The sequence below is a fragment of the Vespula vulgaris genome, chromosome 13 (genome assembly GCF_905475345.1).
Source record: "Vespula vulgaris chromosome 13, iyVesVulg1.1, whole genome shotgun sequence".
Taxonomy (NCBI): Eukaryota; Metazoa; Arthropoda; class Insecta; order Hymenoptera; family Vespidae; genus Vespula; species Vespula vulgaris.
Genome location: NC_066598.1, coordinates 4,315,667 through 4,376,614, shown reverse-complemented (window position 1 = coordinate 4,376,614; position 60,948 = coordinate 4,315,667). Strand labels below are relative to the sequence as shown.

General features: G+C 26.8%; 6 protein-coding genes and 1 long non-coding RNA gene across 22 annotated transcripts; 6 read left to right on the top strand and 1 right to left on the bottom strand.

Moving 5' to 3' along the window:
- The first annotated feature begins 352 nt into the window (after positions 1–352).
- Positions 353–2,720, top strand: LOC127068648 (uncharacterized). Its single transcript, XM_051005054.1, has 9 exons — positions 353–511; positions 767–886; positions 1,010–1,136; positions 1,212–1,470; positions 1,558–1,680; positions 1,760–1,850; positions 2,022–2,167; positions 2,280–2,412; positions 2,522–2,720. The coding sequence occupies exons 1-9, from the start codon at positions 353–355 to the stop codon at positions 2,570–2,572; spliced, it is 1,209 nt and encodes a 402-aa protein (XP_050861011.1). The 3' UTR covers positions 2,573–2,720.
- Positions 2,721–3,849: 1,129 nt separating this feature from the next.
- Positions 3,850–10,096, top strand: LOC127068647 (uncharacterized). Its single transcript, XM_051005053.1, has 12 exons — positions 3,850–3,993; positions 4,459–4,584; positions 4,720–4,810; positions 5,148–5,293; positions 5,806–5,938; positions 7,609–7,726; positions 7,801–8,059; positions 8,138–8,260; positions 8,359–8,449; positions 9,037–9,182; positions 9,482–9,614; positions 9,692–10,096. The coding sequence occupies exons 1-12, from the start codon at positions 3,965–3,967 to the stop codon at positions 9,740–9,742; spliced, it is 1,446 nt and encodes a 481-aa protein (XP_050861010.1). The 5' UTR covers positions 3,850–3,964; the 3' UTR covers positions 9,743–10,096.
- Positions 10,097–12,100: 2,004 nt separating this feature from the next.
- On the top strand, positions 12,101–21,484 carry LOC127068650 (uncharacterized). Of its 15 annotated transcripts, none has more exons than XM_051005059.1 (7): positions 12,103–14,420; positions 18,989–19,108; positions 19,193–19,847; positions 19,981–20,071; positions 20,616–20,761; positions 20,927–21,059; positions 21,122–21,484. In XM_051005059.1, the coding sequence occupies exons 3-7, from the start codon at positions 19,825–19,827 to the stop codon at positions 21,170–21,172; spliced, it is 444 nt and encodes a 147-aa protein (XP_050861016.1). In that variant the 5' UTR covers positions 12,103–14,420; positions 18,989–19,108; positions 19,193–19,824; the 3' UTR covers positions 21,173–21,484. The 15 variants fall into 15 exon arrangements, 11 of the variants coding, with proteins under 11 accessions (XP_050861016.1, XP_050861024.1, XP_050861025.1 ...); XM_051005066.1 differs by lacking the exon at positions 12,103–14,420 and adding an exon at positions 17,860–18,281 and having other exon boundaries at positions 20,927–21,024; XM_051005057.1 differs by lacking the exon at positions 12,103–14,420 and adding an exon at positions 17,860–18,281.
- A 4,077-nt stretch (positions 21,485–25,561) lies between these two features.
- LOC127068286 (estradiol 17-beta-dehydrogenase 11-like) lies at positions 25,562–39,767 on the top strand. 2 transcript variants are annotated; one of them, XM_051004236.1, is made up of 8 exons: positions 35,716–35,854; positions 36,624–36,998; positions 37,431–37,555; positions 38,133–38,243; positions 38,988–39,149; positions 39,248–39,330; positions 39,397–39,513; positions 39,606–39,767. In XM_051004236.1, exons 2-8 carry the CDS (start codon positions 36,683–36,685, stop codon positions 39,694–39,696), a joined length of 1,005 nt encoding a protein of 334 aa, XP_050860193.1. In that variant the 5' UTR covers positions 35,716–35,854; positions 36,624–36,682; the 3' UTR covers positions 39,697–39,767. The 2 variants fall into 2 exon arrangements, with proteins under 2 accessions (XP_050860194.1, XP_050860193.1); XM_051004237.1 differs by lacking the exons at positions 35,716–35,854; positions 36,624–36,998; positions 37,431–37,555 and adding exons at positions 25,562–26,652; positions 27,304–27,428.
- LOC127068289 (uncharacterized) lies at positions 30,176–32,173 on the bottom strand. The gene is made up of 2 exons (XR_007782894.1): positions 31,581–32,173; positions 30,176–30,627 (listed from the first exon to the last, which is right to left on the bottom strand). It is a non-coding gene; the product is annotated as an uncharacterized LOC127068289 (long non-coding RNA).
- An 8,253-nt stretch (positions 39,768–48,020) lies between the features above and the next one.
- On the top strand, positions 48,021–53,009 carry LOC127068288 (estradiol 17-beta-dehydrogenase 11-like). Its single transcript, XM_051004239.1, has 8 exons — positions 48,021–48,445; positions 49,264–49,538; positions 50,153–50,277; positions 50,841–50,951; positions 51,745–51,906; positions 52,008–52,090; positions 52,163–52,279; positions 52,423–53,009. Exons 2-8 carry the CDS (start codon positions 49,328–49,330, stop codon positions 52,520–52,522), a joined length of 909 nt encoding a protein of 302 aa, XP_050860196.1. The 5' UTR covers positions 48,021–48,445; positions 49,264–49,327; the 3' UTR covers positions 52,523–53,009.
- Positions 53,010–55,674: 2,665 nt separating this feature from the next.
- LOC127068287 (estradiol 17-beta-dehydrogenase 11-like) lies at positions 55,675–60,464 on the top strand. Its single transcript, XM_051004238.1, has 8 exons — positions 55,675–55,827; positions 56,735–57,009; positions 57,662–57,786; positions 58,393–58,503; positions 59,542–59,703; positions 59,798–59,880; positions 59,946–60,062; positions 60,164–60,464. Exons 2-8 carry the CDS (start codon positions 56,799–56,801, stop codon positions 60,285–60,287), a joined length of 933 nt encoding a protein of 310 aa, XP_050860195.1. The 5' UTR covers positions 55,675–55,827; positions 56,735–56,798; the 3' UTR covers positions 60,288–60,464.
- The last annotated feature ends 484 nt before the right edge of the window (positions 60,465–60,948 follow it).

Genomic DNA, 60,948 nt, shown 5'->3' with positions numbered 1-60,948 from the left:
GTACCTGTACCGTTCCGCGGTCGGACGACAACTGACAAGAGTTGCAGTCACAAGCTGCAGCTGCGCATGTCCGTGAAAATTAAAAGAGTAAGATATAAGGTTCCATCCTGAATAGCTGAGAACACCTGTGTTAATATCTATGTCATGCCAGACGTTTAGCGAAGGGTTCGACCCTATAAAAGTTTATAGAAAAAATATGTTCTGACGTTACGCTCTATGGTGGGAAAATTTTCTCGTCAATGTTTTCTAAGTAGTGCTATCTGCTACAATGAAGGGTTATTAGAATGCACAATGAAATAGGAGCGTGGTGTTAGTTGTTTCTTTTGTAATTGAAAATATCAACTGTATCAAAATGTCTTTAAGAGGTTCGGAATACTACGAGCAGCACTTTCTTCTTTCCAAAGAGATAGTGCAATTTATATTGGGCGTACGTCGTCATCAAAATTCGAAAGACTTGTTGTTTTTTCTGTGTGTAGTAACTATTTACGTATTACCTATGATTGTGCATCAGGTAAAAGTTTTTTTTTATATGCCTCATAATTTTATAGTTACTCATTTTTTTATTACAGTTATTATTATTAATTATTGTTATTATTTAATATTATTATTAGTTTTAACTTAATTCATGCAGGAATAAAAATTTTAAACAAGCATACGATTTGATGTAATTTAGTAAGAATAGATATTAATTATTTTTCACGATACATTGAATACTATTTGAATATATATACTAAATTGAATTCCCACGAACATTTTATTATTTTAGTTTTATCAGCTTTCTACATTGGATATTAAATTGAATTCCAATTATAAAATACTACAGAAGACGTTATGTATTTTATGTATTATTTGCATTTATGCAAATGTTTGCTTTCATTCTCCAACGGTTCGTACAATTTTTATTACATTATCATCATTTATTATTAAATATATTTATATACATGTGTGTGGATGTGTGTATGTATGTACGTATGTATGCATCTATGAGAAAGAGTTTTTTCGTTTCTAGATGCAAAAATTACTTGTTAATTTTACGAATCGTATGGATAATTGCGAACTGTTTCTGGATAAGAATGAATTATATATTTTAGACAAATACGTGAAACAATCCAAATTAATTACGATTATTTTCGCGAGTAAGTACATATGTTTAACAGAATAACTGTAAACACCATTTTGTGACTAATCATTGAGCATATATACATTTGCAGGTTCCGGCTCTCTTTATGGTATTTCGATAACACTACCAAGTATTTTAAGTGTTTTCTTCAATATTTTTGGGACAGTTAACGGTGTGCATGTAACCTTACCATTTCCTGTTAATAATGTCTCTAATGCAGGGCCATTTTATTATGGTTTGCTTATTTATCAAATAACAGCAATCTTTATTATGTTGATAATAACTTGCGTTTCCTTTTCATCGTATTTGGTAATAATCCAGCACGCATGTGTGCTATTTAGGTTTCTAATGTTCGTGTTTAATTGCGAAAGTAGATTATTTCTTATGCAAGGTATTGTCATGAATGTTAACAGTATCTTCTAACTTATTTATGACAGGATTAAAATAAATCAACCGTTCAAGGACCAGGTATATAAAAAAGATTGTTGGTATAATAGAAAAATTCAGAAAGAGCAGAAATGGATTGTCGACATAATAGCCCGATATATAAAAGCTACGGAGTTAGTTCCATAATATAAAATTGATTTTGTTTCCTTATTATTTTCTCTTCATAACGATTTGCTTTTTTCTGTTTGAAAGATATGTAGATTTGATAAACAATTTTTCCAAGATAATTTACTTAATTGGAGTTTTTCTTTCCATGGTATTTATTTTCTTTGATCTTCTTTATGTAAGTAAAACTTAAACAATTGGTGAAATATTTAGGGAAGAAAAATCATTTTCTATGTTGTATTTATATAATTATTGTCATTTATTTCACTATATTATTTATCTTATTTTGAATTAACTTATTAGGAATCTTTTGTTTAGAAAATCTGATTACTTTATCGCTTCTTTTTAGATATTGCAATTTCCTACGATTTTGAAAAATGCAGACGAAACGTTTGAATGTTTCGTCGTTATTGTCGGATCTTTATCAACTGCTTATATTAATTTTTACATGGGACAAATGGTTATTGATCATAGCACAGCAGTTTTCCAAGAATTGTAAGATGTTACGAAATATTACATCGGCTTCAGTTAATATGGATCTGAGTTGTAGTCATAAGTATTTAATTATTCTTATTTGAAATGTTCCCAAGTTGATCAATGTTTATAGATGTCAAGTTCCATTTTATACGCTCTCTGGAAAAGCTCAAAAACTTTTGTTACTTATAATAGCAAGAAGCATGAAGCCATGCCATATTTCAATCGGTGGTATATTTATAGCGTCGCATGAAATTTTTGCCAAGGTGAACAAGAATTAATTATTTTTGTTTAAAAAGTTATATGGATTGTGCTATATACTTGTCTATATTCTCCAGAAAATTCATTATATTAAGAACAAATCTTTTATTTCAGATAATTCAAAAAGTTTTTTCATTTGCAATGGTATTTTATAGAATGCTGTAAAGAAAATGGTAATACCACAATGAAAATATATATTTTGTAGTTACAAATAGAAGATTACACTTCTTCCAAAAGTCACATTTTTGAACTTTGCAATCATTTTAAGTATTAAAGATAGTTAAATATAACTGTTGTAGATTTAAATTTGGTTAATTTCACATATTCTATTATTAATTTGATATTCATCATTGTAACGATGAAATTGATTTACTTTTACTTGTAGAAATGTATTCACTTGGTACAATTCCACACTTCAGTAATAAAGTTAATTACACTTAATCCACTATTATATTGATCACTTTTACTTTAATGCGCACTCCTCTTTTCCGTACAACTATATCGTTCCGCGGTCAAATGGCGACTGACAAGAATTGATGCAGTTATAAGACGCTATTGCGCATGTCAGTGAAAATTGAAAATATAAAATATAATGTCCGTCTCTGAAATGTTGGGTTCATCCAGCTGTTTTTACACTTATGTGTATCTGTATTGTATATCGAATTGTTGTATAATATAATAGCGTATGGAAGTAATACACTTTAACGTTATGTTATATAGATTCGATCATTATGGAATTATCATGATGTCACTGTTTTAAAAGTAGGGCTATAGGTTGTGATGATGTGGTTATTAATTTAAAACATGATGCTACAGATTCTAACAAAGGAGTTATTAGAATGTACAACAAGGTAGAGGCGCGCGGTTTGTTTATTTTGCGGAAGATAACGTTAGATACTTTAGAATGTCTGTTAGAAGTATTAGCTACTTTGAGCAGCACTTTCTTTTTTCCTATCGATTAGTACAACTTATAACGGGTCTTCATTATTATCAAAGTTCGTATGATCAGTTATATCTTTTTTGTGTAATAACAGTTTTCTTATCAACAATGATCTTGTATCAGGTAATTATTAGTTATTATGTCGTAGCTTGTGCTTGTGTTTATAAACATTTTTAGGAGAATTAATATTTTACTCAAAACGAATATTTTTTAAATTTGTGCTTTTTGTATTCACAAATTTTTTATTTTTTTTTTTTTATTTATGAACATACTTTTTACAAACGATTGATGCTGAATTTTTATCTGTCATTGGAATGTTTCGTTTTTCAGTTTCATCAGCTGTTAACGTCAGATCTTAAATTTCAATCTAATCTCAATATTTTGCAGAAAACCTTTATTGCTTTATTTATTATGATTATTTACAGTGGAATTTATTTTAGTTTCTCCACAGTTCTTATTATTCTTCTTGGATTGATTTAATTTTTTCATATCAAAGAATATATTTAATTGTGTCATACAAATCTATAGATTAAAATAATATCCATTCATCTTAAATTTGATTACGAGCATTTGTTGGACATCGAGGAATTATCCATTTTTCAAAAATATACAAAAGAATGCAAATTATATACTATTATTATGATCGGTAAGTATGTTTATTTTAATAAGAATAAAAATCGTATTGCAATTATATATATATATATATATATATATATATATATATATATATATATATATATATATAATTGTTTCTCCTAGGTTTGAACAACCTGTATACGATTTCAGTAATATCTCCAAGTATTTTAAACATTTTTCAATATATTTTTGGAACATTGGAGGATATTCAATTAATATTACTCTTTCCTGTTAATTATGTTTTAAACACAGACATGCTGTATTATAGTTTGTTTATTTATCAAATTATTATGATTTATGTCTTAACGATATTAGGCTGTGTGTGCTTTTCTACGTATTTTATATTGGTGCACCATGCGTGTTGTCAATTGAGTATTATAATGTACCTGTTTTATGTAGAAAAAAGAATATTTATTATCATCATTTATATAGATTTTATATAACAACTTTTTATTCGATAACAAATTCATTGCAGCATGAAAATACGAATACCATTTGAAAGGAATCAAAATTATATACCAAGGATTTCATACAGTGGAACATCTCAGAAGGAATTAGATTGGATAGTTGACATAATAAAGCGTTATATAAGAGTCACGGAGTTAGTTTCAGTATCATCTTCTTTTTTCTTTTTTTTCTTATCTATATACATATATATATTATTATTTATTTTATTTTATTTGTGTTATTTTATTATATTTCATTATAATTCATCTTTCCTTTTTTTTTTCCTAAGGCATGTTCATTTGATAAAGAAACTTTTCAAGATTACTTACTTACTTGCAATTTTATTTGTGATGGTGTTCATTATTTTTGATTTTCTTTATGTAAGTATATATACGTAAACAATAGCTATGGTAACAATGGAACAATTTTTATTTTTGAGTAAGTTCACTATAACTATTTAATTAAAAAATTATATATATAAATATATACGTAATATATATAAATATATAAATATAAATATATATAATATATATATATAAATATGAATACATATATTTATATATATATATATATATATATATATATATATATATACATACACAATGTATAAATAAATAAATATCATACGCACATACACACATTTATATTTATATTTAGTGCAGAAATTATGAAAGAATTGTTTTTTATATTTTATATTTTATTGCATGTTTTTTTTAGATGTTTCAATTATCTGAGATATTGCTAAATATAAGCAAAACAATTGAATGTGGTATCTGTATTGCTGGATCTTTACTTGTTACATATCTTATCTGTTATGTTGGACAAATGCTTATAAATCATAACAGTACAGTTCTAGAAGAATTGTAAGAAATAGCATTTATATTAATCATACTATAATTAATCTAAAGTTTCGTTACAACGGCTATTTATAAACAGTATGTTATTAATTTCGTAACTACATCATTTTTCTTAATTACAGCAATAGAAACATTATTAGAAAATTTTTTATAGAGAATTTTTATCATGGTTATGTAATCTAGCTGGAACTTTTTTATTTATTTGGTATTTTTTAAATCAAAATCGAATATTCGAAGTAATTGCGCTATTTCCTTCGTTTTAAATAGAGCAGTATATTTTTTTTTAAATTGATATATTTTTGTTGATATTGCAAAAGATCATAGATTTCGATCTATTAAAATTAATTGATATTAGTAAATTCAATAAAATTAATAAATTTATAAATAATATAATTAATTAAATTTATTAATAATATTAATAAACTCAAGTTGTTACGAAGTCTTATATATTCGAGCAAATAATTATTTTATAAAAAAAAAAAAAAGAAAAAGGGAAAGAAAAAGATATTTTTCCACAGATGTCAAATACCGTTCTACGTGCTTTCCGAAAAAACTCAAAAATTATTATTATTCGTGATTGCAAGAAGCATGAGACCATGTCAGATTTCAACCAACGGTATTTTCGTAGTCTCGCATGAACTTTTTGCTAATGTAAGTATCAATAAATTATTAATATTCAATGCATTAATATTCACTGTTAATGTCGAATTTATTATTTCAGTTAATTCAAAAAGCATTTTCTTTTGCAATGATATATTACAATACATTTAAAACTCAAACGATTATATTATAAAATATTATTAATATATTATATATCATTAACATATTGTAATATATTATATTATTCTATCTTTAACGTAGTGACTGTAAAATTGCTAATTGTAGTACTAACCTTATTTAAATAAGAAAATACTAACGATATTTTTCCTCAAAGAAAATAAATGTTGTTCGAAACATTGTATATTCGTTCAAAGTCATCTATAATATAGATAAACTCACTCGCTGTTACATTGATCTGTATTTCCTAGCACGTAACACTTTATTTTAAACATTTACACTCTACCGTGGTCGGATGGTGACTGACACGAGCCACAGTCAGTAGCCGCTACTGCGCATGTCATTGAAAATTCAAAGTCGAAGGTTGATTATTGGGAACAATCATTTGTCTTTACACTTACGTATATTTTGTGAGGGATTGATATTACAAAAGTCTATAAAAACAATATATTCTAATGCAACGTTTTACAGATTCGACCATTATGATATTATTACGGTATTATTTTCATGTCACTCTTTAACAAATAATGTTAATAACTATAATGAAGGGGCTATTAGAATACGCAATGAAGAAAAAGCGTGGGGTTTGTTGCTTACTACTTATTTCGAAATAGAACTTGGAATATTCTTTTCGTCACAATGTCGGAGAGAGGTCTAATCTATTTCGAACGACACTATCTTTTTTCAAATCGATTAGTTCAATTATTGATTGGTTTTCGACCTTCTCAAAGTTTGAGTACGCAGTTGTTACTATTTTGTATGATAATTGTTTTTTTATTTCCTATGATTGCGCATCAGGTAAGCAATACTGTCCGTGATTATAATAATAATAATAATAATAATAATAATAATAATTATTGTTATTATTGGACTGTCGTTGTTTTTTTTTTTTTAATAATTTTTTGAGATAAAAGTTCATTCATAAAGAGTTGTTTTCTCTAAATGAACATTACTTTTCAGTTGGCTCAGTTCATTAACATTATTTAATAATAAATTTATTTGCATATGAAAATTGTAGAAATTTTGTAGTAAAGCGAAATCGAATGATACACTGAACGTTATTCGTTTCTAATATTAATCCTTTTACAGGGACGACTTTTTTAAAAATGAAAAGAAACGATTATATGTTTTATTTAATGAAATAATAACGTTTTTGTTTCCTTTATTTAGAATAATTACAGTGATTAGATATCTGCCGGATTCTACTTTTCTTAAAAACAAAATAGTTCAAATTTTAAAGGAATCTAACGTACACATGTGTGTTAATATTTCTCAAGAGATTAATCTATTAATACATGAGATCTTAATCCCTCAAATTTCGCGTTCTTTGACTACAGTTTTATCAGCTTTACACGTCCGACGTTACATTGCATTCGGCTATCAAAGTGCTGCAGAACATGTTAGCTTCTTTATGTTTTATGATTACTTATAGCACTATTTTCTTTAACTTTGAAACAGTTCGTATGATTTATTTTACATTAATTACTAGTTTTTATTTATTGAGAACACAATTAACTAGACAAGAAAAACATTTTAATTTTTAGATGAAGTCGATTTATGCTCATTTTAAATTTGATTACATGCAGCTGTCCGACGAGAATGAATTGAACATTTTCGAAAAGTATACGAAACAAAGCAAAATCTATACTTATTGTTTCATAGGTAAGAATATAAAAATTTATATAAATAATAAAAAATACAACATTTCAATTATAAATTTTCTTTGATTGTTACAGCTATCTTCAATCTATATTTTATTGTATTTATATTTCCATGTCTTTTCAATGTTTTTTTATATTTTTTTGGAATATTAGACAAGAGTCATCTAAAGTTACCATTTTCTATTAATGGTGTTACAACCCCTGGGGTTCTATACTACAGTTTGCTTATTTATCAAACTATAGCAATCTATATTTTAATAACTATAGCCAATGTGTGTTACACATCGTATTTGACATTCGTACAACACGCGTGTTGTCAATTAAGCATTTTAAAGTACGTATTTAACAATGAAGTGACGCTTGTTTTAATCACAATTATTATTAAAATCGTAAATATCATTTTTCATACCAGACTAAAAATACGTCAACCGTTTCTAAATAAGAAGACATATAGTCAAAAGACTTGGTTAAATAAAAAAAACGAAGAATTTAATTGGATAGTGGATATAATAATGCGTCATAGAAGAGTAACGAAGTTAGTCTAAAATAATTCTTCGAGTGTTTAGCTTTGTTAATGACACCTTTTTTTTGTTATATTTTAATAATTGTTATATTTTTTCATTTTGTTTGTAGGTTTGTTTATCTCCTAAATTATTTGTCGAAGATAACTTACATAATTGTAATATCTTTTGCAATGTTTCTTATTGTATTGGATCTTTTGAACGTAAGTAATTCTCTTGATATAAGTTATGGATCAAGTATGGAAGTGGAGCAATCTATTATTTTTGTATATATGACTCTCATTTATGAGTTTATGTAAGTTAAAACTAATTTAATTAATTTCTTCGAATTTTGATAATTTTATTGGAATTTTTATTCTCTTCGTATTGGCTTAATATTATATTCTTATAGAAGGTGTTTATCTCAAATTGCGTGCGATAAGTATTTTTATCCGTTTTAGGCTTTATAAAAATATATAAACTTAATTTATATTTTTATTATTAAAAAAAAAAATATTAGCAGAATATATTTAGTAGATATTGATACTTTTTGATAGATATTATCTGTCATACATTGTTCCTATTTTTCTTTTTTTAATTTACAAAATTAGAAATCGATTATCATTTCATACTCGTTGGTTAAAGTTAGCCCAATTTAACCGTATAATCTTGTTTTTTTTCTTTATTTGAAGAAACTTGGGTTTTTATAACAGAAGATTGATATACATATTTATCTTTTTCATTCAAAGAAAAAAAAAAAGAAGAAATAACAATATTTCTCTACTGAAAGTGTCTTATTATCTAATTTTAGATATTTCAACTGACTGCTATATTGCGAAATATAGGGGAACTAATGGAATGTAGCTTCTACATTGTTGGCTCTCTATTTAATATATATATTAATTTTTACATTGGACAAACACTTATAAATCATAGCAATGCTGCTTTCGAAGAGTTGTAAGATATATAAAATCCTACGGAATATTTTTCTGAAGAAGTAGTTTTTTATAAAAGATATCTTATTTTAAACGATATGATCAAATATATCCAATCTTATTAATTTCTGTAGATAAAATTAATACGATCGAAGATATTTGATAATATCGTTTAAATGGAGATACCCTTTATAGATTGACTAACAAATGTCATTGAGTGATTGAAATACACTCTTCCAAGTTTATATTATTGATTTAAAACTTTGTCTTTCAAAAAAATTAAAATTATTCTATATCAAAGACAAATTAGTTTTTTTGCAGACGTCAAGTACCATTCTACATTCTATCTACGAAAACTCAAAAGTTGTTGTTAACCATAACATTAAGAAGTATGAAACCCTGTGTGCTTTCAATCGGTGGAATCTTTATATCGTCGTACGAAGTGTTTTCCGCAGTAAGAACTATGAAATTCTTGATTATTAATAATGCATCGTACTAACGTTAATTTCTTTCTTTTTTTTTTTATTTCAGATACTTGAAAAAGCATTTTCTTTCGCGATGGTTTTTTATAATGTTCACTAAATCCCAGTTGTATAGAAGTAATGAATATATTAGATAAAATAGTACATGTTGATTATTTAATTTCTTCAATAAAGATCAAAACATACTCACTTCTGTTTAATGTCAAGATCACCATGAGTATTGGATATAATATTTTATTACGTTCATTTTCTTGTCAGATTATTTTACTGTTCCACTTTGAAATCGTCGTAAATAAATAAATTTTAAGCACTGCCTATACTTTTCTCAATATAATGGATTTACTTTGTATATACATACGATGTCATTCGCAAGTATGAAATATATGCTGAGATCTGTTAGCAAAAAGATCGAATTAACACTCTGCTTGTTTCGACACGTACTGCTCCTTCTTAAAGCGAGTGGTCTGTATCACGATCGGATAGTGACTGACAAGAAGTTGTATTCGATCGACCTTTCTGCGCATGTCCTTTCAACTTGAAAATGTAAGCTATTGCATTGTTCTATCAATCCTTGAGAACAACCAGGTGTTTCCGTATTTACGGAAGACTTTACCATATACCCGAGTGGTCGATAATATATTCGTCAAAAGGGGAGCAATATGCGAACGTTACGTTCTATAGACTCAATCATTAAGTACTATTTTCATGTCATTATTTTACAAAACTTTCTATAAGCTATAATAGAGAGCAATTATAATGCGCAATAAAGTAGAACCGTGTTGGTCACTTGAAAATAGAACACGGAAGACTAGTCACGATGTCGATCAGAGGTACGAGCTACTACGAAAAGCATTTCTTTTTTTCCAATCGACTAGTTAAATTATTGATTGGTCTTCGACCTTCTCAAAATTCGAACAACCAATTATTTCTATTTTGTATAGTAACTGTTTACATATTTCCGATGATTGCGTATCTGGTGAGTAATTGGGCTACTACGTATGTGTGTGTGAATATATATATATGTATGTGTGTATGTGATTATTATAATTCTTTTTTTTTCTTGTTATTGTTATTATTGATGTCATCTTTCCTTTATAATTTTTCGATGATAAAGTTTCATTTTTAAGGAATAATCCTCTAAGAGAATATTATTTTTCAATTGACTTAATCCATTTACATTATTTAATATTAAATATGTTTTGCATGCGAATAGAAACCTTATAATGAAGTCGAATTGAATGATAAACTAAATGTTATGCATTTTTAATACAATCTTTTTCACAGGGATGATTTCTTTAAAAGTGAGAAAAATCAATTTTACATTTTGTTTAATGAATTATTATCAGTTTTGCAATACAAGATTTTTGTTTTCTTTGCTAAGAAGAGATTAGATATCCACCAGATTCTACTATTTTTCAAGTCGAAATAGTTCGAAATAAATCAAACATACATATATGTATGTTAACATACCTCAAGAGCTTAATTTATTAATGTATGGAATTTTTATTAACCAAATGTGTTCTTTGATTGCAGTTTTATCAGCTCTACATGTTAGATGTGACACTGCATTCGGCAATCAAATTGATGCAGAACATGTTAACTATTCTATGTTTTCTGATTACTTATAGTATTATTTATATTAACTATGAAACAGTTCGTATGATGTATTTTACATTAACTGTGTTTTTATTTATTTAATATATATTTAACTAGCAAGAAAAATATTTTTTTTCAGACAAAATCAATTTATGCTCATTTTAAATTTGATTATGTACGGCTGTCCGACAAGGATGAATTAAATATTTTCGAACAATATACAAAGCAAAGTAAATTTTATACGTATTTTTTCGTGGGTAAGCACGTAAAATATTTTTGTCCATAAGAAATATAATATTGCAATTATATATTTTCCTTGATTGTTTTAGCTATCCTCAATTTCTATTTTATTGCAATTATATCTCCGTGTATCTTCAATATTTTTTTGTACCTCTCTGGAACATTAGACATGGTTCATTTAAAGTTACCCTTTTCAGTCAATAATGTTTCAAAATCAAGATCATTATACTTCAGTTTGCTTATTTATCAAACTATAGCAATCTATATATTTATAATTATAGGCAGTGTGTGTTATACATCGTATTTGTTATTCATACAACATGCGTGCTGTCAATTAAATGTTTTAAAGTACGTATTTCATGTAGAAATCACGTTTGTTTCAAATTATTATCAAAATCTTAAATATCATTATTTGCCAGACTGAAAATACGTCAACCATTTTTAAAAAAAAAGAAATATAACCAAATCGTTTGGTTAAATAAAAAAGAAGAAGAATTCAATTGGATAGTAGACATAATAATACGTCACAAAAGAGTAACGAAGTCAGTACAAAATAATTCTTTTAGTGAACACACTAAAAAATCAGAAAGCTTAATTTACGATACCCTGCCTGTTTTTTAAATTTAATTATTACTATTTTTATTAAATTATTTATGTTTTAGATTTGTCGATTATCTGAACAAATTTTCGGAAATAAATTATTTAATTTGTACTTTTGCTGGGATGCTCATCATTATGTTGGATTTTGTCAATGTAAGTAATCCATATAAAATAAGTGAAAAGTGTAGAAAAGTAAGAGAAAATTTTTTTTAGACGAGTACAATTAATCTTTATAAAACCAATGTAACTTAATGGCATAAATGCAATTGTCCGAATTAAAATCAATTTTCTTGAAATTGTACTTTTATATTACGGAGATATTTCATTTTCGCTTGAAATATACTTTTTAGATTACATTCATCAGATCACAAAAGTTTTCTAACCGTTTAGCGAATAATTATTTATATATGTAACTTTATTATGAGTTAATATATAGTACTTTATATGGAATAATATAATCCTTTTGTATCATCTCACGATCAAGGATAAACCTGTCTTATGTAAAAAAATGGATGAAATTATTTACTATTCAAAAGATAATATTTGCTGGAATTTCTTTTATTTTTTTTTTAGCACGAGAAAATATATCTTATAAAATGTCATTATATGTCACTACAATGCATGCTCATCTATACTATACGAAGAAAATTAAATAAAATTAAAAAAAAAATCTTTTCATGTAATCAATTGTCTTGTAGATATTTCAATTAGCAACAATAATGCGACATATAAGTGAACTAATCGAATGTGGCACCTACATTGTCTGTTCTTTATTTGCGATATATATTAATTTTTACATTGGACAAATGCTTATAAATCATAGCCAAGCTGCTTTCACAGAATTGTAAGATATATAAAATGTTCTTTTGCACTGATTACTAATTTACCGATAATGACTCTTAAGAGTATACTAATCTATATTTATAAAATTAATTTAAAGGATATTCTTGATAGTGAATTATACAATAATTTATTTACAAATCGAATGCTTGCAGATGTCAAGTTCCGTTCTATATGCTTTCTGTAAAAACTCAAAAATTGCTGTTATTTGTGATAGCAAGAAGCAAGAAGCAATGCGTACTCTCAATAGGAGGTATCTTTGTATCGTCGCACGAAGTATTTTTAGAAGTAAGAACATTTTTTTACTCAATTTTAATCCATTTTACTACCTATGACATTTTTATTTTAGTTAATGCAAAAAGCATTTTCTTTTGCTATGGTGTATTATAGTATTCAGTAACTACAAATTATTCATTTAGTAACGATGAAAATATGAGATTAAATACTACTTCTATTAAAAATTTTATTGTTCCCAAGAATAAAATTAATAATAAAATTAACAATAAAATTTTCTCACTTCTATAAAATATGAAGGTAGGTCTAAATATAAAGTGTAAAAAAAGAAATGCAATTATAACGTTTTATAATTGCATTTTTTTGTTTACCTAATGTCCGTACACCTCAAGTATTGGTTATATTTTCTTACGAATTAAACGATTCATTTTCTTAATTTTTTGTTTAGATTATGAAAAAGTATTTTCATTCACGATGACTTTGTATTGCATTCGTTAGATTCACAGTTATATAGAAGTAATAAAAAAGTGAATGCCAGTATATATTACATGATGAATTTGATTCCTTCATAAACAATTAAAACGTACTCTCCTGCACTTAATGCGCAGATCGTCATAAATATTACAGCATATATGATATATATTCAAATTTTTATCCATTTTCATGTCTTATCATCAATTCCTTTCACATTGAAATCGACATAAATAAATAAATTTTAATCACTATCTATACTCAAAAAGAAGGGATCACTTCGGATATATTTACTATTTCTTTCGTAAGTATGCAACATATGTCGAATTCTTCCTTCAATAAAGTTAAACTCACATGCTACTTGCTCCGACACGTACTGCTCTTTCTTAAAGCGACTCTCCTATATCACGATCGGACAGTGACTGACAAGAGATTGTATTTGATCGATCCTTCTGCGCATGTCCTTCCAATATGAAAGTGTAAGCCATTTCACCCTTCTATCGATCGTTGAGAACAATCAGCTGTTTTCGTACTTACAAAAGACTTTATCGTATACCCGAGTGGTCGATAATAGCCATAAATGATTGATATTCATCAAAAGGGGAGCAATATTTGAACGTTATGTTCTATAGACTCAATCATTAAGTACTATTTTCATGTCATTATTTTACAAAACTTTCTATAAGCTATAATAGAGAGCAATTATAATACGCAATAAAGTAGAAGCGTGTTGTTCACTTGAAAATAGAACACGGAACGTGTCGATGTCGATGGACTAGTCACGATGTCGATCAGAGGTATGAGCTACTACGAAAAGCATTTCTTTTTTTCCAATCGACTAGTTAAATTGTTGATTGGTCTACGACCTTCTCAAAATGCGAAGAAACAGTTGTTACTGTTTTGTATAGTTACTGTTTACGTATTTCCAATGTTTGTATTTCAGGTAAGCGATTGCGCTATTGATGTGTACATATACATATACATATATATATATGTGTATATATATATATATATATATATATACATATATATATATATATACATATATATATGATTATTATAATTTTTCTTCTTATTATTAATCGATTTTTAAGTTTCATTTGTGGAGAATAGTGTGGATATTACTTTTCAGTTGACTGAATTCATTTACATTATTTACTATTAAATTTATTTGTCATAAGTTTTAAATCAATTTAATGTCATCAGTTTTTGATACAACTTCTTTCACAGGGAGGACTTTATTAAAAGTGAGAAAAACGATTTTCCATTTTGTTTAATGAAATATTATCAGTTTTGCAATGCGGCAAGATTTTTGTGTTTTTTTTTTATGCTAAAAATATCTATAGAGATTAGATATTCGCCAGATTCTACTAATTTTCAAGGCGGAATAGTTACGATCAAACGTATATATGTTTGTTAATATTCCTTAAAAGGAGTAAACTTATTAATATATGGGATTTATACAAAATACGCGTTCTTTCTACAGTTTTATCAACTCTATATATCAGATGTTTTATTGCATTCGACTGTCAAATTGATGCACAATACAGTATGTAATCTATGTTCGTTGATGTCGTATGGTTTTCTTTGTCTTAACTTTGAAGCAGTTCGTATGATTTATTTCACATTAACTAAGTATTTATTTATTGAGAATATATTTAATTACGCAAGAAAAACATTTTATTTTCAGGGGAAGTTATTTCATGCTCATTTTATATATGATTATGCACAACTGTCCGATGAAAATGAATTGATGGTTTTCAAAAAGTACACGAAGCAAAGTAAAATTTATACATATTTTTTCGTGGGTAAGCACATAAAAAGTTTTTGTATACAGTAAAGAAGAACAATATTCCAATTATATATTTTCCTTGATGGTTTTAGTTATCCTCCACTTCTATTTTATTGCAATTATATCTCCATGTATCTTCAATCTTTTTTTGTATCTTTTTGGAACGTTAGACAAGATTCATCTAAGATTACCTTTTCCTATTAATGGTATTTCAAGTCCAGGATCACTATATTACAGTTTGTTTATTTATCAAACTATAGCAATCTATATATTTTTAACTATATCGAGCGTTTGTCATGCATTGTTTTTTATATCCATACAACATGCATGTTGTCTATTCTGTGTTTTAAAGTATGTAATTTATATAGAAATGGCGCTTGTTTTAATTACAATTATTATCAAAGTAACAAACATTATTTTTTGACAGATCGAAAATACGTCAACATTTTCTAAATGAAAAGAATTATAACCACATTGCTTGCTTAAATAAAAAGAAGGAAGAATTCGATTGGATTGTGGACGTAATAATACGTCATAGAAGGGTAACAGAGTTAGTCCAAAATAATTTTGTTTAACGTACTAAAAAATTAAGAAACTTAATTTCTAATACCTTCTTTTTTATATTTAATGAATATTATTTTTATTTATTTATTTGGACGTGTTATGTGTATGTTTAAGATTTGTCGATCGTCTGAACAATACTTTGAAACTAATGTATTTAATTTGTATTTTCCTTGGGATGATTCTCATTATTTTGGATTTTCTTAGTGTAAGTAATTCATTTGCATAAGTGAAAGACGTAGAAAAGCAAGAAAAAAATTTTTATTTTAGATAAGTACTATTATCCTTTATAAAATTAATGTATCTTAATGGCACAAACGAAACTGTTGTAATAAAAATTAATTTTTTTGTAACTGAACTTTCATATTATAGCAATATTTTTTTTCATTTTACATGTGCTTTTTAGATCTACCGTTTAGTGAATAATTATTTAAAAATATTATTTTGTTGGTTTTTGATTATTTAAGCGGAGATGTGGAACTGATCATAATTTTGATATATGATGAGGATATAACCATACCTAATATATAAGACTAATATAATTTTTTTGTATCATTATACAATCAACAAGTTAATATTTGCTAAAATTTTTTTCTTTTCTGTACACGCGAACATTTGCTTCACAGAATGTTTTCATTACAATGCATGTTCATCTATGTTGGAGGAAAATTAAATAATATTTAAAATAATTAATCTTTCCATCTAATCAATTTTTTTTTAGATATTGCAATTAGCAACACTGACGCAAAATACGAATGAACTAATGGAATGTAGTATCTACATTGTTTCTTCTTTATTTGGGATATATATTAATTTTTACATTGGACAAATGCTTATAGATCATAGCCAAGCTACTTTCATAGAATTGTAAGATATATAAAATGTTACGAAATATTATTTTGCACCGGTTACTAATACACCGGTAATGACTTTTAGAAACACCCTAATCGATATTTATAAAATTAATTTAAAGTATATTCTTGATAATAAATCATTCGATAATTTGTTTACAAATCGAATACTTCTTTGCAGTTGTCGAATTCCGTTTTATGTGCTTTCCACAAAAATTCAAATGTTATTGTTGTTTATTATAGCAAGGAGTAGGAAGCAATGCGAACTCTCGATGAGAGGTGTCTTTGTAGCGTCTAACGAAATGTTTTTAGCAGTAAGAACACATAATTTTTTTATGTTTAATATATTCTGCTAACGACTACATTTTTATTTTAGTTATTGCGAAAAGCAATTTCATTTGCTATGGTGTATTATAGTATTCAATAACTACAAATTATTTATTTAACGATTCAAATATGAGATTAATTATTACTTCTATCAAAAATTTTATTCTTTCCAAGAAAAATGTACTCACTTATATTAAATATAAAGGTAGGTCTAAATATTAAAGTGTATGTGATGTTTTATAATTACATTTATTTTCCTGCCTAATAGCCGTTCACCTTAAGTACTGGTCACATTTACTAAACAAACGATTCATTTTATTTATATATTTTTTTGATTATGAAAAAGCATTTTCTTTCACGAGGGTTTTGTATTGTGTTCATTAGATTCATAGTTATATAGAAGTAATGAAAATGTGAAATCAAATACTACATGATGAAGATTTGACTCATTCATAAAAAATTAAAACGTACTCTCCTGTATTTAATACGTTGATCGTCGTAAAAGTTAACGCATATATGATACGTATTCAAATTTTTATTCATTTTCATGTCTTATCATTTTCTCTCACTTTGAAATATCATAATCAAATTTTAACCAGTACTTATCACAAAAAAATGTGTTCACTTCATATATACTGAATATTTTTTTCGTAAATATACAACATATGACGATTTTTTTGTTCGATAAAATCAAACTCACCTGCTACTTGCTCCGACACGTACTGTTCCTTCTTAAAGCGACTATTCTATATCACGATCGGACAGTGACTGACAAGAGATTGTATTTGATCGATCCTTCTGCGCATGTCCTTCCAATATGAAAGTGTAAGCCATTTCACCCTTCTATCGATCGTTGAGAACAATCAGCTGTTTTCGTATTTACAAAAGATTTTATCGTATACCCGAGTGATCGATAATAACCATATGTGGTCGATATTCGTCAAAAGGGGAGCAATATTTGAACGTTATGTTCTATAGACTCAATCATTAAATACTATTTTCATGCCATTATTTTACAAAACTTTCTATAAGCTATAATAGAGAGCAATTATAATGCGCAATAAAGTAGAACCGTGTTGCTCACTTGAAAATAGAACACGCAAGACTTTTCACAATGTCGATCAGAGGTATGAGCTACTACGAAAAGCATTTCTTTTTTTCCAATCGACTAGTTAAATTGTTGATTGGTTTACGACCTTCTCAAAATGTGAACAAACAGTTGTTACTGTTTTGTATAGTTACTGTTTACGTATTTCCAATGTTTGTATTTCAGGTAAGCGATTGCGCTATTGATGTGTACATATACATATACATATATATATATGTGTATATATATATATATATATGATTATTATAATTTTTCTTCTTATTATTAATCGATTTTTAAGTTTCATTTGTAGAGAATAGTGTGGATATTACTTTTCAGTTGACTGAATTCATTTACATTATTTACTATTAAATTTATTTGTCATAAGTTTTAAATCAATTTAATGTCATCAGTTTTTGATACAACTTCTTTCACAGGGACGACTTTATTAAAAGTGAGAAAAACGATTTTCCATTTTGTTTAATGAAATATTATCAGTTTTGTAATGCGGCAAGATTTTTGTGTTTTTTTTTTTATGCTAAAAATATCTATAGAGATTAGATATTCGCTAGATTCTACTAATTTTCAAGGCGGAATAGTTACGATTTATCGTACACATATATTTGCTCATATTTCTCCAAAAGATCGTTACATCGAATTTCAAATAATAAGTAATATCAAAAGATCATTAAAAATTATTATTAATAAATCGGATTTTAATTTAAAAAACGCATTCTTTGATTTCAGTTTTATCAGCTCTACACGTCAGATGTTACATTTCATTCAACTGTCAAATTGATGCACAATACATTATGTAATCTATGTTCTCTGATTACTTATGGTTTTATTTGTCTTAACTTTGAAGCAGTTCGTATGAATTATTTCACATTAACTAAGTATTTATTTATTGAGAATATATTTAACTACGGAAGAAAAATATTTTATTTTCAGAGGAAATTATTTCACGCTCATTTTATATTGGATTATGCGCGATTGTCCGATGAAAATGAATTGATGGTTTTCAAACAGTACACGAAGCAAAGTAAAATTTATACGTATTTTTTCGTGGGTAAGTACATATAAAATTTATGTACATAGTAAAGAAGTACAATATTCCAATTATATATTTTCTTTGATTGTTTTAGCTATCCTTAACTTTTATTTTATTGCAATTATATCTCCATGTATCTTGAATCTTTCTTTATATCTTTTTGGAATGTTAGACAAGATTCATTTAAAATTACCCTTTCCTATTAACGGCGTTTCAAGTCCAGGACCACTGTATTACAGTTTGTTTATTTATCAAACTATAGCAATCTATATATTTATAACTATAGCCGTTGTATGTTATACATCATTTCTGATATCCATACAACATGCATGTTGTCAATTATACGTTTTAAAGTACGTATTTAATGTGAAAATGGCACTTGTTTTAATTACAATTATCATCAAAGTTGTAAATATCATTTTTCGTTAGACAGAAAATACGTCAACCATTTCTAAATAAAAAGAATTATAACCAAATTGCTTTGTTAAATAAAAAACAAGAAGAAGAATTCTATTGGATAGTGGACATTATAATGCGTCACAGAAGGGTAACAGAGTTAGTCCAAAATAGTTTTTTTCTACGAGCGTATTAAATAATTAGGAATCTTAATTTCTGATAACTTCTTTTTTTATATTTAATGATTACTATTTTTATTTATTTAATTGTATGTGTTATGTGTATGTTTTAGGTTTGTCGATCATCTGAACAGTATTTCGAATGTAATTTATTTAATTTGTGCTTTCCTTGGGATGATTCTTATTATATTGGATTTTCTTAGTGTAAGTAATTCATTTGCAATAAGTGAAAGAATAGAAGAATAAGAAAACTAATAGATTAAAGACTAATAGAAAAGCAAGAAAAAAATTTTTGTTTTAGATGGCTACTATTATCCTTTATAAAATTAATGTATCTTAATGGCACAAACGAAACTGTTGTAATAAAAATTAATTTTTTTGTAACTGAACTTTCATATTATAGCAATATTTTTTTTCATTTTACATGTGCTTTTTAGATCTACCGTTTAGTGAATAATTATTTAAAAATATTATTTTGTTGGTTTTTGATTATTTAAGCGGAGATGTGGAACTGATCATAATTTTGATATATGATGAGGATATAACTAGTATATGAGATTAATATAACTTTTTTTGCATCATTAAACAATCAACAAGTTAATATTTGCTAAAATTTTTTTCTTTTCTGTACACGCGAAATTGCTTTACAGAATTTTTTCATTACAGTGCATGTTCATCTATGTTGTTGAAGAAAAATTAAATAATATTTACAATAATTAATCTTATCATCTAATCAATTTTCTTTTAGATATTTCAATTAGCAGCACTGATGCAAAATACAAATGAACTAATGGAATGTAGTACCTACATTTTTGCTTCTTTATTTGGGGTATATATTAATTTTTACATTGGACAGATGCTTATAAATCATGGCGATGCAGCTTTCGAAGAATTGTAAGATATATAAAATGTTACGAAATATTATTTTGCACCGGTTACTAATACACCGGTAATGACTTTTAGAAACACCCCAATCGATATTTATAAAATTAATTTAAAGTATATTCTTGATAATAAATCATTCGATAATTTGTTTACAAATCGAATATTTCTTTGCAGTTGTCAAATTCCGTTTTATGAGCTCTCCACCAAAATTCAGATGTTATTGTTGTTTATTATAGCCAGAAGCAAAAAGCAATGCGCACTTTCAATTGGAGGTATCTTTGTATCATCTAACGAAGTTTTTTCAGGAGTAAGAATACATAATTTATTCATGTTTAATATATTGTGCTAACTACGACATTTTTATTTTAGTTATTGCGAAAAGCTTTTTCATTTGCTATGGTGTATTATAACATTCATTAACTGCAACTAATCTGAGAAGAATGAATATATTAAATCTATTTCTATGTACAAGAGTTCCCTACAGTTAGAATAATAGAATATACTTACGTATATTAAATATATTGTGGTATCAAGGTCGATTTTCAATTTTGTCTAATTATCATTTTATTTGACATGATGACTATGATTAAAAAGCATTGACTATATTTTGAGAACAGTCAAGAAATGCGTTTACTTAATAAGTTTTTACTCGCGATATCTTTCACAAGTGTTCGTTATTGTATGAATTGCATTATCGATAAAATCGCTTAGGTTAAACACGTCATGTTTCTGAAACAACCATATTCTATCGTGGTTGGATAGAGACTGAGAAGAGTTCCAGTAATCAGACTGTTCTACGCATGTTTTGAATGTAAATACGAGACATATTTTCCTTCATCTTATTTTTGGGAACGACTATCTGCTTTTATACTTACATATGCATAATTTCATATTGTTGGAGATTGTTCGATATTACATAAATCAATAAGGGAGATCACGTTTATAAATATAATTTCTTACGGTATTTACTATTATTATGTTATTATATTAAAAAACTTCTAATATAGTCTTCGGCTATAATAGAGGACGATTAGAATGAGGAATGAAGGAAAAATGTGAATTTTGTTATTTATTTCTTTTCAGTACACAGAAGATTCTTCATAATGTCTTAAAGAAGTTTACTGTATTTCGAGCAGTATTTTTTTTTTTAAATCTCGCAGTTCAATTTATAATTTGTTTAATTATATATTACTAAAGTTTAACGATGTAGAATTAATGATACGCGAATATTATCATGATTAACGAAAACACAAATATCTCAATAACTTTATCTCCATACGTCAAATATATCTTTACAAATTTAAATTCGCAAAGTATTTTTAATCGCTCATCTATCTTGAAATTGTGTTCCCCCATTAATTTATGGGAAGAATTGTTACATTCCGAGTACTATTTTCTTCTTACGGACCCACACAAGGGCCCACTTAAAACAGAAAATAAATACATATCTTTTACACTGTAAGCGTAGTGCACTCTATACTGCAAATATTCCTATCTTGAGTATGATGATATTATTGCAAGATAAATGTGTTACTAATACTCAAGTAGTAATTATAGTTCGCTCGCTATTGAGTAAAACGGACATAATTAAGAGAAGAAATTTTTTACGAGAAGAATTATTGATCACATCTATGATATATTATCGTTGTTCCTTATTTTATTCTATCGTATTTTAAACCTGAGGGGTTCGATCAATCGTTGATTTTTTAACGTAAGTAAATATATTGATCATCGAAAGATTTCTCATTTACATTGATGTTACATTTAACTAAATATTGCAAAAATTGCAACATCACCATTCGGAATGATATAATTTTTAAAAGGTCTTGGATCACTTTTTAACAGTACGCGAGCTATCTTTTGTACGTCGTTGCATATATCGCAAATAAGGAATGTAGATGCTCGTTGCTTTCATCTACATTTTGGTAATTTTTAATGTTATTTGTGCGAATAAATACGAACATTCCAGATATTTAAACTTTCTTTATTAAAATTATTCGAAAATTTCCGGCAAATGGCCACAATCTGTTATCCTTTTATTTTTATCATGGTATCCCAGTGCGTTACTTAAAATATTTCGCGATATTTTCTGATTTTTTTCATTCGTGCTGTTCAATATCAATCTCGTCTGCCATGATATTTAACGCTGTGCTATCATATATAGATAGTAGTATAGTTATATTTATGTTCTTCTCTAATTTGTAGGTAAATACTTTGATTAATAATGTAGGAGTGATAAATATAGGAATTTTTTTGGAAATGTCCGAATGATTTACTTATTTATGTAATGGAAGTCAGCATCATCAATTTTGGGTAAGTAAAACTATAATATATTATACTTTTACATTCAATTGTAAATAAATTCATTTAGTATTACTGTTTGACTTTGTTGTTCATTAATAAACATGCAATTTAAATACTACGGCAGATTATAGTTTCGATTAAATAACGTGATACGAAAATGTATTGTATGGGACATTGTAATAATTTTATGGTTACGAAGTGAATTGTTTTACGATTTTCCTTAGATTGACAGTTCTTTCTTTTTCCTAATTCAAGTTCTTTGAACTCATAGAAAGTATAGTAAAAATTGCTGGTTAGACTTTTCGAAAAGATTTATATAAATACTTTCTGTATTTATACATGGGATCATTAAAATTCATTATCGTGAAATTATTTATTTCAAATGAAGGAAATACCAAATGACGGACATATCTAGAAAGATTTGTTGTTTTGTTATTCTTCGTAGAACGGAATACTTTTACTGATTGAAAAAAAAAATTTATCATCACAAGAATCGCGGAATTTGGGAGGAATGTATACCATCGTAACAAATTTTTATAGTTAATTACAATAAATATTGTAAAAATATAGTAAAAGATTGTAAAAATTGTTTCTTTACATACATTGCTTTATGAAATGTAGATAAATTTTTATTGATTTTAAGATTTATAATCAATAAAAATGCTAACTTACCTTTCGAATTGCCAATATCAATGTCCACATCCAGATATTGTTCATAAACGCGAAAGGAAATGCTTGCATGTAACACAACTATCTTCTTTTTCTCTTTTTTCTTGTTTCTTTTTGTTCTTTTTTCTGGTGGTTTGGCTTAATGGTTGAGCGAGAATAAATATTTCTGTTTATCGATTTTATATAGAATAAATTATTATTTCATTCTTTTTTACCAACTGAGAAGGAACATACGCAGCCTTGTTTTCGACTTGTTCATATCGAAATTTCGGGGAGTAGCTGAGTTCTTTCTTTAATGGTTTAGTGGTTAGTGTGAAGAATGTCATAAGTTTACTTAATTGCCTTATCTTGATGAATAAGTCACATTTTCGTTATTAACATTTAGTACCAACTTGAATTTAATATGCATCTGAGAAAGGAAAGATTACTATCTAAGCAATGGTTGACGTATTTTTCTAATTCTCAGTCTCATAATTTCTATTACCACATAAAGTAAATGATATAACATTATTCCATGATGATAGATTATGATGATGATTACTTCCAACATGATTAAATTACCTAAAATCGTGCCTAAAAGACGAATCTGCGTTAACTATTGTAGCTTTATTTGTTTGCACCGTTTATGCCGCGTAGTCTAAGATTTAAGTAGTCTAAGATCGTTATAATTAACCAAGTCTACTTCGTGGAATAGCATTTAAAAACGATGCACGAAGTGCAAAAAATGTAAAGAGTCTTTTATGCAGATATAATCCAATTCTTGAACACTATCAAAACGCATTCTAAGTCACTTGATAATACTCGATCAATCTGATCATTTATTTCCTAATTACATATCTTGAGAAAGACACACTATATACAAGGTAGCGTAAAGATCCTCGATCTAAAAAATTTCTCACTCGTGATCCATTTTTTAGCTTTCTTTATGAGAAACGTGATCTACTTATGAATACACATTCAATTATACCTTTTTATCGCGCAGGATAAACAGGATACGATATAAATCGATATAAACCGGTTGCGATAATTAATCGAACGTCAATAAGAAGATTATTCGGATCTTTGAAGCTTGAGCTATCAATTAAGTCTATATAGAATACCTGAATCATTGAAACCATAATGTTAACGTTTTTCTATTTTTTATTACTCCAGTTTCGAAACTTTTTTGACAGACGGTGTATTTTTGAAATAGGACGTCAATAGTTGTTTTTGATTTTATTATCACTTTTTGAGATTGTTTGAAATTTTTGATTTGAATTTTTCGCGCAGAAATGTGATTAAAAGTAATGATGGTTCACGATGTAAATTAAAATTAAAATCTTCAGTAAAAATCATTGATATTTTCTCAAAATTTGTTTCAAGAAGTGCTGGATATGTTATATGATATAATGTATACGACCTGCCGCTATATTGCATTTTACCTCTTTCTCTTTCTTACACACAAGAAGAACAACAATGTGCAACTTATACTTTTATCTCTCTTTCTCTTTCTCTCTGTTTCTCTTATTGTACTTATCTATCGCATGTGCAGACGGAAAACAAAAACATTTAATTTATGTTTTACCTCATTCTTTCTCCTTCTATCTCTTTAATATGACTCTCTTATTATTGTTCTCTCTCTTCTATCTCTCTTACACTTCTATTACTTCTGCTTCACATTGTCGTCAATTTACACTGACTGTAGAAGTTTCATTTTAAAAAAGATTTTCAATTATGAAATTACATCACGTACCAGAACTGGTACGTGATGTAAGGCCAAACATTCACCGAAGGAATATACCACAAAATTTTTAATAAACTGATCAAATAAATATTATATATTAGCCATTGATGATAAGAACCTTTTTCCGGTTTTTTACTATGTATGTATCCCCACCACGTATTGTATGGTGTAATTTTCTTATAAAAGCATACGGTATACATTTCGCTTGGCATTAAGTGTGTTGAGGATCATAGGGAGAAGAAAAGGAATCGCTTTTTAAACAGAAGAATTTTTGATCACGCTGACGATTTCTTGCTGTTATTTATTTATTTGTTTTGTTTTATTTCTTGTATTTTAGAAGAGGAGCTGTCGATTGTTAATTTCCTTACGTAAGTCACATTATTCATTGGAATATTTTTTTTTCTATACCTTGATATTATCTTTAGATAATTAGTGCATAAACAACAACGGGTATTTAATTAGTTATAAATTCTTAGCTCACATTCTAATTACACATGAGATACTTCTTTAAAACGCATTTTTGTACTAATTCATTAATAATTATCGATTATAATAATAATGATGAATAATAATGATTGATTACTATTATTAAAATAATTATCGATTATTCATTTATTCACAAATATATAAATTCATTATAAAACATTGTTCGAGAGTAAGAAGGATGCTATATGAGATACTTTCGTGGAAGAGAGTTGTAGATATGGAATCTTGGCCTTGCTCAAAATATAATTGTATAACAGTGATAATGATGATATTGATAACATGATAAAAAGAATGATAATGAAAATAATGATAATAATAATAATAATAATAATAATAATAATAATAATAATGATAATAATAACAACAACAACAACAACATTAACGAGGAGTAAATAAAGTAAATTATATTTAATAATTGATCTCATGAATAAAATGCTTATGATTACTAAATACAGGGTAAGAGATACAGTAAGGGACATTAAAATAACAGAAAAAATGAATATAAACATTCAATCTATGCTTCAATTAATTATGTTTGGGATTATTGAAATTATCAAAAGTATTGTGAAATTATTTATCCCGTTGAAAAATCAAATGAAGAACATTTCTGGCGAGATTGCTCTCGTCACTGGTGCTGCTGGAGGTCTTGGAAGAGCATTGGCTCTTAATTTAGTTAATCATGGTGCGATTGTTGTCATTTGGGATATCAATCAAAAAGGTCAGTTGACTTGGTTATCATAAGTTATTTTTACAAATTTCTTTTAATTCAAAATTATATACGGAAGAGAAATTTAAGACAAACTATGAAACAAACGTTGGTATTTAAAATCTGTATACATTTCGATGCATTGTATGATATTTCAGTTCTGTTTATATATACGATTATAAATCATTAAGCTTTAGGATCATATTCTGATCACTATAAGGATGAAAAAAGTCATATAAATGTTGATACAAAAACGCTTTCGTTACAAGTTATACATATTTTTATCTGACTTTTGTATTTTGGTAGAAAATTCTGAAGTGAAAGCGAAGAAATCAAGTTTTCATTTTATTTCTATTATACGTAGTTACTTCTAATTTCTTTCTAATCGTGTTTACACTTTTCAATGACAAGATATCGAATAAAAATGCCTAGATATATTTAATATTGTTTATCAAACAACGGATGTACAAAATTTATTCGTTAGTTTGGTCGAGTCGGGTAGTTAAGAACAATTGCGAAAATTAATAATTAAACCGAAAACATGGAAGTTTGAAAATAATAAACGATTGGAATAAGCATACAAGAGTTATCTTTAATCCGTAAATTATCAAAACTCAAAGATGCTTCGATAAATAATTGACTTTTTTTTTTGCTATTTTTCAGGTATCGACGAAACGGTGAAATTAATAAAAGCTGCGGGTGGTACTTGTTACGGATATATTTGCGATGTTCGTAATCGCGAGGATATTTATAAAACGGCTAAACTAGTTCAAGCGGAAGTTGGTCAGGTGAGAGTACATTTAAACATTATTAAGTGTTTTTCAATGAACACAGTAAGAAATACTATTGATCTCGACTGAAACTTTTGTTTAGAGCGTTGCTGCCTATTTTCTTTTTTTGAAATCGATAGGTTTCGAAGCGTATGTGTTGTCGTATATAATGAGGAACTTGCTTACAAAGAAATAGTAAATAACAATGTAATGTCGGAGAAGTTTTTTTATATCATTGTCCTTGCGAGGATAGTAGTAAATAAGGAATGTAGATGCTTGTTACTATAATCTATACTTTGGTGATATTTAATGTTATTCGTGCGAATAATTACGAGCTTGCTAGATATTATACTTTCTTTACTAAAATACATCGAAAATTTCTGGCAATTGGCCATATAGTTTGTTATTCTTTTATTTCTATTACGGTATCTCAATTCGTTATTTGAAAAATTTCGCGATATTTTCTGATCTTTTTAATTCGTGCGGTTCGATATCAATCTCTTCAGCCATGAAGCCTTGTCTGCTTCATAGCTTGCGAGATAATAGTTATTTAACACTGTGCTATCATATATATAGAGTAATATATTTGTATTCATATCCTTTTTTAATTTGTAGGTAAATATCCTGATTAATAATGCAGGAGTGATAAATATTGGGATTTTCTGGAAGACTCCAGATAATCTTCTTAGTCATGTAATGGAAGTAAATATCTTGAGTCAATTTTGGGTAAGTAAAACTATAATATATTCCATATACATTCAATTGTAAATGAACTCATTTAGTATTACTGTTTGATTTTGATTATTAACAAAAATACAATTCGAAGATTACTGGGACAGATTATAGTTTCGAATTAATAATCTGATTCGTGAATATACTGTATAGGACACTGTAATGATTGTATGGTTGTAAAGTGCTGTTTTCTTTAGATTGACCTATTTTTATTTTTTAAAGTCCTTTGAACTTATAGAAAGAAAAAATGTATATACAATTACCTATAATACATATTCCTTGTATTTATATATGCCTGAGTACGTATGTTCATATGGATTACGTTGTACTTCAAAATGAATCCTATAGACGGATAATTAAAGCAAGTTACATACTTAGTTTTATCCGTTTTTTGTGAATCCATTTCCATTATAGTCTATCACTTTCCATAGTTTCGAAAGAGATGATAAGTTGAAATATTGTTGACATTCTACTGATTTTCAATCAAATCACTTGACTGTAATTGCTTTATCATCGTTCTAAGAGAACTAATGTAAAATCAACTTCACTGATTACATCTATTATATCGACGAATTCATTTGCAGAATCTAAGTATCCAATAATCAATGAAAAATAAATTTAATTAACTAGTACTCTACTATAAGATGGTCAGCTATTTATATGTATATAATCGATTCGTAACTAACTTTCTCGCCAAGATAGTAATGAAATATGAAAATTCCTTAGAATAATATATATTCCTATAATATTCCTAGATTTTTGTGATAATAAAATTTTTTTCAGACAGTGAAAGCATTCCTTCCAGAGATGATAGAAAGCAACAAAGGTCATATTGTGAACATAGCGAGTATAGCCGGTCTCATCGGATTTCCGACAGTCGTGGATTATTGTACGTCTAAATATGCAACTATTGGATTCAGTGAAGCATTACAAATGGAATTAGACGTATGTATTTTACTTAATTTATTATCTTCATTTGCTTCTAGAAAGAGCGATCGAGGAGCTATATCTTGTTTCTTCTTCTTCTTTTTTTCTTAACGTTTTATTTAGTTCCACGGACATGACATTAAAACTACAGTAGTATGTCCGATTTTCATTCACAATACGAGCATATCTACAACTAAATACTCTGGGTATGAATATTTGGTAGCCGTGAAATTAGATTTCGAATAAATATGTATAATGATAATAAATATTCGTTTCAGAATTTTTTCGACTCTGAGTCCGCAAGAAGTTGCAGAGAGAACTATAACTTCTCTTCGGTGTAACACGGAGCTTGTCTTGTTGCCAAATTACATGCAGTTTGTATTATTTCTTAAAAGGTAAGACAGATTTTACCAGAAAACGTTACCTGTACATTTCTAATTCTTTTCTTAAACTTTTATATTCTACAATTTAATAACAAGTCCAAATATATTTTCAGAATATTGCCCCGTTATTTCTTCTTCAGGATATTACGTTCGGTATTTAAGCACGATCCAACTGAATTTGAACCAATAGAGTCCAGGAAAACGTCAATAATTAACTAAATGCATACTTAGAGAAAGTAAGGGAAATATCCAAATATATTTGATTTTACATAGTATGCTTCAATATATACAGCTTGTTTTATGCAAATGGTACTGCTTGTATATGCTAAACTGTTGAGAATAGAAAAAATTATCATAGATCACAATTAAATATTATCACAATTAACTATATTTTGTAATAAAAATGAATATTTTTATTGCATCGATTGATGCAGTTTTTTTATTTTCGTAAATATATTTGAATATACATATTTACGTCATAAACTAATACATTAATAAATTATCGCAGCTAATAATTTTCTATATTATTTCGATAAATATAAAGCAACTATTAATATTAATTAGTAATATTAATGTATGTTTAAGATGAACAATAATAAGAATTTCTTAGACTTGGAATAATATATCCATTAATATTTGAAGAGAGATCTAAGTAATTGAGAAAAGTTCAGTTATGATAATTTAATTCAACTAAGTTTTAATAAAAATCATCAATCTACGGAATAAATCTCTTAATGATATTTTTATTTTTGGTTTCCTCTGTAGGATTAGTCCACTTTACTATTACAATTTTAGTTTTACATTTACATTTACAACTATTGTTAATATTATTATAATAATACAGGTTATAAGTATTTAAGAATCAGAATAATGAGAAGATGAAGAAGTAACATTTAACTAGACATCCAGAAGTAATTTAAATGAAATATTTCGTGATGTTTTTTATTCGACGAGGATACGATCTTTGTTTTTTCTTTGACGTCTACCGTGCAATTTTCTTCTGCGCACTACTTTTCATGTTTGCTAATTTCTCTTTCATAATCATACTTATCAATAGTCATCACATTTTTCATTTCGATCACATTTCTATCGTACTTAATTGTTCCTATTTGATTTCGCTCGTAGTCGCTCTCCTTGTACTCTCCACTCGGAATAATTCTGTCTCACTTACCAATCTGTATTGGCACATAATATTATATTGCGTATTATGACAAAAAGATTCTTTATTTTTATTCATATATAATTGTCTGTTATAAATGCATATATTAAAAATAATTTTATGATTTTATAATGATAGTAATATATTAAAAATAATAAATTATATATCTATATATGTATATGTATATATGTAAAGAATAGATACTACCACAATTTCATATTTTACTAGTAGCTTATTTCAGAAAAACTGATTACTTTTCTGCGTGTGAATAAGAAATAGAGACATCTAAATGAATTTCAATATGTTTCTATATATATATTTTTTATTTATGTATATATGTATATTTATATATGTATATGGAAATGTATACGTTTGCAGACATAGGGTGCGCTTTTGCATATATGCATATACGTGATTCAAATAAAATATTACCAGCAAAGTTCTTTTTCGTTTTTGCTTTTTATCAAACGGAACGATTTAATTATTATTAATAAGTATCGTTCATTATGAAAAAACTCTTACAACCCCCTATTCAATTTATATTCTTTTTTTGTATCGAAACAAATTATTGAAAGATCATATATATCAATTCCAATTAATCTAACTCTATATACATCAAATTTTTGGAAAAAAAAAATATATATATATAGGAATTTCGGTATAAATCGTAATGCAATTGTCCTTCTATGATTAATCTATTTTAATATATGTAAGAATTTGGACATAAAGAGTGAATAAAATAAAACAAAAGAAGTGTCTGCACAACGTCGTATAAAATATTTCTGATTTCCGAAAGGAACCATTCATCTTCTATATTTCTCACGTTTAAAATTTAAAGGCATTGACATATACACTAATAGATGGCACGACGTATAGCTTCATATATAATTACATACATACATACATACATACATATATATATATATAGCAAGCAAGGAAACAGGTTCTTGAGCTGTGTCAATGACTTACATTTGGAAGGTATCAGGTTCATCAAATCAAACCGGTTAGCACTTTTTATAAGAAGAAGGAATAAAATCAAATAGCTGAACACTTCGTAAATAAGCAAAATCTAATAATCACGTTATTTAGTCGTTAAATAAATTTTATTAAAACTTCTTTTTAATAGCGAGAATAATAAGCAGAACACACCGTATTGCAGTGTAAATAATGCGCAATGTTGCATAGTATTGCGAAGAGAATCGCCTTATTACTGCAGAGATGAATAGAGAATGAATGAGTGGGAATGTGTTTATCTCGTTCGACAGAATTATGATAATGAGAAGAGAGGCTAATGTGGAATTATCTGTATCCCCTCTTCTCGAATGTTATCCTATAGCTAAAGGACGTAAGAGATGGAATTATGAAACTATACGTACTCACTACACTGAAGAGTACGATTTCTTTATACATTACAAATTTTGTTTTACCTTACATTCAATTCACACTACCGGCCGTTAAGAATCTTCTCTTGAAAAAATAATAAAAAATTAAAAAAGTATGAAATAACATTATACTTACAGATATGAAATTATATTACAACATGTTATAATTGATATGTTACATTTCTATACACGTTACACGTCGTAATTCTAACACTTCTCATTATATTCTTCAGCTCTTACGAAAATCAATAATTTTTTACGAATTATATCTCAATATATTTATCTTTTTCTTTTATATATCTAGTATAGGATAGCTAAATATATGTATTTATAAATTTATATATATATATTCCTATATATATATATATATATATATATATATATATATATATATATATATATAGGAATTTTGGTATATCACTATGGATGCAATATAATTATTTTCTTAATGTCATTTTAATATGCATAGATAAACACATATAAAAAAACTATGAATGAAATAAAAAAAAGATCTCACAAACCATCAGTCTGTTGGCGTAAGAAATCACTCTTTTTAATTTCCTCCTTTTTAATTGATATTATTTTGTTACACTGTTTTCGTTAATTTATTGCCATAGATTTAGATACTGTTCATATTCCTGTCTAGTATATATATGTATAAAAGAAATACAGAGATAGATTTTTACCTGAGGTCAAAGTCCAAACGTATTATGCACAGTAGAGATATAAAAAAAAAACTTGTTCTTGAATCCATAAAAAATGAAATAATCACTGCTTTGTAATGTAAACAATTTCCCAAAATCCTTCCTTAGGATGAATGGAGAGAAAAATATTAAGAATAAAATGCGGAGTTAACAGAAACTAATCTCCATCATATTTATAATATATTTATTATACTGGAACAAATTATTAAAAAATCGTATAGTTTACATAATTATACTTTTTTGTCTAGAATCATTGACAGCTTGATATATTTGTTTTCATAAGACTACTGTAATATAAATAGTTATATAAATATAAAGAAAAAAATAAAATAAAACAGAAAAAATAACTTGCAAAAGTTCTTCAGAAAAATCTCTTTCTACTTAAATAATAATCACATTAATTGGATACACTTCCTATATTTATTTTGCGTTCTTTGTTTATGAATAAGTGCAACTACAATTTTCATTAATTTTTTCTAATTTTTTACTTTGAAGCCAGTTATATATATCACTGCATTAATAACTACATTATCTGTCTTATGACAAGTCTCAAGCTTCTTGCACGTGTAGTAATGACGAAGTTTCCTATTCCTTTACCCATACACACACACGTACACACACATTAAGCAAATGAAATAACAGGTTCCTAAGTAAGTTTTACATACTTACGTAACTCGGAAACGATATAAAAAAAATTAAATCAGTCAAAATTTTTGGTGAGCAAAACAATTCTAAAAATCACGATATTGAGATATTGCGAAATAAACCGTCATGCCATAGTAGAGATTAAAACGAAAGTTTGAATGATAATTAAAAATAAAACAAAAATGGTTAAAGCATTTTAATAATTGAACAGCTTGAACTGAATAAGGAGCAATGCTAACCGGTATTATTCTCCTTCCTCTTTTCAAACGTCAATTCATAGATAAGCGTCGAGTTATGAAATCGAGCATACTAACTGTATTCAACAATTTCTCATTTTTCACTTTTCGTTTTAATTCCATGGCTAACGTGCACTAACTGCCCCTAAGAACATTCACCTCAAAAAATAATAATAAAAAATTAGAAAAAATCAAATATTGTTATATGTCTAGATATAAACCTGTTAAAACTTTGCATTGTATACTTTTATCCTGGTATGAACCGTTAATATTGATCAACGTTGTCTGAAACGAATTTGTTTATGGTTACGAACGTTATCAACATATTTTTATTTTTCCTCCTTTTGTTTCTTCTTTCGGATAGATAAATATATATTTGTAAATATATAATACATGTACGGATACATATGACAACTTGGAAACTCATATGTGTGTAGAGATGCTGTGTGTATATGTATATATATTTGTAATATGGTTTAAATAGTGTCACAAGCCAAATGATTATCTGATTTTCTTTTCTTTTTCATTTTTGCTTCTTATCAAACGGAACAAATTATTTCTTGCATTAGTGATTGTAAAAAATTATTATATCCTCCTATTTGATTTTTGTATTTTCTTTTTTAACCAAATAAGTTATTGAAAGATCATATATAAGATCATATATACATTTTCTAATTAATTTAACTTTGTATTAAATTTTTTGAAAAATTTATATATATGTAAAAATTTTGATATATCACTTAGAACGCAATGTAATAGTCTACCTAAAATAAATTTATATTAATATGCATAAACATACGGATATAAGGAATGAAATAAAGCAAAGAAAAAATTCTTGCATAATCTCTTAAAAATATCTGTCTGTCCCCAAAAAAATTATTTAATTTATACATGTTTTTTCTTATCCTCTTTCTTTACTACCTTTGTAACTCTTTTTTTAATTTCTATCGATCCATTATAATATATTTACTTATAACTGAAGTTTCAACAGCCTGTCTCGTGTACCACTTACCTAAATTATAACGCAGATTGGAACTCTTATCTATATATAATAGTTTCCTACCTTTTGTCAAGAATGCTTGAGTAAGAACATAAGCGATATATGGTGATTAAACCGTATATCGTATTTCGTATTTATTTGAATCGTATACGTATTCTTCACTTTTTAAAAATAAGTCATAGACAATAATCACTATGTTGTCAAAAATCTTCATATTACTTAATTCAGTTCAATTTAATTTTTCAATTGTCGCTCCTTGTGTTATTATTAATTACTGTATGAGCAAAATTTAAAGATAGAAAGAGATAGAGAAGGAGAAAGAGAAAGGGAAGGAGAAATTTCGAACAGTTATAAGTTACATTAAAATCGTCGAAAATAATTCATTTTTTATAAAAAGATTTATTATAAATATAATTTTTTAAATAAAATATTTTTATATGAATTATTACTATTCTATTTCCATCGAGTCATTTTCTAGAAACAAAACATTTGAGTTATAATAATTAAAATAAGAAAAAAGTAGTTATGTTTCAATTTGATTGAAATATTCATTTTGAAATAGGATATCAATAGTTGTTTCTAATCTTGTTATTGCCTTTTGTGACTATTTGAAATCTTTGAATTGAATTTTTTGTGCAGAAATATGATTCAAGACAGCAATTGATCACGACATAAATTTAAATTAAAATTTTCACTAAAAATCATTGATATTCTCTCACAATCTTTTTCAAGTAGTATTGCACTTATAACTTATAATCTGCTCGATTTATCGTCATATTATACTATATCTCTTTTTTTTTTGCGCAGTAGAAGATCGATAACGTGCACCTTATACTTTTATCTTTTTTTCTCTCTCCCTTTCTCTGTCCGTCTCTCTTCCTGTCTTTATTTATCTCATTTGACGAGAAAAAAAAAAACGAGAAAAAAATATTCAGCTTGTATGTACTCGAGTCACTCTTTTTCTATCTCTTTTTATTACGTTAATTATTCATATTAAGTCCATCTTACCTTATTGACATCGAAGATGTATACAAGAAATTAAAAGTTAATCGATAGAAGATATTGTAGATTATTAAAATTAATTTTTTTTGGATTTTTCACTGTATAAGTACCTTACTATGCATCAGATGATATCGTGTCATATGTGCAGACCTCAATCAGCATTCAGTTTGTCGCCGACTGTGAAGAGAAGAAGTGTAGAGCCGTTATTTATTTACAATTTTTCTTTTATTTCTTTTATCCAGGAAGAGAATCTATTGATTGTTGATCTTTTCATGTAAGTTATATGATTATTTGGAATATTTCTCTCTGTACACGTTGGTATTAATTTTAGTTAGTAAATAAATTCTTAACGGGTACGCAATGTAGAAAGATTAGATCTGATGGTCTGAAGACTACCTGTCGAGTTTAGGATTAATCATAATGCAATATGAGTTCGTTTCCGAATACAATAAATAAACTATTTTTTTTTATGAGTTGGTATATGATAATTTGAAAAGAACATATTTAAGTACAGAATAAATTTTAAATAGAGAGTAGATTCTTAAGTTGATCGTAAAAATATATCTCTCGTGATATTCTATAAAGTGGATATAGGAAACGTTCGTGGAAGAAAGAAATTGATAAGAGAATTTGATCTTACGTAAAATATAAATGCAAGTCAATTATTACGATAAGAATATTAATAATAATAAAATAATTGTTAATAAATATTATGATAATAATAACAATAATGAAGATAGTAATAATAATAATTATAATAGTAACGTAATAATAATAATAGTGGTACTAATAATGGTTATAGTAGTCGTGGTAATAACTGCTCTAATAGTAGCAATATAATAATATTAATAATGATAGTAACAATAATAGTATTAACAGTAATAGTAGTTGTGATATATTAAAAATATTAATAATGACAATAATAATAACAATAACAATAATAACAATAACAATAATAACAATAATAACAACAACAATAATAATAATAATAATAATAATAATAATAATAATAATAATAATAATAATAATAATAATAATAATAGTAATGTAGGATGGAAACAACAAATAGAACATAACAAAGGAATAAGTTATAATTGATCACATGAATGAACCCCTCCTGATTATAGAATGCAGAATATTTTGTAACAATTATCGCACCGCAAGACAAATTAAAATAACAGTGAAAATTAATATAAACATGTGGAACGTTCGAAATGTTCTCGAATTTATTATATTCGGGCTTATTGGAATTGTCAAAAGTATTGTGAAATTATTCATTCCGATGAAATATCAAATGAAGAACATTTCTGGCGAAATAGCTCTCGTTACTGGTGGTGCCGGAGGTCTTGGAAGAGCATTAGCTCTTAGCTTAGTAAAGCATAATGCCATTGTTGTTATTTGGGATATCGATCAAAAAGGTCAGTTGATTTTATTATTTTAAATAACTTTTCCAATTTTCCGTTAATTCAAAATTATATACGGAATATATAAAGAAATCAATTATAACGACTCTTATATAAGATATACAAGATAATTATAAAGAAATTAATGACAAACTACGAAACAAATGTTGGTATGTAAATATCTGTATTGTATGATACTTCAGTACCGTTTGTATATAATTGAATTGTTAAACTTAAAAACCACATTCTCATCACTGTAAGAATGAAAAGAAGTCGTATAAATATTGATATGAAAACGCTTTCGTTTCAAGTTAAGATATTTTTATTTGACTTTTGTATTTTGGTAGAAGATTCAGTGAAAGTGAAGAAATCAAGTTTTCATCTTATTTCTATTATATGCAGTTACTTCTAATTTCTTTCTAATAGTTTTCTTTTGCTATTTTTCAGGTATCGACGAAACATTGAAATTAATAAAAGCTGTGGGTGGTACTTGTTACGGATACATTTGCGATGTTCGTAATCGCGAGGATATTTATAAAACGGCAAAACTAGTTCAAGCGGAAGTTGGTCAGGTGAGATGACATTTAAACATTGTTAAGTGTTTTTCAATGAACATAGTGAGAAATACTGTTGAACTTGACTGGAACTTTTGTTTAAAGCGCTGCTGGCTATTTTCATTTTTTGAAATCGATAGATATAACGAGATTATATAACGAGATACTTGCTTAGAAAGAGATAGTAAATAACAAGTCTATAATGGAGAAATTATTTTTATACCATTGTCCTTGCGTGGTTAGTAAACAAGTGGATAGTAAATAAGGAATATAGATGCTTCTTACTATAATCTATAATATACTTTGCTGATATTTAGTGTTATTTGTGCGAATAAATATGAGCTTGCTAGATATTACACTTTCTTTATTAAAATTGTACGAAAATTTTTAATTTGTGCTGTTCGATATTAATCTCATGAGCTGAGATGTTTCGCGGTCAAGTATCACACATATGAGTTGTTAGATAATAATTATTTAACGCTGTGCTATCATATACATACCTATACATAGTCGCTGTGCTATCATATACATACCATATACATAACCATATACAGAAAATAGCATATTTATATTGATGTTCTTTTATAATTTGTAGATAAATATCTTGATTAATAATGCAGGAGTGATAAATATTGGGATTTTCTGGAAGACTTCGGATGATCTTCTTAGTCGTGTAATGGAAGTAAATATCATGAGTCAAATGTGGGTAAGTAAATGAATTTATTTAGTATTCTCATTTGATTTTGTTGCTTATTAATAAAAATTCATTCGAATGCTGTAGTAGTTTACAATTCCGAATCAGTAACGTGATTCGTGAGTGTACTGTATAGGATAATGTAATGATTGTGTGATTGGTAAGTGAACTGTTCTACTATTTCCCTTAGATCAACTTATATTTTTTTTTCTGTTTGAATTTCTTCGAACTCGTAGAATGAAAAAATTTATATACAAGTATTTCCGTGAGTACAAATATTCGTATGGATAACGTCGTACTCCAAGTTGAATCCTCTAGATGATTAATTAAAGCAAGTTACATACCTTCTTTTACACGTTTTTTGCGTGAATACATTTCCATCATAATCTATCATTTTCTATAGTTCAAGAAAGTTGTTAAATTGAAATATTATCAACTGGTTTTCAATCAAATCACTTGAGTGTAATTGTTCTATCATCACACTAACAGAATGAATGTGAAATCAGCTAAACTGATCAACTCTATTATATCGACGAATTTATTTGACGAGTCATGGTGACCAAAATTGAACGAAAAATAATTTTGACTAGGTAGATCGATTAAGTAGGGCATTGTGGTATATTCAGCTTTCTATATGTATGTTCGAACTGTGACAAATCTTTTCTCTATGATAGTAATAAAATTTGAAAATTTCTTACGACAATATATATCCCTACCAAATTTCTAGATTTCTGTGTTAAAAGAATTTTTTTTTAGACAGTGAAAGCATTCCTTCCTGCGATGATTAAGAGCAATAAAGGTCATATTGTGAACATATCGAGTTTAGGTGGTCTCATGGGTTGTCCAGTAATCGTAGATTATTGTTCGTCTAAGTATGCAGTTGTTGGATTCAGTGAAGCATTACAAATGGAGTTAGACGTATGTATTTTACTTAATTTAGTATTTCCATTTGCAATTACAAATAGCAATTGATGTGCTATATTTTTATTTATTCTTTTTTTAAATGTTTTATTTAGTTCCACGGATATAACATTTGTACTACAGTAGTATGTCCAGTTTTCATTCACAGTACGGGCATTCCTGCAGCTAAATATTCTGGGTATGGGTATTGAGTACTTGTAGTTTCTGAAGATATATGTATGATGATAATAAATATTCGTTTCAGGATTTTGCCGACTCTGAGTCCGCAAGAAGTTGCAGAGAGAACTATAACTTCTCTTCGGTGTAACACAGAGCTTGTTTTGTTGCCAAGTTACATGCAGTTTCCATTATTTTTTAAAAGGTACGACAGATTTTACCAGAAAACGTTACCTGTACATTTCTAATCCTTTTCTTTAACTTTTATATTCTACAATTTAATAACAATATTTTCAGACTATTGCCCCGTTATTTCTTCTTTTGGGTATTTCGAATGTTATTTAAGCACGATCCAAGTGAATTTGAACCAATAGAAAGTTGTGGGTAACGTGAATAGTCAACTAAACGTTTATTTAGAGATAGAAAAGAGAAGATTCAAATAAACTTCATTTTACATAATATGCTTCAATATATATAGTTTATCCCATACTATTGGTATTGTCTGTATATACTGTCTAAACTGTTGAAAATAGAAAAAAAGTTCATAGTTAAATGTTATCAGAATATGCAAATAATATTATGCACTTTTCTGCATGAGTGTATCAGAAAAATGCAACTGAACTGTTTTTTTTTTTTTTAAAGAAAATTAATATTTTTTCTGCATCAGTTGATTATGCTGTTTTTCATATTCGACAGAAAAGCGTAAACATACTTATGTCATAAACCGATATATTAATAAATTATCGCAGCTAACAAATTTCCGTATTATTTCGTTCTTACTAATATTAATCACTAATATTAATGTATAATGAAGATTAACATTAGTTAAGATTTATTAGATATGAAATAACACGTTCATTAATATTTGCAAAGAGACATAAATAATTGAGAAAAGTTCAATTACAATAACTTAATTCAATTAATTTTTAATGAAAATCGAATCATGTGAGAACATTTTAACGGAATAAATCTCTTAGTGATATTTTTATTTCTGGTTTCCTCTGTAGGATTAGTCCACTTTATATTGTTACTATTACAATTGTAACTATTACAATTAAAACATTATTAATATTATTATAATAATACAGGTTATAAGTATTTACAAATCAGAATAATGAGAAGATGAAGAAATAACTTTTAATTAGACCTCCAAGAGTAATTTAAATGAAATATTTCGTAATGTTTTTTATTCGATAAGGATACGATCTTTGTTTTTTCTTTGATCTCTAGCGTACAATTTACTTCTGCGCACTATTTTTCATGTTTGCTAATTTCTCTTTCATAATCATAGCTTATTTATTAATAGTCATCAAATTTTTCGTTTCGATCACATTTCTATCGTACTCAGTTGCTCTTATTTGATCTCGCTCGTAGTCGCTCTCTTTCTCTTCCTGAGTGTGAATCGTTCTATCTCATTTGCTTGCATTCTATTGATACTTAACATTATATTGTTTATTGTAAAAAAAGAATTCTTTATTTTTATTTACGAATAATAGTCTGTAATAAATGCATATATCAAAAATACTTTTGTGATTGTATAATGATAGTAATATATTAAAAATTTTAAATTATGCATATATGTATACATATATGTGTATAGAAACTTATCTAGATTATCACGGCATGATCTGAAAAAAGATAATAAAGAAGTATGTTTACAGAAGTAGTAGAATATTTTCTTCGTCAACACATCTTGAAAACGCAGAGATTCAGTAATCATGTAAGAGTGATGTAAGCATTACTCGTAAGTTTTGTATAACCTTGCAGGATATATAATTTATTGATTTATAAATATTTAGATATGAAAATATGGAATACAGAAAAAGAGAGAAAAACAGGATTATTAATAGCAAAAATATTATAAAAAGAATAGTTGCTGGTTTTGAAATGGAAAATCGGAATCTATGACGAGTATAATTCTAAAAATACTTCTATCTGCAATCGCTTTACATAAATATTGTAAGAAATTCATGTTTTAGACGTAGTTAAAATATAGGAAATAAAGCACGAAAGTTTATATTATAAAGTTAATTTTACATGATTATCAATTTTTATTTTTCATTTTATGGATATATATGTTTTGCAAATTAAATAGATAAAAAAAAGGTACGATTAAAGTGACATTTGTTTAGTCAATTTAATTTAATATAGTTTATGCACTTTTTATTAAACTTATTTATTTAACTTTTTCTTTCACTTTATATGCTGATGGCACTCTTGTATTTAATTTCTATATTGATAAATTTTAAGGGTCTATTAAGATAGATAGATAAAAGGAGAGAGAGAGATTTCGAATATTTATAAATTATTTTAAAAATTCCAGAAAAAACATATTTAAATAAAAATATCGTTTCATCCTTTTTCCATTCTATTGCTCTCGAAAAATTGTATAAATGGTTTATGATAAATAAATAAAAAATAAAACAACAGCCTTCAATTTGATTTTGAAACTTATATCTTTGAAATAGCATGGTGATAGTTTTTCGTCATCTTGTCATTATTCTTTGAAATTCTAAAATTGTTTTTCTTTTGTGTAAAAATATGATTAAATATAGTAACTGTTTATGATGCAAAATTTAAATTGAAATCTCTCACTAAAAATCATTGATATTTTGTCATGATATTTTTAAAGAAGTGGTGGACTTGTAGCTTATATGCTGCACGATATGTCATTATATTGTAGTTTGTCTTTTTTTCTTTCTTACTCACATGGATAACGATACATGCAACTTATACTATTATTTCTCTCTCTCTCTCTCTCTCTCTCTCTCTCTCTCTCTCCCTCTTAATGCTCTTATCTCTCTCATGTGCAGATGGAAAGTAGAAACATTCAGCTTATGATTCATTTCAATTTCTTAAATGGGTTAAAGAAGTTGTATTATAAAAAATATTTTGATTCACATAGTAGTTCTGGTGTATAATATAATGACAAATATACACTGAGAGTGTATTTAAAAAATTTGGAATTAATTGCTCAAACAGATATCATACCAGCCTTTTTATATGTAGCGTAGCTTTTTATGTATAGTATATATTTTTATGTATATATAATATATATATATATAGTATATATTTATTATTATTATATATTTTATATTATTATATATATTTTAATATATGTAATATATATAGTATATACTTTTATTATTTTTTATATATTTTCCAGTTTTTCACTCTATAAATAATCCCATAACCAGATATCATTCGATTTCATCGTATTATAAAGTGTAACTCATTCGGTTCGTTCGTCAGTCGATATATCGCTGTCTCTGTATAGAATTGATAAGTGCCTTTTTATACGATGGGAGTTATTAATATTACATCGATGTTTTACATTCGTCCGTCTTTTTTTTCTTATAATTTAACTTTGGAGAAAGACATATCAATCGTTAATTTCATTATGTAAATGATATCATTTATCGAAGCGAAGCAATATTTATTACTGCAAATACATAATTAGCATTATTGAAAATTGCAATGTTATGAATAGAATGGATGTAATTTCTTAAAAGTTCTTAGATCATCACCTACCTCCACGCAAGTTATTTTTTCGAAGTGAAAATGCATCTGATGATAATTATCAATAATTATAATAATTAATCATAATAAAAGACTATAATGTGCAGGATTTATTAATCAGCACGCAATATTAGTTCGTATTTGAATACTTAATAAATAATTTCTACAAAACAAATAAATAATTCTTCACGTCATAATAGACTTTTTTACGTTTCACTCTAAATATCGAAAACGAACACATAAAGATATTTAATCACATTTGTCAAATGATCTATATGTAGGACCTTGAACGAAGAAATTTGAATTTAATTAGGATATAATTTTATCCTAATTTAACAATTTAATCCGTGAATCGTCAAAACTTAAGGATTAGAAAAATGATGGTATTTATTTGTTGCTTTTCCGGTATCGAAGAAACGACGAAATTAATAAAAACTACTGACGATATTTGCTACGTTTACGTTTATGATTTTCGCAAATGTAAAGACATTTATAAAAAGATTAGAGTGAAACTTGGCAAAGTGAGAAGACATTAAGCAAGTCGTTAGACTATATAATATGAACAGATTGAAAAATTCAGTCTATTTGGAATTTACTTTCGAAAGCAAGCAATAATGTTGTAATATTGATCTGATAATATCTACATATCCTTATATGTCCTTTCTTCATTCACAGTACGAGCATACCTGTAGATGGATACTCTAGGTATGAATAGTTTTTAGGTATAGAAATAATTATTGAAGAAATATGATAGTAAGAAATATTTGTTTCAGGATTTTGCCGATTCTCATTCTTAAAGAAGTGCTGAAAAAACTATAATATTCCTCCAACGTAATAAGAAGCTAATTTGAGTTCCAATCAATTTTAAATCTCTGTTAATCTTGAAATGATAAAATCAATTTTTTTGTAAGAATTACTTATGCATTCATAAGTTTTGTAGTTGGTTTTTTGTAGTTTATTCATTCGTTTACAATTTAAAGAGTAGAACTAAATGAAATGATCGGATATAGCCATGGGATTTAATCATTATTGCATTTCATTGTTGATCATGAATATTTTACCATTTTCTGAAAAGGTAGAAGATTCATTGATAAACAACAGAGAGTAAGACGAGACGAAAATCAAGAATAATTTTGCAAAACATCAATAATTAAGATGTAAGTATCAATTTATTTTGGAAATTTACGATAATAAGCTTAAGATAAATAATATTATTATCGATAACTCATAAGATTATTCAAATGTATTGTTGACAACTCGTATAATAAATCAATGATATTATTGGCATCTCGAAAGTTAAATTATAATTATTATATTAACCATTTTAATTAAAAATTTTCTCCGTGTTCGAATTTTACAAAATTTTATTTGTGTATTACACAAATTCTTATGAGATTTCGGTGAAAATCTAAGAATATTTTTTATCTTCAATATATTAAATTAGTCAGAATCGTTCGAAACAACGCGCTTAGAATTTATCATTCTGGATTTTCCTTGTTATACTTGTCCTCTTTCTTTTAATCTATCGGTTTAGTAGGAACATGAAAGAACATTCTTGGCAAAAGAACATATCATAAGGAGAAAACTCCGTGGTCATATCTCAACATTTGGTTATATTTTTTAAATTGTATACGATTAAAGTTATAAAGATAAGAATTATGAATATGCAGGTAAAGTTTACGAAGGATAATTCGATTATTTCATTTAAAAATTAGTAATAATTTGAAGTATGCTGCTTCAAAATTCTTTCGATTTAGAATCGGACTACTGTTGAAAGAGATCCTTCTTACATCTTTTGAAGATCAATAATTTTTCAAGCGAATAATCTACATCTGGGCTCGATTTATCCATCTTTTTTCTATGGATTCTTTGCTACTTTAATTTATAATTCTTAACTTGATTTTGACTGGAATAGTAGAAACATGAATCGATATTCATTACAATTTAATAGCTTGATTCACTGACTGGATTAATATAAATTAAGCTTTTTGTCTAAATGGGAACAACTTTGACCAAGGTCATGTCATTAATTAAAAATTTTCGATCGATTGTATAGATGAACTGTATATGGTTTAAATAAAGTGTTACCAGTAAAATTCTTTTTTGTTTTTGTTCCTTATCAAACAATACGAATTATTTATTGCTTCATCCAAAAAAATTATTATACGCCCTATTCGATTTATATTCTTTTTTAACATGGAAACAAAATATTGAGAGATCATATATATCTTTTTCTAATTAATCTAACTTTTTCTTCATTAATCTTTTAGAAAAATTTATAAATATGCAGGAATTTCAGTATATAACTCAAACCGCAATATTATTGTCCTTTTATAATAAATCTATTTTAATATACATAAAAATATGGATATAAAGAACTAATAAAATGAAACAAAAAAAGTAAGTCGCACAATCTTGTAAAAAAAACTTTTTTGGTTATTATAGAAGTATTCATCGTTTATATTACTACCATATTTAAAATTTCAAAGCATTGACGCATCACCAATAGATGTGCGACGCATACCTATATATATAAAACTACGTATATATCTATATAAAGCTGTGTGTACACATATATAATATATGTACTTATGTATATAAAGCAAGCAAGGAACAGGTTCCTCAAAACATCTGAAGGACATAACAGATGGTTTATGGAAGGCAGCAGGTTTATGGGATCAAACCGGTTAGTAGTTCTTGTAAGAAAGAAAAATAAAGTCAAATCATTGAATACCTTCCGTAAATAAGAAAAATCCAATAATCATATTATTGAGTCGTTAAATAAATTCCGTCAAAACGTTTTGTTAATAGGAGAAATGCAGCAATTACTGTATTGCAGCGTCAAAACTTTTTGTTAATAGGAGAAATGCAGCAATTTCTGTATTGCAGCGTAAATAGTGCGCAATGTTTTACAATATTACGAAGAGAATCTTTCTATTATAGTAGAGAGGAATAGAAAATGTATAAGTGAGAACTGCGCTTATTTCGTTCTACAGAGTTATAACAGTCAGAGGAGGAGTTAATTTGGACTTATCTCTAGACGATTTTTTAAACGTTATCTCATAGCTAAGAGACGTAAAAAATGGAAATGTGAATTCATAAATATCCACTATATTGAAAAATGCGATTCTTTATGCATCTTCAATTTCATTTTATCTCACATTCAATTCATATTACCAGACGTTAAGAATGTTCTTATAGAAAAAATAATAAAAAATTAAAAAAAAGATGAAATGACGTTATGCTTACAAATATGAAGTTATATTATATATGTAAATCCATATATATATGTTCGCGCGTGTGTGTGTGTGTATGTACGGATTTTGGTAAAATAATCGACCAGAACATGACATAATTGTTTTTTTAAATTATCTTTAATATGCATAAAAGAGGAATAAAATAAAATAAAAAAGAAAACAAGATTTTACGAAACATTTCTCTGTATTTGAAAAAAATCATTCAACTTATATATATTTTTGTTTTATTAACTTATTAACTGTTTTTTTTGTTCTAAGTACCCTTAGATATTTCTTTTGACTCTCCGCTGATGTATTAATTTATCTTTTATAATATCTCTACTAACTTCAACTGATGGCCAAAACCTTAAGTTAACAACCTATGTATTTACAATCGGACCGGTCACATTCTTTTCACACGCATACACGCGCGTGCAAATACACGTGCACGCTTTACGCAAGCAATCACAATATACACACGTAGCGGAACCGAAATAACAGTTCTATATCAATGTCAAGAATCGTATATGTGTTGACGTGTATTAAAAATCGTGTAGTAAAAATTATCTAAGAAGAAAGTAGAAATAAGAAACATGCATCGTTTTAATGAGACACTGAGAAGATACTGAATTATCAGAAACTAATCTCCATCGTCTTTTTTCCTTGATAAACATCGTATGAAACTGATTTATTATTTATTTTTTGTTTCGAAACAAATTATTAAAAAATCATATACTTTTTCTAATTAATTTAATCACTTTCTTGTATTGTATTAAACTATCAAAGATATTTATATATGTGTATATATATATATCTACAAATTTTGATATAAGAATCACTGATAACTCGATATATTCGTTTTTATAAGATTACTTTACAATAAATAGTTATATAGATATAAAGAAGAAATAAAATAAAAAAAGAGACAACTTGCAGAATTTCTTCAGATAAATCTTTTTCTACTCAAATAATAATCACTTTAATTGGATACACTTCCTGTGTTTATTTTGCGTTCTTTATTTATGAACACGTGTAACTACAATTTTCATTAATGTTTCCTAATTCTTTACTTTACAGCTAATTATGTATATCACTACATTACTATCTACATTATCTGTCTTATGACAAGTCTCAAGCTTCTTGCACGTGTAGTAATGACGAAGTTTCCTATTCCTTTACCCATACACACACACGTACACACATTAAGCAAATGAAATAACAGGTTCCTAAGTAAGTTTTATATACTTACGTAACTCGGAAACGATATAAAAAAAATTAAATCAGTCAAAGTTTTTGGTGAGTAAAACAATTCTAAAAATCACGATATTGAGATATTGCGAAATAAACCGTCATGCCATAGTAGATATTAAAACGAAAGTTTGAATGATAATTAAGAATAAAACAAAAATGTTTAAAGCATTTTAATAATTGAACAGCTTTAACTGAATAAGGAGCAATGTTAACCGGTATTATTCTCCTTCCTCTTTTCAAACGTCAATTCATAGATAAGCGTCGAGTTATGAAATCGAGCATACTAACTGTATTCAACAATTTCTCATTTTTCACTTTTCGTTTTAATTCCATGGCTAACGTGCACTAACTGCCCCTAAGAACATTCACCTCAAAAAATAATAATAAAAAATTAGAAAAAATCAAATATTGTTATATGTCTAGATATAAACCTGTTAAAACTTTGCATTGTATACTTTTATCCTGGTATGAACCGTTCATATTGATCAACGTTGTCTGAAACGAATTTGTTTATGGTTACGAACGTTATCAACATATTTTTATTTTTCCTCCTTTTGTTTCTTCTTTCGGATAGATAAATATATATTTGTAAATATATAATATATATATATATATAGGTACGTATATATGACAACTTGAAACTCGTACGTGTATAGATATGTCTCTCTCTCTCTCTCTCTCTCTCTGTCCGTCTCTCTTACTGCTTTTATTTATTTCATTGGCAAATAGAAAATAAAAACATTCAGCTTGTGCTATACTTGAATCTTTCTTCTTCTATTTCTCTTTATTACGTCGATTGTTTGTATCAGTTCCATTCTATTTTGTGGACATCAAAGTTGTGCACAAAAAATTAAAAATTAATGGATCAAAAATATAATCATCGTAAATTATGAAAATTAATTTCCCTAGAATTTTTCACTGCCTAATGCCCCACCACGCTTCGGAAGACATTGTGCCATATGAGCACGGCTCAGTCAGCACTTAGTTCGTTGTCAACTGTGGGAAGAAGAATAGCTCCTTTTCAAAATGAGGAATTATTGATCACTCGGATATAGTGCCGTTGTTTATTTATATTTTTTCTTTTATTTCTTTTATCCTGGAAGAGGATCTGTTGACTGTTGAACTCTTCACGTAAGTTATATGATACTTTGAATATTTCTCTTTCCATACATTGATATTAATTTTATTTAGTAGAGAAATTCGTAAGGAGTACGAAATGTAGAAAAATTAGATGACTTTTTAATTACACGCGAGCTGCTTCTTCGAAGTGAATCTTGTTTTAATGATCTATTATTCATTTAATTAACCAATCTATGACTAACTAATAAAAGACAGCTACTCCTGAAAACTACTGAACCGTGTTAGGTTCAAAATTAAGCATAATTCAATGAGTTCGTTTCCGAATACGATAAATAAATTATGTATACTTTCTTTAGGAGTCGGTATATGATATTCGATAAGAAAATTTTTAGATATCCCGTAAATTTTAAATAGAGGATATATTCTTAAGTCAAAAATAAAAATGTATCTCCCATGAATTTGTTAAAGTGGATGTAGGAAACGTTCGTGGAAAAGAGGACATGAGACCATAAACTTATTCAAAGTATAATCGTATGTCAATGATAGAGATAAGAATATTAATTATAAAAAGAATTAATGAATAATAATAATAAAAGCAGTGACAATAATAATAATAGCAGTTGTACAATATGTTGTTGTATTAGTAATATAATAATAACTGTACTAGTAGTAGCAACATAATAATATTAATGATGATAATAGCAATAATAATAGTAACAGTAATATTAGTAACAATATATTAAGAATAATAATTATGATAATAACAATAGTAGTACTAACGTAGAGGAGATGAAAAGAACATAACATAAAAAATTAAAAATAAGTTATGTTTTATAATTGATTTCACGAATAAAATTTTTTAAATACAGGATATTTTGTAACAATCATCGCACCGTAAGGCGAACTAAAATAACAGTGAAAATTTATATAAACATGTGGAACGTGTTCAAATTTATTATGTTCGGGATTATTGGAATTGCCGAAAGTATTGTGAAATTATTCATTCCGATGAAATATCAAATGAAGAACATTTCTGGCGAAATAGCTCTCGTTACTGGTGGTGCCGGAGGTCTTGGAAGAGCATTAGCTCTTAATTTAGTGAAGCATAATGCCATTATTGTTATTTGGGATATCGATCAAAAAGGTCAGCTGATTTTGTTATTTTACATTATTTAAAAAGTTTTTTAGTCATTCAAAATTATATATTAAAGAAAAATCCATGGTAAATTACGATACAAAAAATTACGATAAATTCATATATAAAATCTGTTTGTATTTGTATTTATTTTATGATATATTAGTTTCGTTTGTGTGAACAGTAATAAATCATGAGACTTTGAGACCATATTATCATAACTACGAATATACGAATGTACGAATAAGATATAGTCATATAAATGTTGACACGAAAATGTTTTCTTTTCATAAGTATTTTCGTAGAAGATTCAGTGAGAGTGAAGAAATCAAATTTTCATCTTACTTCTATTATTAGCGCAGTTACTTCTAATTTCTTCCTAATAATGTTTTCACTTATCAATGATAACATATCAAATAAAAAGGCCTAGATATATTTAATATCATTTATCAAACGACAAATGAACAAAATTTATTCATTAGTTCCGCCGAGTCGAATAATTAAGAGCAATAGCGATAATTAAACTGGAAACGTGGAAGTTTGAAAGTAATAAGTGATTAGAGTAAGCATACAAGGGTTATCTTTAATCCGTAAATGTTTGATTTCTTTTTATTATTTTTCAGGTATAGACGAAACGATGAAGTTAATAAGAGCTGCAGGTGGTATTTGTTACGGATATATTTGCGATATTCGTAATCGTGAGAGTATTTATAAAATGGCTCAACTAGTTCGAGAGGAAATTGGTCAGGTGAGATGACATTCGAAACGTCGTTAGATGTTTTTCTCTAGTATGATGCAGCTTATTTTTTTCTTGAGATTTATCGATAGGTTTTGAAGTGTAAGCATTGTCGAATCTAACGAGAAAATTGCTTAGAAAGAGATAATAACTACTTTCTAATGTCGGAGAAATTTCTTCGTACCGTTGTAATAGCGTTCATCATAACTAAAGAATTGGTTACTTTCACCTACATTTCGATGACTTTTAGTTTTATTTGTGCGAATAAATACGAATCTCCCATATAGGTATGATTTCTTTATTAAAATTATTCAAATATTTCGGGCATATGATTATTCAGATTACTATTCTTATATTTTATCGCGCTATCATTAGTTACTCTCAAAATTTTGCAATATTTTCTTATTTTTTCAATTACTGCTACTTAATACCAATCTCGTCAGTCATAATGTTTTGTGATGAAATATCGCACAGCCTTGTTTGGCTTATAGCTAGTCGGATAATAGTTATTTAACTCTACGCTGTCATATATCCATAATAGAATATTTATTTTCATGTCCTTTGCTAATGTGTAGGTAACTATCTTAATTAATAATGCTGGAGTGGTAAATATTGGAATTTTCTGGGAAACTCCGGATGATCTTCTTAGTCATCTAATGGAAGTAAATGTCATGAGTCAAATGTGGGTAAGTAAAACTATAACATATCTGTTTTACATTCAAATCAAACGAATTTAATATTACTCTTTGATTATGTTGCGTATTAATAAAAATGCAAATCGTGTGCCATGTCGGATTACAGTTTCGAATAAATAAAGTGATCTATGAATGTAGTGCATGGGACACTGTAATGATTTCTTTCTTCTTTTGATTGCAAAATGACCTGTTCTGTTTTTTCTTCTAAATTGATATTTTCTTATTGTTCTTCTTTCAAGTCCTTTGAACATTTTGAAAGAATTATGAGAACTATACGTCCGACTTTTTGTAAAAATTTATATTTATACTTTATATATTTATATATGCGAGAGTACGTACGCGTAGTGTTGTATTTAAATCGTCTGTACAGCTGATTAAAGTAAGTTTTATATATCGTTCGACATGTTTTTTGAGTGAATCTATTTCAACTATATTCTCTCATTTTTAACGATTCAGAAAATGTAAATTCAGGTATTTTGAATATTCAAATGTTTCTCAATGAAATCACTTGAATGTAATCGCTCTATATAATAACTGTACTAATGTAAACTTAGATCACTTAATGCATCGACTTATTGATTTGCTGAATCTAGTTACCCGAGAATCTACGAGAATCTAATTTTGATTAGCTATATCAATCAAGTACAACATTATAGGATAATCAGTTTTTTATATATATGTAATCGGGCCGTGGCAAGTGATAATAATGCAATACGAAAATTTATTACGACGATATACATTCCTACCGAATTCGTATATTCCTGTAATAAAAGAATCATTTTAGACAGTGAAAGCATTCCTTCCGGCGATGATGGAGAGCAATAAAGGCCATATTGTGAACATAGCGAGTGTAGCCGGTCTCGTTGCGTTACCGACAATCGTAGATTATTCTACGTCTAAGTATGCAATTGTTGGTTTCAGTGAAGCATTACAGAAGGAATTAAACGTATGCATTTTACTTTATTTAATATCTTCAATTGTAATTAGAAGTAGCAATTGATACACTATATTTTTGTTTCTAATTGTTTTTTTAAATGTTTTATTTAGTTACATAGATATAACATTAACACCACTGTAGTGTGTCCAACTTTCATCCACAGTACGGGTATGTCTGCGGATAAATATTGTGGGTATGTATATTTAGTATCTGTAGATTTAGTTTCTGAAGATATATGTATGATGATAATAAATATTCGTTTCAGGATTTTGCCGACTCTGAGTCCGCAAGAAGTTGCAGAGAGAACTATAACTTCTATTCGATGTAACAAAGAGTTCGTTTTGTTGCCAAGTTACATTCACCTTCTACTACTTTTAATATGGTATAATAGATATCTTCGATAAATATTATCTGCACATTCATAATTCTTTTCTTTTATTATTATTTTTTAATATTTAATGACACTATTTAATAACATTAATATTTAATAACAATATTTAATAACATTATTTAATAAAATTTCAGGATGTTGCCACGGAATTTCTTTTCTAAGGGAATACTTTTGAAATTGGGGATTGATACAACTGAATTTGAGTTAATAAAAAATCTAAGAGAAAATCAATAATGAATTAAATGTATATTTACAGAAAGTAAAGTGTATATATATATATATATATATATATATATATATATATATATAAAATATCGTAATGGACAACGAGTATAATTATAAACATGCTTTTATATGCTTTCACTTTACATAGATATTATACGAAATTTATATTTCTGTTGTACGAAAAATATCGGAAAGAACAAAAGTTTATATTATAATATTAATTTTACATGATTGTCAATTTTTATTTTTATTTTATAGATATATATGTTTTGCAGATTAAGAAGTTAAATTAACGTTCAGTACAAATTGAATTTGATATGTCTCCGAGAAAGGACTGATTACTATCTTATCAATAGTTGACACACTTTTCTAATTCTCAGGCTCATAATTTTTATTACCACATAAAATGAGTGATATGAGATGACTCCACGATTTTAACATTGTATCAGTTCACTTAGCAGCGTTTGTTATTCTCCAATAAAACTATTTTCATTTACTCCAGTAGGAATATCTTCCCTTATTTCATTCTTTCAGACTACAGTTTCATTTGTACTATCAAAGAGAGATTCATATAAAAATAAGTAATATCGTAAAAGTGGTTATTGTTAAATATTCCGATCACATCTGAATATTTCGTTTGGTAATAAAACTTATTAAGTGCTTCGATTTATGAATTTTTCTTCTTTTGATATGAACATTACTGCATTGATCATCATATATGTACATATATATACACAGATATGTGTATTTTTTCTGAAAGCTAAATAGAAGAAATGTGAAGAAAGAATTTTCACGATAAAAGAAAAATATATAAATTGCATTGTAAATCATAATAATCTTTTCACTGTTAACGATTCAACCAGTAATATAATTTGCTCCGTTCGATTATAATTTTTTTTTGAGATTTAAACAAACTTCAAATGTGTGTCTGTGCATGTCTATATATGTACATATACATATGTATATAAAAGTTTCCTAATTTCTGTCAAGGAAAAACTGCATGTTGATAGTAGCAATATATGATGATCAAACCGTACATAGTATTTCATACCTATTTAGATTGAATACATACTCCTTACTTCTTAAAAAGAATTAAAATAGAATAATCACGACATTGTCGGATAAATAATGAGCAATATTGAATAATAAATCCCCATATCAAAGTAAAGACGAATTTAAAATGAAGCGAAAATGAGAAATATAATATATAATTGAAGAAGGTTGGCGAGGTTAACAGTATCTAATCTGAGGCCATTATTCGAATTCTAACTCATACAGTTTGAATACTCTATGAAAAGAAAATTTAAGAACTAACGATAAGCGTAAAAACTCATTATGTCGAAGAATGTAACGACTACTTTATAGGAAACCTGTCTTCGCAATTTACATTCGTTTCCAACTTGTCTTATTTTCCTGTTCAAGAAAAAAAACTTATCTTTCAAAAGAGTTCTACATTATTTAATTTGAATAGAAATATCGATCAAGGGAACTTGTGAAGTTAATTCTTGGAAAATATTGCACAGTTTTTACATATTGATGCATTTGTATCTTACATTGAAAAAGTAAAATAGTATGCATTAATAATGATTAACTTTTCCAAGTCGATTGAATTTGCTTTTTGCCACCATAATTTGGCTATTTTATTTGCCGAAATATTTTAATCAATTCCGAGCATAGGACAATTAAAGACATAAGCAATGAAAGAGACAAGATCCACAGCTTATTTTATTTATATTAATTTTCTCTGCCGTTTCATAAGATAATTTATTATTTTGGTTTGACTTTAAAGAAAGGATTTTCAATTTCGTGAATATTCTGAATCATCGATTTCGTTTTTAGAATGGTCTAAAAAATTTCATCGTTTGTTTTCTTTTCGAGATGAATATTAGAATTTTTTATCTCGACTGATATTAATTATTAATTATTAATTAATGTGCATTATTTTGTACTGTGTTTGTTATGTGTATTTATTATGTTCACACATTTCCATTTGAACAAAGTTGATATCTACAGCTCAGTTAGATTTTCATTTATTTTAAACATCATAGGAAAGATCTTAAAAATGAATACTGTGAGATTCATTATTATTGTTTAAAATTTCCATCATTATAATTATATAATATGTAGATTAGAGAAATAATATTATTTAACTATGGTATCTTTTTTTAGATATATTTGTTATAAAAGATTATTCACAAACATAGCAAAATTATATTATTATAATGGTTGTATTATATACACTATTTCTTCGATTTTTCTTAAGCAATTATATATTACACACACACACCTACATACACACCTACATATGTGTGTACAAACAGAAATCAAAATTCTTTATATCATTTAATTTAGTTTAATTTAATTTTCTCAACAGTGGTTCCTCATGTTATTATCATGGTTCTATTGCTCTATGAGCAAAGTTTAAAGATAGAAAGAGATAGAGAAAGAAAGAGAGAAAGAGAAAGAGATATATCAGTCTGTTATAGGTGATATTAAAAACATCGAAAATTACTTATTTATATAAAAATAATTTTCTATTGGATGTTCAGTCGCTTCCTAGAAATGAAACATTTAGTTTATAATAATTAAAATAAGAAATAATAAGTCACGTATCAATTCGAGTGAGATACATATTTTTTACATAGAACATTCACAGTTGTTTCTGATCTTGTTATCGTTGTTTGACAATGTTTGAAATTTTTAAATTGGATTTTTCGTGCAGAAATGTGATTGAAGGCCGTAATTGTTCACGATGTAAATTTAAATCAAAATCATTACTTAAAAATATTAATATTCTTTAATAATTATATTTCATTTATACGATCATAATCTTCTTCAAAAAATGCTGAATTCATACCTTATAATCTACCTTACTTATCACCATATTTTACTCTGTCTCTTTCTCTTTCTTACGCATGAATACTTTTTTACCTTTTTCCCTTTCTCCCTTTTTCTCTTTCTCTCTTTTTCTCTATCTCTCTTATTGCTCTTATTTATCTTATGTACAGATAGAAAATAAAAACATTCAGCTTATTCTTTATCTGATTTTCCCTTCTTTTACCTCTGTTTATTAATTCAATTATTCGTAATATATTCATTCTACATTCTCGGCATTAAATATGTACACAAAAAATTAAAAATTAATTGATCCAAGAGGTATATATTGTATATTATTGTAATGTATTTTTTCTAGAACTTTCACTGCAAGGATATCCCCACTATACATTTGGCGATATAGGATTATACGAGCTCATTTCAATCAGAATTCAGTGTGTCGACGACCATAGGGAGAAGAAGAGTAGGTCCTTTCCAAAGTGAGTAATTATTGACCATTCAGACAATATAGTGTTGTCGTTTATTTATCTTTTCTCTTTTATTTCTATTGTCTTGGAACAGGATCTGTCGACCATTTATTTCTTTACATAAATTATATGATTCCTTGGAATATTTTTCTTTCCGCGCGTTGATATTATTCTTAGTAGTTAAATTCGTAACAGGTACACAGTGTAGACAGGTTTTTAACTACACCCCAACTGTTCTTCGAAGTGCATTTTGTTTTAATTATCGGTAATTCATTTAATTCACCAATTTAAATAACTGTTACATCTGAAGACTACTAACTCACGTTGGGTTCAGGATTCAGCATTATGCAATGAGTTCGTTTTCGAATATAATAGATAAATTATATATATTTTTTTTATGAGTCGGTATATGGTAATCGAAAAGATAATTTTTAGATATAGAGTAAATTTTAAATAGAGAATATATTCTTAAGTCAAAAATAAAAACGTATCTCCCATGAATTTGTTAAAGTGAATGTAGGAAACGTTCGTGGAAAAGAGTTGACATGGGACCATGAACTTATTCAAAGTATAATCGCATGTCAATGATAGAGATAAGAATATTAACTGTAAAAAGAATTAATGAATAAATAATAAAAGCAGTGACAATAATAATAATAATAGTTGTAGAATATGTTATTGTATTAGTAATATAATAATAACTTTACTATTAGTAGCAATATAATAATATTAATGATGATAATAGCATTAATAATTAATAATAGTAACAGTAATATTAGTAATAATATATTAAGAATAATAATTATGATAATAACAATAGTAGTATTAACGTAGAGGAGATGAAAAGAACATAACATAAAAAATTAAAAGTAAGTTATGTTTTATAATTGATTTCCTGAATGAAATTTTTTAAATACAGGATATTTTGTAACAATCATCGCACCGTAAGGCAAACTAAAATAACAGTGAAAATTTATATAAACATGTGGAACGTGCTCAAATTTATTATGTTCGGGCTTATTGGAATTGTCGAAAGTATTGTGAAATTATTCATTCCGATGAAATATCAAATGAAGAACATTTCTGGCGAAATAGCTCTCGTTACTGGTGGTGCCGGAGGTCTTGGAAGAGCATTAGCTCTTAATTTAGTGAAGCATAATGCCATTGTTGTTATTTGGGATATCGATCAAAAAGGTCAGTTGAAATTTTTATTTGACATTACTTAAAATTTTTTCTGTTTATTCAAAATTATATATTAAAGAGAAATCTATAATAAATTACGATATAAACATTCATATATAAAATCTGCATATATTGGCATTTCTTTTATGATATATTAGTTTCGTTTGTATAAACAGTAATAAATCATCATATTTTGAGACTATATTACCATAACTGTACGAATAAGAAATAATCATATAAATGTTGACATGAAAATGTTTTCTATTCATAAGTATTTTCGTAGAATATTCATTGAAAGTGATGAAATTTCTTTTTATTTTTTCCTAATATTGTTTTTACATTCAACTATGTAGAATAAATTATAATAACTTATATAATATAATAATTATATCCAACTATATTGAAATTATATTCAATAATATATATTGAATAAAAACACCTAAGGATATTTAATTTTGTTTGTCAAATGACGCATTCATATAATGTACTCGTTATTTCTGCCAAGCTTAATAGTTGAGGACAGTTGCGTTAATTAAACAGAAAACATGCAAGTTTGAAATTTGTTAGCGATTTGAGTAAGCATACAAAAATTATCTTTAATCCGTAAATTATCAAAACTTAACGATGCTTCGATAAATAATTGATTTCTTTTTATTATTTTTAGGTATCGAAGAAACGATGAAATTAATAAAAATTGCGGGTGGTATTTGTCACGGATACGTTTGCGATATACGCAATTGCGAGGAAGTTTATAAAAAAGCTAAACTGGTTAGAGAGGAAGTTGGTCTGGTGAGATAATATTTGAAACGTTGTTAAATGTTTTCCCATAAATAGATCGAAAAATTTTGTCACTTTGAACTTGTACTTTTGGTTTAGTATTATGATAGTGACTATCTTATCTCGAAATTTATAGATTTCGTAGCTAATGTTTTTTTCTTGTTAATAGTGTTGTTTCTTTTATAGTGATTGTAGATAACATTTTAATATGGAAACATATTATCAATATCGTTATGTACACTTTGCTTTTTCATAAGTGAGCAGTGTAGGTGTACATTTGTAGTTTTTTCGATTTTTAGTATTATTTGAGATAATGTATATTTAGACAATTTTCATTAAAATTATTTGAAAATTTTCGATAAAAGTTCAATCAAGCCGTCCTCTTCTTATTTATATCGTGACAATTTTCGCTCATTGACTACTAAATTTCGGATGATTTTCAGATTTCTTCAATTAGAATTTCCATATCAATCTGATTAGACATTATGATTAGCGATAAAATATTGTACTGCTCGAATGGTTCATATCTTGAATAATTGTTATTAGAGAACATCTAGTGAGACGTCTTTATATATAGATCCTAGAATATTTTTATTCAAACATTTTTCTAATTTGTAGGTAACCATCTTGATTAATAATGCAGGTGTGATAAATATTGGAAAATTCTTGGAGACTCCGGATTATCTTCTTAATCGTTCAATTGAAATAAATATCGTAAGTCAATTTTGGGTAAGTAAAACTATAATATATCTCTTATACATTCTATTCTAAACGAATATATTTAAAATTATTCTTTGATTATGTTGCTTATTAGTAAAAATTCAATTCGAATACTGCGCCGGATTACGAGTTTCGAAATAATAACATAATATATGAATGTACTATACTATATTGAATACTATAATGATTATGTAGTTTTTTTCACCTTTAAGTGTTTAAAACTCATATAAAGTATCGTAATGACTACTGATCTTAACACTGAAATTTTTCATACATATATCTCTCGTACATATATCTGTGTAGATAACGTTGTACTCTAATGAATCGTTTAAAGAGCTGATTAGAATAAGTTTTATATATTATTTTATTCACTTCTTATATGGATCTATTGTCACTACACTCTATTAATTTCATCTTTAAAAAAGACTGTAAATTGGAATAACGTAGAGATGATGATTGATTTTCAATCAAATCATCAGGATCTAATCACTCGATTCATTGACTGGATTAATATAAACACAGCTTTATTTCCGAAACTAAATAACACTTCTCGCAGTCATATTATTATTTGATGATTGAGGAACATCGTATATTTGCTTGATTTAGTTGATCAAAAGTCGACTCTGTCAAATTCATTTTACGTAAAAATGAATTGTTAATTGAAAAAATTAAGTAACTGGGTGGAGATTATTGTAGGAGAAAGAATCAACAAATATTTGCTCTCACGTTTATTTATAAAAACGATTAAAAAAGAATATAATTGTTTTCATTTAATTGTTATCATTATATCAAAATATTATGATTTAATAAGTAGCCACTTTTTGAACGAATCAAAGAAGAAAAATAATTTTTGATAGTTAGATCTATTAACTATCTCATGTTGCGATCAAATTTATCGCTGATTTTGAAAACAAATCGATCGGTGATTACAACTTTTTCGTCATTATCGTAATTAAATATAAAAATTTTTTACTATTATATAAATTCCAATCAAAATCCTAGATTCCTATTAATAAATCTCTAATAATAGAAATTCTTTTTTTGCAGACAGTGAAAGCCTTTCTTCCAGAGATGATAAAAAATAATAAAGGTCATATTGTAAGTATAGCGAGTGCAGCTAGCTATGCAGGATGTCCGAAAATAGTAGATTATTGTGCCTCAAAGCACGCAGTTGCTGGATTCATTGAAGCATTACAATTAGAATTAAATGTATGTATTTTTTTAAATTTATATCTTTGTTTGCTTTTAACGGTATATTTTCATTTTATTTTATTTATTTTTGTATTTTTATATTTTTTTTTAGTTAGAGGGACACGATATCAACACTACAGTAATATCTCCGTATATCATTCATAATACGGGCATGTTTTTAAACGAATTTTCTCGGTATGAATTATTACGTGTAGAGTTAGCTAATAAATAAATATGGTACTAATATATATCTGTTTTAGGCTTATACCGAGTCTCAATTCAACCGAAGTTGCTGAAAAGACTATAATATCCTTGCGATGTAACAAACACTTCGTTTTAATTCCAGCAAGTTTAAAAATTATAATAATTTTGAAATGGTATAATGAATTTCTCTATAAATTTTATTTGGACGTTTATATCTTATATCTTTAATTTTTATCGTTTACAATTTAAAAAACAATACTAAATGAAATTTCAGGATCATGCCATGGAGTTTTTTGGTTATGCTATCGCGTAATTTAATCAATCATAATATTGAATCTAATTATAAACCGATAGAGAAATCATCAAGAAGCAAGGTCCAAAATGATGCGAAACAATGATTAACTGGTTGTATATTTTGGATTCTTAATTTTTATATTTTTACTGTAATCATTATTTATAATCTAAAAATTAATCAGATAATTAATTTATAATTATAATATAATTATAATTAATTTATATATTATATTTCTTTTACTTTGAGAGTATAAACATATAAATGTTGATAAAGTCTTGCATAAAAGAGACATTTTTTGATATCATGAACAATATTATAGAAATATATGTATGTTTTTGTAAAATACTTTAATATATTTTATGTTGCTTTCTAAAAATTCGTACATGATATAATTTTGCCTTTACTTTTATTTTATATTTACTAATTGTGCATTTAGATTTGTTTTCCTAATCTTTTAAACTTTTCTAATCTTTTAATCTTTAAGTATTTCTATTTCTTGTTGTTTTTAAATCTATCTTTACTATAAACTATATTACATATATCTTAGAACTTAGTCCTAGAAGCTCGATGAAGATTATTTTCTTTACTAATTAGTTATAAATAATTATTAATTGTTTCTTATTGCTGTTAGAATATTTGAAACTTGAAGGGAGTGACAATTTTTATGATTTATTTGGTAGTTTTTCTAATTGTATTTGTTTGTTAGCCTTTAATATGTCATTTATATTGATTAGAGATCAAAACACACTCAAGATTTTACAGAG

What these genes read in the sequence shown, in the direction of transcription:
- LOC127068648 (XM_051005054.1), top strand. Translation starts at nt 353, where the DNA reads ATGTCTTTAAGAGGTTCGGAATACTACGAGCAGCACTTTCTTCTTTCC. An exon ending in ACAGCAGTTTTCCAAGAATT is followed by an intron (nt 2,168 to 2,279) that starts GTAAGATGTTAC and finishes CAATGTTTATAG; the next exon opens with ATGTCAAGTTCCATTTTATA. An exon ending in CGCATGAAATTTTTGCCAAG is followed by an intron (nt 2,413 to 2,521) that starts GTGAACAAGAAT and finishes CTTTTATTTCAG; the next exon opens with ATAATTCAAAAAGTTTTTTC.
- LOC127068647 (XM_051005053.1), top strand. Translation starts at nt 3,965, where the DNA reads ATGCAAATTATATACTATTATTATGATCG. An exon ending in TTATTTTTGATTTTCTTTAT is followed by an intron (nt 4,811 to 5,147) that starts GTAAGTATATAT and finishes TGTTTTTTTTAG; the next exon opens with ATGTTTCAATTATCTGAGAT. An exon ending in CGCATGAACTTTTTGCTAAT is followed by an intron (nt 5,939 to 7,608) that starts GTAAGTATCAAT and finishes TTTAATTTTTAG; the next exon opens with ATGAAGTCGATTTATGCTCA.
- LOC127068650 (XM_051005059.1), top strand. Translation starts at nt 19,825, where the DNA reads ATGCGTCACAGAAGGGTAACAGA. An exon ending in TTATATTGGATTTTCTTAGT is followed by an intron (nt 20,072 to 20,615) that starts GTAAGTAATTCA and finishes ATTTTCTTTTAG; the next exon opens with ATATTTCAATTAGCAGCACT. An exon ending in GATGCAGCTTTCGAAGAATT is followed by an intron (nt 20,762 to 20,926) that starts GTAAGATATATA and finishes ATTTCTTTGCAG; the next exon opens with TTGTCAAATTCCGTTTTATG.
- LOC127068286 (XM_051004236.1), top strand. Translation starts at nt 36,683, where the DNA reads ATGAATGAACCCCTCCTGATTATAGAATGCAGAATATTTTGTAACAAT. An exon ending in TTGGGATATCGATCAAAAAG is followed by an intron (nt 36,999 to 37,430) that starts GTCAGTTGATTT and finishes GCTATTTTTCAG; the next exon opens with GTATCGACGAAACATTGAAA. An exon ending in CCTGCAGCTAAATATTCTGG is followed by an intron (nt 39,331 to 39,396) that starts GTATGGGTATTG and finishes TATTCGTTTCAG; the next exon opens with GATTTTGCCGACTCTGAGTC.
- LOC127068288 (XM_051004239.1), top strand. Translation starts at nt 49,328, where the DNA reads ATGTGGAACGTGTTCAAATTTATTATGTTCGGGATTATTGGAATTGCC. An exon ending in TCTGCGGATAAATATTGTGG is followed by an intron (nt 52,091 to 52,162) that starts GTATGTATATTT and finishes TATTCGTTTCAG; the next exon opens with GATTTTGCCGACTCTGAGTC. An exon ending in CTTCTACTACTTTTAATATG is followed by an intron (nt 52,280 to 52,422) that starts GTATAATAGATA and finishes ATAAAATTTCAG; the next exon opens with GATGTTGCCACGGAATTTCT.
- LOC127068287 (XM_051004238.1), top strand. Translation starts at nt 56,799, where the DNA reads ATGTGGAACGTGCTCAAATTTATTATGTTCGGGCTTATTGGAATTGTC. An exon ending in TTAGAGAGGAAGTTGGTCTG is followed by an intron (nt 57,787 to 58,392) that starts GTGAGATAATAT and finishes TCTAATTTGTAG; the next exon opens with GTAACCATCTTGATTAATAA. An exon ending in CATTACAATTAGAATTAAAT is followed by an intron (nt 59,704 to 59,797) that starts GTATGTATTTTT and finishes ATTTTTTTTTAG; the next exon opens with TTAGAGGGACACGATATCAA.